Here is a 72,089-nt window from a genome sequence, read left to right as displayed (position 1 = left end):
GTGGGTACTGTGGCAGCAACTTTGGGCTGTTGGACTGGTAGACTCCCTGTTAGTTCATGCACATGGAGAATAAGGCTTCTCAACTCCAGTTACAAGATGCTTATCAAATTCAATCCCTATCTTAGGTCTCAATTTTAGGTGTAGGAATTGACTAATAGGTTTTGTCAAACCTGGGGGTTCTTGACACGCTAACAAAAAGCAATAACAGTACACCAAACCCAGTCCAAGTTTTACTTTGAGCTTTCCCTTTCTGTCCTTGTTGTTTAAGTTCTACTATGAGTGAGATCATTCCATAGTCATCCTTCTCTTTCTAGCTTGATATGATTCCTTCAAGCTCCATCCAAGATGAAGTGAAGGAGCTGACTTCATAATTTTTAACAACTAAGTAGTATACATTGTGTTCTTAGCCACAAGCAAAGGACTCTGGAGAAGGAGGGCAAGGAGGTGACTGAGAGGGTTTGGGGCCCTGGTGCATGATGGTGGAAAGGGACCTAACTTTGGGTGAGAATGTTTTGTAGACATGTTTTGAGGAATTGAGAGATTGTACCCATGTGTCACCAATTGTAATATAAAACATTCACCCCCCCCCAATAACATGATTAAGGTGGGGGAAACACCAAGAGTGATTCTAGTGTGTGCACTTAACCAGGTGTGCCATCATGTGGCCCCAACCAACAGTGATTCTAGTTGGGAACCATTTAGGACTGTGTGAAAGCAGCATGGTTCATTTCATGCCATACTTCCTAGCACTACCCCACCCCCCTTTATCCTGATACTCATAGGTGCTTTATAATTGTCACTTTCATGATTTAATTGCCTATTATGTTAATGCTGTTTAAGCAACACCATCTCAACAAATACTAGGCACCTAGAATTTGTGTCAGGGACATTGGCCTGAGCAACATCATATGATTATCTTAAGAGGAAATCTGTAAAATCCTGGTAGTTAAGGTCCAGGGAATACTGTATGGTTACTTCCACGAGGATCTGTATGGTTCTGATGGAAAAGGTCCAAGAACATCTTGCTCTGAACTTTGTGTAGGGAAATTGTGAGGATGTGGTTGATCTTAATAGGGCTTGACCTGAGGGGCACGTCCATCCTGTCAGTCTCTCTCTCTCTCTACTGAGAGGTCAAGTGAGGAGGGGCACGACCCCCCAAGATTTGCCTCGTTGTATCAGACTCCTTATCTCACAAAGCACCCTGCATTCCTGATACTATGGTCTACTCCCTTATTATCTACATAATCATTGTTTTGCCTGAAAGATAGCCCCCTTATTTCCCCACCCATTCCATTCTTTTGATTTATCTTCTTTCTACCCTCAAGACACTCCCTGCCTGCAGGGTATTATTAATCCTACCAGTTAAAACCCTCACAACAGTTGCTAAGGAAGTTCATACCTTTCCCAGCTCCTTTTGCCTTTCTCCACCCCTTTCCTAACCATGTATGGTATTGTCAAGCCATTTCCGTTTCAACTTGCCACTTCCTGGTCCAACTTTTAAAAGCCTTGTCTCTCTGATCAATAAAGAATTGAATCCCCTCACCACTACAAGCTCTGTTCCTGAGTCATGACGCTGAGTGAGTAGCATCCCAGGCTGGCTCTGGTTGTGTTCTCTCCAACCTAGAAAGTACACATCTGAGAAGAGGCACTAATTCACACGAGTTGTATAGAAATCATTGGCATATTGGCAAGGTCATTTTGACCTCAAGTGCAGGCTGCAGCTGGATGAAGGGAAAGTCAACAGAAGTTGTTATTATGTCTTCACGACTTCACTGAGTTGAACCTTGGACACTGTGCTAAAATGTTTTGCTGTCTAAGCTGAGAATTAAAATCATTGTTATTGCCTCACTATATAAGCTAAGCTCTGTGAAGAATAAAGTATCAGATGGTCAATGTGGTCCTTCTGTGCCCTGTCATTATTTTGCCCTCCTCTCAGGGACTGTTTGGCTTTGCCCAGGACTGGTCACATGTGAAGGGCACTGGAAGTTAGAACAGCCTTTGAGGATACTGTGTGGCTGTTGAAAAAGTCATGACTTGTTTTTCTGTGTCTTCTATGCAAAAATGTATCATGACTTTTCTGGCAGCCCAATATTAATACACTGTATCTGCTGAATGAGCTACTGTCCAGAGTCTCTGTCAGTACTAGAAATTTTCTGATAAATTGTGTAAGATTGCTATAAGAATGAATCTCTCCATCAGCTCCCTTTTCTGGAGAGAAATTTGGCTACTGGACAGACTGAGGATATACACCACACCCAGAACATGTTTTGCTTTCTGCTTGAAAAGGCCTTTTAGAATATGATGTATTTGAAGACATGTGAATAAAAGACCCAGAGCCTGAAACCTAAGACTCCACCTTTCGCTCTTCCTGCTCCAAGGGACATCTTGGTGGAGTCCTTTCAGACTTCTCGCAGACCATGTATGTTTGAGTACTTCCATCTTGTACTCTGAAAGGTCCTTTAAAGAATATCTTCCTCCAAAACTAACCTTATCAAAGTAAGGACTCCAAAAGCTGAATAAGGGCAAGAGACTGGAATGATTTAATGATGACTCTTTAGTCACTATCAGGCCACCCCATCAGTTGGGGCCCTAGTTGAGGAGTCCTGGGATTCCATATAAACACAATGAGTCTAGACCTCAGATAGATCCTTCTCTCCATTCACTGGTCATCGCCATCAGGAACAATATAATGGACCCCCAAAGGACCATGCCCTCAATGTGGATGAATAATGGTAGAGCATGTGCCATCCTCAGAAGGGGGGTTGGATAACATACTCTACCATTTGAAGAAGATGGGTCCTGAAATTTGTGCAGCTTGAAATGTTCTTACTCATGACCACAGAATGCAAGTTCAGACCTACAGAGATGTAGAGGTTACGTAAGTTCCTATGCTGAATATGGGCCCCAGATCAAATCGATGGGTGTTTACAGCCAACAATATTTATACACTTCCTGATATTTGGGCGCTACTCTCTTCCCTGATCCAGCTTTCTAGCCCCTTTTCCAGCCATGACATCATCTCCCCAAACAATAACTTGGTCAGGCTCAGGCAAAAATTAAGTCATGTGCCCTTTGGAATATACCTAAAATAGACCTACTGACTATTCCAAAAGTGGAGACCCCAAATATTCAACTGCAATATTCCAGGCTTTAGGTCCATGATTAAACAGCAATTTGTATGGCTTTATATGTTAACTCTTTTTCAGCCACCAGGTTCCAGATGCTAGCAGTATGCTGACCAGACTTCCCTGGATAGACAACCCCACCAATATGTCCTGGAGCTCTGCTTCCCCAGAGCCCTTCCCCAATATGGGAAGAGAAAGAGAGGCTGGGAGTATGGATCCACCTGTCAATGCACATGCTCAACGGGGAAGCAATTACAGAAGCCAAACCTTCAACTTTCTGCATCCTACAAGGACCTTGGGTCCATACTCCCAGAGAATTAAAGAAAAGGAAAGATATCAGGGGAGGGAATGGAATACAGAATTCTGGTGGTGGGAATCGTGTGAAGTTGTACCCTTTTTATCCTATCATTTATTCAATGTTTCCTTTTTATAAATAAAAAATTAATAAACAAGCTAATTAAAAATAAAGAATACCTTCCCACTTATAAACCCTACCTCTTTAACAACTTCAGGTGTGCAGGCATAGATGATGAGATTATGTGTGTTCACCCTGTCTCCTTGCTTTGCTTATTTTTTATTTTAATTTATAAAAAGGAAACAAGGACAAAACCATAGTGACTAAAGAGTCATTGTTAAAGTATGCCAGTCTCTTGCCCTTATTTAGCTTTTGGAGTCCTTGCTTTGTTAATAATGGCTTGGGAGTGAGTGAGGGAAGTATAATATGTGAGGAGGGTATCTATGTCTAAATAGACACTATTTCATTATGAACTTCATACTGACTCACTGCAGACTATTGTATACTTTTGCTTTCAGGTATATATTTTGCCCTAATTTATGGATACATGTGAACATATGCCCTATCTCATGGGACCTGGTCTATATCTAGGTTTTGGGACTTTGTTAGGACTGAACCACCTGGAATGGTATTAGAGAACCCTATGAAAGAAAAGGTCTTACCAGAGTAATGGGGCTCAAGGGTTGACATTCCATGCCTGACATCTCTGGACACAGCCTGAAGTGAAGCATACTGAGGTGGTATTCATTGCATTGATTAGGTTAGGATCAGCAGATATGATATCCTTTGATATGAATTGAGAGAAGCATGCAGGAAAGTAAGCCCCACTTTAGAGGTTCCAGGACTGGGGAAATATAGGCTCTATAGAGGAAGTGGGAGGTTCCTGCTGTCTTAGGGCTTAAGAAGACAATAGATATTCATTGCTATAATCACATTATTTGGCAATTGGACTAACTTTGAAAAATACCTTTGTTAGGATTTGTTGTATCATACACAACATCACCATAACTTATGTCCTTTAACATTATTTGTATATAGCTGTGCCACCTCTTGCTTCTGTTCTCCCTGGTCTAAGCTTCTAAGAGTCAACATTTCCAAGACTCAGCCTATGTATTAAAAAGACTCAGTCTGTGCTTTAAAAAGTTTGAGACATTCAATATTCCCCCTCTCATGTTAATTAGTGATTTATATGACTACAAATTAATAGGAGTGTACATAAACAGCATTCCTGCCACCAAAAGACTGTGTCCCATACAATATCCCCCCCCCCCCCTTGATGCTGAACAACCACCCTCATGCTCACTCCAGGGTTTCTACTTTGGTGCCCTACCCCAAATTCAGTGTAATCCTGCTTTGATTTTTCCCTTTCTGTTATTTTTACTCAACTTCTGTTTATGAGTGGGATCATCCCATACTCGCCTTTATCTATCTTAGCTCACTTAATATAATTCCTTCTACCTCCATCCAAGATGGGTCAGAGAAGGTGGGTTCATTGTTCTTAAAAACTGCATAGTATTCCATATACCACAGCTTTCTCAGCCACTCTCTGTTGCTGGACACCTGGTTTGCTTCCAGGCTTTAGCTATCATGCATTGTGCTGCTATGAACATAGGCGTACACATATCTTTTTGGTTGGGTGTTACGGAGTCCTTGGAGCATATCCCTAGGAAAGGAATTACTAGGTCATATGGAAGGTCCATGTCTAGCATTGTAAGAGTTCTCCAGACTGCTCTCCAGAGAGGCTGGACCAATTTACATTCCCACCAGCAGTGCAGAAGGGTTCCTCTGTCCCCACCAGCTCTCCAGCATTTGTTGTTGCTGTCCTTTTTGATGCATGCCATTCTCACAGGGAATCTCTGACAATCAGTGACCTGGAGCAACTTTTCATGTGTTTGTTAGCCTTTTGGATCTCTTCTGCAGTGAATGTTCTTTTCATATCCTCTGCTCATTTTTGGATGGGGTCATTTGCTTTTTTGTTGCTAAGTTTGCTGAGCTCTTAGTATATTTTGGTTATTAGTCTCTTGTTTGATGTGCAATATATGAAGATCTCCCATTTTATGAGGGGTCTCTTTGTTTGTGTGATAGTTTCTTTGGCTGTGCATAAGATCTTCAATTTGGTATAGTCCCATTGGTTTGTTTCTGCTTTATTATTCCTTGCAATTGGTTTTGTATCATCAAAAAAGTCCTTGACGTTTAGGTGGGAAAGTGACCAATGTTTTCCTCTTAAGTATTTGATAGTTTCTGGTCTAATATCCAGGTCCTTGATCCATTTAGAGTTGACTTTTGCTTCTGGTAAGATAAAGTGGTTCAGTTTAATTCTTCTGCATGTCTCAACCTAGCTTTCCCAGCACCATTTATTGAAGAGAGCCTCCTTCCTCCATTTAATACTTTAGGCCCCCTTATCAAAGACTAGATGTCCATATATGTGGGGGTTTAGTTCTGGGCTTTCAATTCTGTTCCACTGGTCTGTGTGACAATTTTTGTTCCAGTACCAGGCTGTTTTGATGATGATGGTCTTATAATATAGTTAGATATATGGGAGTGTTATTCCTTTTTTCTTCAAAATTGTTTTGGCTTTTCTAGCTGTTTTCTGGTTCTAGATAAATAATTGTAGTTTTTGTTCTATTTTTTTTTTACATTTATTTATTTTTATTCTTTTTAAATTTTATTTACTTATTTTCTCTTTTGTTTCCCTTGTTGTTTTGTTGTTGTTATTGATGTCATTGTTGGATAGTACAGAGAGAAATGGAGAGAGAAAGGGAAAACAAAGAGGGGAAGTGAAAAAGAGACACCTGCAACCTACTTCACTGCTTGTGAAGTGACTACCCTGCATTTGGGGAGCCAGGGGTTTGAATTGGGATGTTAAGCTAGTCCTTGAGCTTCAGGGCACATGCGTTTAACCTGATATGCTACTGCTCAACCCCTTGTTCTATTTTCTTATAGAAGCTTGGGGGAACTTTGATCGGTATCACATTAAATTTGTATATGGCTCTGGGGAGAATATTCATTTTGATGATATTAATTCTTCCAATCCATGAGCATCGGATGTATTTCCATTTCTTGGTGTCATTTTCTATTTACTTCAGTAGTGACTCATAGTTTTCAAAGTTTCCAATATACAAGTCTTTCAAATTTTTTAATTTATTTTTTAATTTTTATTTATTCCCTTTTGTTGCCCTTGTTGTTTTATTATTGTAGTTATTGATGTTATTGTTTTTGGATAGGACAGAGAGAAATGGAGAGAAGAGGGGAAGACAGAGAGGGGAGAGAAAGACACCTGCAGACCTGCTTCACCACCTGTGAAGCAACTCCCCTGCAGGTGGGGAGCTGGGGGCTTGAACCAGGATCCTTACGCTGGTCCTGTGCTTTACACCACGTGCGCTTAACCTGATGCACTACCACTGAATTCCCAAGTCTTTCACTTCTTTGGTCAGCTTTATTCCTAGGTATTTTATTGATTTTGCTGCAACAGTGAATGGGAGTGATTTCTGGATATCCTCTTCTTTGGATTCAGTGTTTGCATAAAGAAATGCCACTGATTTTTGTACATTGATTTTGTAGCCTGATAGGTTGATATACTGCCTAAGAACTTCCAGTAGTTTTCTGCTGGGTCTTTAGGTTTTTCTATGTATACTATCATATCATCTGCCAATAGTGAGTGATTGACTTCTTCCCTTCCACTCTGTATTCCTTTGATTTCTTTCTTTTGCCTGATTTCTATGGCAAGAGCTATCAATACTATGTTGAAGAGTAATGGTGATAATGGACAGCCCTGTCTCTTCCCTGATCTGAGGGGGAACGCTTTCAGCTTCTGTCCATTGAGTATGATGTTGGCTGTAGGTTTTTTAAATATGGATTCCACTATCTTGAAGAATTTTCCATGTATTCCCATTTTTTGTAGTGTTTTGAGTATGAATGGATGTTGGATTTTGTCAAAGGCTTTCTCTGAATCTATTGAGATAATTATGTGGTGTTTGGTTTTGATTTTATTCATGTGGTGAATGACTTTGATTGACTTAGGTATGTTGAACCAACCAGCCTTGTATTCCTGGGACAAATCCCATTTGGTCATGATGAACAAAGTTTTTGATATACTGCTATATCTGTTTGGCCAAGATTTTGTTTAATATATTGGCATCTATGTCCATCAGAGATATTGGTCTGTAGTTTTCCTTTTTTGCTGTGTCTCTATCTGCTTTTGGTATTTGGGTGATGTTGGCTTTTTAGAAGGTGGAAGGGAGTATTCCTGTTTCTTTGATCTTGTGGAAAAGCTTTAGAACTATGGGTATTAACGGTTTGCAGAAGGTTTTCTAGAATTTATTTGTGAAGCTATCTGGTCCGGGACTTTTGTTGTTGGGGAGATTATTAATAACTGTTTCTATTTCTTTGTCTGTGATTGGTGTATTTAGGTTTTGTAGTTCTTCTTGGTTCACATTTGGAAGGGTATACGTTTCTAGGAATTATTTCATTTCTTCAGATTCTCTAGCTTGGTGGCATATAGTTCTTTATAGAAGTCTCTCATGATTTTCTGGATTGCTGTGGTGTCAGCTGTGATATCTCCTCTATCATTTACATTTCTATAAATTTGAGCGTGCTTCCTTCTTTTTTTTTTTTTTTTTTTTTTTAGTCTGGTTAGGGGTTTGTCAATCTTGTTTAATTTTTCAAAGAACCAATATTTGGCTTCAGTGATCTTTTGTATGGTTCTCTTATTTTCGATGTTGTTATTTCTGCTCTAATTTTAGTGATTTCTGTCTTTTTGGTTTCTTTTGGGTCCCTTTGTTCCTCTTCCTCTAAGTCCTTAATGTGTGCAGTAAGGTAGTTTATTTGAGCCTTTTCATGTTCTTTAATATGTGATTGTATGGCCATGAGTTTCCCTCTCAAAACTGCTTTAGCTGTGTCCCAAATATTTTGATAGCTTGTGTCTTCATTGTCATTTGTTTCCAGAGACATTTGAATTTCTTGCTTGAGTGTTTCTCTGATCCAGTGGCTCTTAAACAGTGTGTTGTTTAGTTTCCAAATTCTGTAACTTTTAAAAATTTTCTGTTTGTTGTTGAATGTTAGCTTTACTCCACTGTGGTCTGATACTTAGGATGATTTCAATGCTCTTGAATTTGTTGATGTTGTTTTTGTGGCCTAACATGTGGTCTATCCTTGAGTATGTGTTATGTGGATTTGAAAAGAATGTGTATTCCAGTTTTTGGGGGGTGAAGAACTCTGAAAATGTCCAGGAGGTCTAGTCTGTCCATCTCTTCATTTAATTCTCTTGTTTATTTGTGGATTCTCTGCTTTTTTGATCTAAGTGTGAGAGTGAGGTGTTAAAGTCTCCCACTATTATTGTATTACTATTGATGTATTTTTGTTCTTTCAGTAGGTGTTTGATGTATTTAGATGGTCCCTCATTGGGTGCATAGATGGTAATAATTGTTAAGTCTTCTTGGGTGATTGATCCTCTAATCATTATGTAATGGCCTTGCCTATCTTTTATTACTTTATCTAATTTAAAGTCTATTGTGTCAGAGATGAGAATGGCTGTTCCTGACTTTTTGTGTAGTCCATTAGCCTGTATAATAGTTTTCCATCCTTTCACTTTAAGTCTGTGTTTGTATTGTTGGGTCAGATGGGATTCTTGTACACAGCATATGGTTGGGTTATGTTTTCCGATCCATCCTCCCACTCTGTGCCTTTTGATGGGTGAGTTTAAGCCATTGACTTTTATTGATATTATGGATTTAATGTATTGTAGTGCCATTATTCAATAATTTTTTATTTGCTCCGATATATTGCGGATATTATAATGATGTTTTTGTTATAAGGCTCTTTTAGAACCTCTTTCAGGTCATGCTTCATGATGGTTGCCTCCTTTAACTGTTGTCTGTCTGAGAAGGTTTTGATCTCTCCATCTAGTTTGAATGAAAGTCTAGCAATATATATTATCCTTGGTTGAAACCTTTTTTCATTCAGGGCTTGATAGATATCTTGCCATTTTCTTCTGGCTTTTAGAGTTTGAGTGGAGAAGTCTGCTGATAGTCTTATGAGTTTACCTCTGTATGTGACTTTTGGTTTTCCTCTTGTAGCCTTTAGGATCCTTTCTTTATCCTTACTTCTTTTCATTATTACTATAATGTGTCTTGGTGTCTTCAGGTCTGGGTTGATTCTGTTTTGGACTTTTTTGGCCTCTTGAATTTTAATGTCCTTTCTGTTGTTTAGGTCTGAGAAGTTTTATTATTTCCTCTAGAATGTTTACTTCCTCTTCCTCTCTTCCTCTGACAAGCCAATTATACAAATGTTACTTCTTTTGAGATCATCCCATATGTCTCTGTTGTTGTTTTCAGTGTCTCTCAATCAGTTTTTGAGTTCTTTTACCTGTTTCTCAGTTTTCTTTAGCTCATCCTTTGTCTGTCTAGTTCTGATTTCTGCTTTCCCGTCCCTCATCTTCTTTCTTAAGTTCAGCTATTTCAGCTTTCAGTTCTCTAATTACCTCGAGGTAGCTAGTATTTTCCTTGAGGGTCTCATCTGTTTTTCCCCTAGTTCTGCTGGCCCTTTCCTCCACAGTTGTCTTCATTTCTGTGATTACTAAGTTTACTATTGCTTGCATACTTTTCTTATCTATGGTTACTTCTGACTGATTTGTAGTTTCTTCGGGGCCCTTGTCTTCATTCATTGTAGTAGCACTTTTATTTGCTCTTGGTTTAACCATTTTTTTATTGACGTGTTTTTTATTTTTCTGTCCTGTTATTCTTTGTGTTGTTTTTGAGTTAAAGCCACGTGTATACTAAATACCTTTATGGCAAATGCAGTCACCAACCTTGGAAATTACAGTAGTAACTACAGCAAGGTTTGAAGCAGTTTAACCAATACCAGTTCGCCAAACAATGTCTCCAGTCCAAGAATAAATAGCAAGCAAATGCAAATGAAAAAGAAAGAGGAAAAAAGGGATATCAAGAATAGACAATTATGCAAATGTACTGTCCACTGTAAATTCTAAGGGTAGCAAGAGGAGAAAGGGAAATAGAGAAGAGACACACACAAAAAGATTCCACTCTAAGTCATATTTCTTCCCCAAAATAATTCACAAATGATTTTCAGTGAATTCAGAAAGCAGAAGAAGGAAGGAGGAAAAGAAAGCAAGAGAAAAAATAAAAGAAAAATAAGAAAAAGAAAAAAAGAGCAGTGAAAGGAAAGAGTTTTTTTTTTTTTTTTTAATTACCTAGGCGGAGGGAGAAGGGGGAGAGTGGATAGAAGAGGTAGGTAAATTCAGTCAAGTTCCTCTCAGAATGGATAGGACACCCAGTCACCTAGCAACGGAAAATACACTAACAGTTAATTTTGGTCAACCTGAAGGAGGGGTGGGGGAAGGGTCATGTCTATATATGATAGTAATAATAAAATAGAACAGAGTAAAAAACCCTAACAAGTCTGCAGTTTGGATGGCTCCTGATTGTCTCAGGCAGCCTGAGCAAAGACAGCCAATTTTTAAAACAACACCACCACCAACAACAAAACTTCCAGGTAGTCTTTCCCAGGCAGGGTGAGCAGCGGGGAGCCTGCTAGTATCACCTCTCCAACCTTCAGGGTCTGGTTATAGGGTGGGGGAGAGGGTGTGCTTCAGAAATATTAAAAAAATTTCCTTTCTTTTTTCTCTGTTTTCTAACCCAAACTGAGCTATAGTCACCTCTTTGGTGTCACACTTAGGAACCCTTATTCACCATCCTGCTGATGGCCAGGTATTCTACCCTTTCTAGCAGTTGTTGTCTGAGCTCACACCAGCAGCTGTCTCCAAGTCACCATCCTGGATCCGACCTCCTTGATGTGGTTTTTATTTTTCTGTTGTTTCATTCTTCAGTTGCTGTGTTTTGAGTACAAGCGACACTATACTAAAGCCCTTTCAGAAATGCAGTCACAAACCTCCAAAATTACAACAGTAGCATCTGAAGTAAGGATTTATGTAGTTCAACCAATACCAGTTAACCAAACAGCACCTCCAGTCCAAGAAAAAATAGCAACCAAAACCAAAAGAAAAAGAAAGAGAAAGGAAAAAAAGACAATTATGCAAATCTACTGTCCACTGTTAATTCTGGGGATAGGAAGAGGAGAAAGGGAGTAGAAAAGGGAGATATGCACACATAGAGTCCACTCTGAGTCACGTTTTTTTCCTCAAAATAATTCCCAAATGAGTATCAGTGAACTCAGAAAGCAAAAGAAGGAATAAGAAAGAAAGAAAAAAGACCAGTGAAAGGAATTTTTTTAAAAAAAATTAGCTAGGAGGAGAGAAAAAGGAAAGTGGAGGGAAGAGGGGAGAGAAACAGGTTCCTCTACAGGTTCCTTTCATTATGATTAGGATACCTAGTCACCTATCAACTGCAAAAACAATAGCAATTAATTTTGGTCAAACTGAGGAAAGAGGAGGGAATAGGGACACATGTATATAATAATAGTAATAATAATAAAATAAAATAAAGTAAAAAACCCTAATAGTCAGTGTGATGACTGCTCAGGATTGGCTGCAGATAACCTGAGCAAAGACAGCCAATTATAAGAAGTATCAAAAAAAAAAAAAACACCTCCAGGTAGACTTTCAGATAAAGCTGAGGCTCTGATTGGTCAGGTATTTTGTCACTCAAATAGAGCTCCAGGCACCTAGAAAAAAAAAAAGGAGAAGGAAAATAAAATGAAAAAGGTTTGGAATGACACCCCTGGTGAGCCAGGAATCTTGGTAAAGAAAATCACTCAGCAGGAAGCCTGCTACAAGTGGCTGCCCAGCCCCTGGGGGATGTTTCTGGGGTGGTGGTGAGGGGTGAGTTCAGAAATAATCAAGCCAGGGAGTCTGGGCTGTAGCGCAGTGGGTTAAGTGCAGTGGTGCAAAGCACAAGGACCGGCATAAGGATCCCGGTTCGAACCCCGGCTCCCCACCTTCAGGGGAGTCACTTCACAGGCAGTAAAGCAGGTCTGCAGGTGTCTATCTTTCTCTCCTCCTCTCTGTCTTCCCCTCCTCTCTCCATTTCTCTCTGTCCTATCCAACAACAACAACAATAATAACTACAACAATAAAACAACAAGGGAAACAAAAGGGAATAAATAAATAAAATAAATATTGAAAAAAAAAGAAATAATCAAGCCAAAAAGATTTTCCTTTATTCATCCTTTTGTCCTCTGTTTGCCAGCCCAAGAGTGCGTTATAGGACTCTTTTTTGGTGTCACCCTGACGACCCCTTGTTTACCCTCCTACAGACAGCCCAGTATCCTACCCTATCCAGAGAATCCCAGGTTGTAAGCTGCTCTGTTTGGAGCTCATGCCAGCTGTTGTTTCCAAGTTGCCATCTTGGCTCTGCCCCACCCTTTTGCTTTGTTTCTTAAATAAATCCCACATGTGAGTGAGATCATGCTGTATGTCTTTCTCTTTCTGACTTGTTCCACTTGGAATAATCTTGTCCATATTTGTGCCAGTTTTCCTCATTCCTTAAAGCTGAGTAGTAATTATTTCATACTGTCTACATATCAGTTTCCTAATCCACTTATCTGTCACTGAGTACTTGGATTATTTCTAGATCTTCTTTCCTTCTTTTAAATGTTAATAATTTAATATTAGACAATTTTATTGCTTTTTAAACTCACGTTATCAGGTCACATCTAAAAAATAATGCTATTACTAAGTAATGATCACCAACCAATGACTAAAGGATACCAATGAACAACAGATTCTTTTCATTGATTTAGAAGAAATCATGAATTACCAGTAATTACACATCAGATTCTCTAATGAAGTTGATAAAATGTTTCCAATTCTTGAAAAATACTAAGTAAATATACAGCTGAATTCAAATGGAATTTTGAGAGATTACTAAAATAGCAAAACAATTCAGACACATAATTTAAAAAACATAGCCATATTTTCATCTCACACCTCCCCTTTCTTTTTTAAAAAGCCAAATGCTATAGTAGCTGAGTTAACAAATTGGCTGAGTGAGATAATACAATATCTGATGAATATAAGAATAGCTAAATGACGAACAGAGTTGAGGAGTGTAAGAGAACAACTGAAGCAATAACCAGAAATAGCTAAAGATGAATTTGAAAAAACTAAAAAGAGTAGGAAAGCTAAAAAGGAGATTAAACACACTAAAAGCAAAACCAGAGATATGTGGGAGGACATCAAAGGAAGTAACATATGCATTGCTGGTCTACTAGCAGAAGAAGGAGAGAAAAGGGAAGAACACATACTGGATTAATAGCAGAAAAGTCCCCCAAATTAAACAACAGGCAGAACATAATGATTCAAAAATCATGGAAAGTCCCAAGCAGATCTGAAGAGCTTCTGCACACCAAAAGGAAGCACTGATAAAACAGAGAAACTTCCTATGGAATGGGAGAAGATCCTTACATGCCATACATCAAAGGGGAAATAACTAAACTATATAAAGAACTCAGTAACAATAACAACAACAAATAGCCCCATTAAAACATGGGTAGAGGATATAGACAGAATTTTCACCAAGAAAGAGATCCAAAGGGCCATATGAAAAAATGTTCAAAGCCACTGATTATCAAATTAAATCAACAATAAGATACCACTTTATACCTATGAGAATGTCATACATTAGAAAGGAAAGCAACATAGCAAGGATGTGAGATAAATGAACACTTTTGCACTACTGGTGGGAATACAAATTAGTCCAACCTCCATGGAAAACAGTCTGAAGACTTCTCAGAACTCTAGAAGGGGATCTCTCTATGACCCAGCAATACTTCTCGTGGGGATATAATCAAAGGAAGCAAATACATCCATTCAGAGAGATCTATATACACCTATGTTTATAAAGGTACAGTTTGTAATAACCTAACTTGGAAGCAGCCCAGATGCTCAATAACAGATGAACGGTTAAAAAAGTTGTGGTGTATTTTCATAAAGGACTACACTCAGCTGATGAAGTCATCTTCTTCACTTCATCTTGGATGGGTCCTGAAGGAATTACGTTAAGTGACATATGCCAAAAAGATAAGAATAAATATTGGATAATCTCACTCATGGGCACAATGTAAGAAACAACAGAAAGGGAAAAAACAAAGTAAAGCATGGACTATATTTGGTGTATTATATCAAAGCAAGGAATTCTGGGAAAGGAAGAGAAGGCCAGGGTCCTGATGCATAGTGGTGGGAAGGGACCTAAGCTAGGGTGAGAGTATTTTGAAGACATCTATCACAGGGAGATGAAAAATATTATACCTTTGTGTCAGCACTAACTGTACTAGAACCCCAACCAATAAAGTAAAAAAAAAAGTCACAAAGTCAACAACAGATTGTTGAAAACTCTATTTATTTTTATTTAATCCCCTTGAAACTCTTATATGCTACTTTTAGTAGTTACATTAACCATTTTAATTTTTGTTGTATGCTTTACATTGGGTAGTTCTCCCCCGCCAAGAGAATTGGATCAGTCCAGTTAGTTTCACGGGCCGCTTGGCCCTGCCCCTAGGAACCCCGCCTGAGTTAGAGAGTTCCACAGTTGGAGAGTTGAAGGGTTCCAGAGTTCGAGAGTTCTGGGAGTTGGAGAGTTCCGGAGTTGGAGAGAGTGCTTGCGCCGCCGCAAAGAGACAGCAGAGTTCTGTTTGGTGATTAGTTTGGTTTAGTTTATGAATCGTTGTTCCTGAATAAAGAAATACAGCTTCCCTGCCCAGCCGTTGTCTCCGCGTCTCTGTTACCCGCCCGTGAAGCTAGCCCGCCCAGCTAGAGCCGCCGAATTTTAACAACAAATTTTTTATAAATTTAGCAGTGGTTTTTGGGTACTAGGAGACAAAGGTCTGTAATCTTCAGGGGGTGAGAGGGATTCTTGTTCTATTTAATGGTCCAGGTCTTCATCAAGGTATCTCCAAGGCTGAAATCAGGATGTAAATATAGGGAAAATGTTATTTTCAATTCTACTTACACATTTAGAGAATTACATTATAGTGTAATTATATTATAATTTATTATTACACAAGAGTGGTTATATAATATATACTGCATATTGATACATAATTATATTTAATAACTATAGTATAACACATTATACTGCATATTACTTTATGACATGCACTCACAGCACTAAAAAGAATGTAGTTTTACTGAACAGAAAGATTCAGTGCAATGAGTTTTCAACTTCCAGGGGCACAAGAATGCTTTTTATCTCATAAAACTCTAGTGCTGCCCTAAAATGACAAATTTAAAAGGCATCCCCATGTGATGCTGAAGTGCTAATTATTACTCTCAAAGAGTAAAATTGTTCAATAGCTTTAAAAAAATTTTTTATTATATTTATTTATTTATTTGATAGGGACAGCCAGAAATTGAGAGGGAATGATGGGATAGAGAGAATAAGAGACAGAGAGACACCTGCAGCACTGCTTCACCACTTGTGAAGCTTTATCCTTGCAGGTGGGTCTGGGGACTTGAACCTGGGTCCTTGCTCATTGTAACATGTGTGCTCAACCAGGTGAGCCACCTCCTGGCCCCTATTCAATAGCTTTTTGTTACAAATATTCATATATTTGAAATAATAAACCAAATCACTCATAGTCTTTCTCAGTTTACAGTGGTGCTAGCTTTTTTAAAATGGAGAAGAAGAGCTGGAAAGAGAGAGATAAAGAAAGATACCACAGCACCAAAGCTTCCTTCATTGAGGTGGTGATGGTGGGGTTAGACTTGAATTTGGGTTTCACATATGGCAAAGCAGTGCACTATCCAAGTGAGCTGTTTAGCTAGTCCAGTGCTAGAATCTGAACACTGTTCATATATATATATATCTACATTTATAATTTAAAGGAGCTATACTATTGACTTTTGGGGGTAATATTTCCTTTTATAATTGGCTCTACCATAAAGTATTTCAGAGATTCACTTTATTTCCAGCTCTTTGCCTCTACTAAAAATGATGTAAAGTGAATGCTTAGCTTGTCCTTGTCTTAGCAGTTGGTTATATGTAGACATATGTATAATTTGTATAAATAATAATTTTCATGCTACATATAGATTATATGAGCATCATGTATATGGATATATAATAATAATACTTTTAAGATTTCAATTATTTTTCTTTGCCACCAGTTATTGCTGGGGCTCTGTGTCTACATGGCAATTCCACTACTCCTAATGGCCATTTTTTGGTTTATTATTCTTTTCTTGTATGATAGAGATAAAGAGAAATAGAGAGTGGGAGAAGCAGGAAAAGAGATACCTGAAGCACTGCTTCACCACTAGTGAAGCTTCATTCTTGCAGATGGAAACTGGGGATTGAACTTGGGTCCACATTCATGGTAACAGGAGTGCCTTACTAGGTGAATCACCACCTGGCCCTAAGCATTCCGATTTTACATTTTGCTCACAATATATTTCTAATGTCACATCTAAATACTAGATATTTCTACAAAACTATATATATATATATATATATATATATATATATATACACACACACACACACACACATATATATAATTTCTAAGTTTACAGTCCTCTCAAATTTTTTAAATCGAAAATGTATCAAGTATGTAGCTCATATCACGTATTTTTACCTTTTTTTCTTTAAAAGATATATTTTTAAATATTTTATTTATTTTATTTTAGTGATTGAGAGAAATACAGAAAAGAAGATGCAAAGAGAAATACCAGAATACTGCTCAGCTCTGGCTTATGTTTGGTGCTGGGGACTGAACCTGAGACCTCAGAGCTTCAGGCATTAAAGGTTTTTTGTTAGTTAGTTAGTTTGTTTGTTTGTTTGCATAACCATTATGCTATCTCTTCAGCACCTTTCTTTTCTTGTCTAATATTTAATTTTTCTTTTATTTTTGCAGCCAGTGTCTTCTACATGCATGCTTTTATTACTCAGGCCACTATTTCATTCATTTATTCAGATAGATGATAGATGATGATAGATAGATAGACAGATAGATAGATGATATAGACAGAGACAGAGACTGATAAAGAGAGATATCACAGTATAGAAGTTTCCTTCCCTGCCATGGTACCTTCTATGTGGTGAAAGGGCATGAACCTGGGTTGCAAGCACGACAAAGCAGACACCATACCTCATGAGCCAACTCTCTGTCTCCTCCATCTTTTTTTCCCAGTTATTTTCATTCCATATTTTTAAATGCTTTATTTTTTAATGAAAGAGAGGTACAGAAAGAAAGACATAAAAAGAGAGAGTTCTGTTCAATTCTGACTGATGGTGGTATTGGGGATTGAACATGGAACCATGGAGCCTCAGGTATGAAAGTCTTTTGCATAATCATCATGCTATCTCCTCAGCCCACCATCTTTTCTTTAAATGTATGACAACAAATGTCTTGCCTTGTTATTTTTTTCTCAAACTTTCCTCATAAAGTCAAAATATGAACTATAAGTCCAATCAGACCTTCTCCCAGCTTAATCTTTCAAAACCCTCCACCTTCCCAATTGTTAAAATAAAATGTGAGCATGAAATTCAGCAGATAAAACCATTCATTAAGGGAGTCAGGCTGTAGCGCAGTGGGTTAAGCGCAGGTGGCGCAAAGCACAAGGACCGGCCTAAGGATCCCGGTTCGAACCCCGGTTCCCCACCTGCAGGGGAGTCGCTCCACAGGCGGTGAAGCAGGTCTGCAGGTGTCTATCTTTCTCTCCTCCTCCCTGTCTTCCCCTCCTCTCTCCATTTCTCTCTGTCCTATCCAACAACGACAACAACAATAATAACTACAACAATAAAAACAACAAGGGCAACAAAAGGGAATAAATAAAATAAAATAAATATTAAAAAAAAAAACCATTCATTAAAATGGACAACCTTAGCCTTTTCAGGTAAGATTCTCCTCTCTTTCCCTCTCTCCACATAACCTTTCTGTAGTCCCAAATCTAGATTAACAGATCATTCATGAAACATTCACATCTTTGCTAGCAATAACTTTTGTTTCTATATCTCAGAGCTCAAGATACTTCCTATCATCACAAATAGCTTTCTGAATGAAAATGTTCTGGAGTTGGCATATTGCACCAAAGTAAGGGACTCTGAGGTGGGGGTGGGGTATTCAGGTCCTGGAGCATGATGGCAGAGGAGGACCTGGGCTGGGTAGACTGTTATGTGGAAAACTGAGAAATGTTACACATGTATACACTACTGTATTTTACTGTCAACTGTAAACCATTAATCCCCACCAATAAAGAAAAATTGGAAAAAGGGAAAATGTTTTTACTGTTACCCAAGTGTGTTACACTTCTACTTATTTTATTTATTTATTTTTAAAATATTATGTATATATTATTGGATAGAGAAATTGAGAGGGGCAAGGGAGTTAGAAAGGGAGAGAGACAGAGAGACACAGCTTTGTTAGTGAATACATATGTATGTCCATATTTAAAGCAAACAACTATTTTTCATAAATACACTCTTATCCAACTCTTAGTTAAATACACACCATAAATAAACATATACAAGCATATATGGTGATCTATGTATATATGGGCTCTTTCTTTTTAACATTAGGGGAATTTTAATGTTTCAAATGAGTGTACCAATTTTGTACAATAATGAATTCACTCACCTCACTGGAGTCTATGTTTCCATTTTTGTTTTCAGTGTGTTTCAGAACAGCCACCTTTTGCATTCAAAAATAAAAAGACATTAAGATACAAGAATTAGTCTGGCAGCTTAAAAACCATCTGACTCATTGCAGTTCACTGAAAGGAGTATGGCAAGCCTTCATCACCACATACTGCAGAAACTCTCTGAACATTTCAGAGCATTCCATAATTAGGATAACTAGCAGAAGAGAGACAAGAGGTACCAGGAGTTTCCTTTATATATATATATATATGTATTAAACTTCTTTTATGTTTGTCTAAATTTTAGATGACCACAGCAAATGCAAAATCTCTTGAATTTAACCAGTGAGACTGGACCTTCTCAAAACATGAGGACTGTTAAAAAGGTATGCAACCTTCATGAAATAAATGAGCTTTGAAATAGTCCTTAAAGTACCCAGAAGCAGAATTTGTGCAATGGTGCTAAACAGAAGTCAGAGAACAAAGAGAGAAAAGGGCAAGTTCTGTCAGGATAATGAAAGTTTAAAATTTCAGGCTTTTTATAAAAATATCATAAATGTCAAGTTAGAAAAAGGGAAATATGGGAGCAGGAATGGAATATAAGAGCATGTGATAGATTAAATTAATATACATTTTAGGAAATTAATTTCTACTTTAATGAAAGTGAGGCAAACTTATTCTGCTACTGAGTTCTTTGTACCTCTGTCAGAAATAGCTCTCTCTCTCTAAAAATAGTTTATTTTATTTTAATGAGAGAAATACAGAGAGGAAGACATACACACAGAGAGAAAACACAGAATATTACTCAGCTTTGGTTTATGGTGGTGTTGGGGATCAAACCTGGGACCTTGGAGTCTCAGGCATGATTGTCTTTTGTGGAACTATTAATGCTGCCTCCCCAGCCCCAGAAACAGCTCTCCTAACCAGAGATATTCCTGCTGTTGCAGTTATTATGTTCTCTCTCTTTCTCCCCCCGCCCCCCCCGCACCCGGGAGAAGTTGAGAGGGGAGGAGGAGATAGGGAAAGAGAAAAATAGACACCTGCAGACTTGCTTCACCTCTTGCAAAGCGTAAACAGGTAGGGGGAGCAGGGGCTCAAACCTGAGTCCTTGTGCATGGAATTGTGTACACTAAACTGGATGCACTACCAACCAGCCCAGTCCCTATGCTCTCTATGGGTAATTTTCGGCTCAATTTCTCCCTAACATCATGCATCAAAGGCATCCTGTCAGATTTTTCATTTCACAGCTCTGCAGACTAAACTGTGTGTTAGTCTGAACCCCATGGTTGAGCACCCTCAGATCCCCACAGACCTGAGGGGCTCAGCGGATCCAGATCATCAGCCATCAGAGTAGAATTCATTTCCCGATATTGAATAGAGTTCTTTCCTCCTGTGAAAACTGGCAACAGAGGCTTCAGGTTAGCAAGTAGCAGCAGGACATAGTGCTTCACCCCTGCCCCTCTTATGTATCTGTTTCCATTCTATTTCTTCAGTAAGCTTCTCCCTGACAGTGTCCCACACATAAACACAGGATGAGACTAAACTCCTATATAGTCATTACACAATAAACCAGTTTCTTCTCCCCAAGACAATTGACAAGCTTCTCTAATTCACTAATGTTTAAAAGAGAGCTCTAATAAACAAATTATCAGCCAAAAATGTCTTTAAAAATATATCCTTTCCCCCTTAATTTATATTTTAAAAGCTGTTTACCTCAACTATTTCTAAAAGATATCCTTGTCAACAGTGTGGTCTCTGGGCAACTTGCCACATAAGGATTGTTACCAAACAGGACTTTGTTTTGTTTTATAAATTCTATCTTATAAAATTCATCAGTTTTGTTAAAAATTCAGAGTAAATAAAACCTTTGTAAATATTAAATAGGCTAGTAAGAATTAACTTTCTAAGTTATTTAAGCCTTGTGGATAGCTATTCTTAATGCTTTTTTTCCCTTGACCTAATTTGAAAAATATTTATATAGTGTTAATAGAACAATGGGTACAGTTGCAAGAATTAAAATTTTCATTATCTTTATTTTTATTTATTTGACAGAGACAGCCAGTAATGGAGAAGGAAGTGGATAATAGAGAGGGAGAGAGAGACAGAGACACCTGCAGCCCTGCTTCACTGCTTATGATGCTTTCCCCCTGCAGGTGGGGACCGGGGGCTTGAACCTGGGTCCTTGTGCTTTGTAACATGTGTGCTCAACCAGGTACACCACCAACCAGTCCACAAGAAATTTGTTATGTTTGTGCTATAGGTCTAGAATTCTGATATTAAAAAATACTAGTTATTAGTATTAACTGAATTTATATGAAAGTAAATTACCATTTTATTCTAAAGGACACTCTAGTGTTAGAAATTAATCAGTCCTTTGGTGTACTGCACCAGAGTAAAGGACTCTGGGGTGGGGGTGGGGTGGGGTGTTCAGGTCCTAGAACACAACAGCAGAGGAGGACCTAGTGGGGGCTAGAGTGTCATGCAGAAAACGGAAATGTCACACATGGACTAACTACTGTCAACTATAAGCCACTAATCCCCCCAATCAAGGAAAAATAAATATAAAAAAAGAAATGAATCAGTCCTGCTTATACTGCATAATACTTATTTTTCCCCCAACAGGGTATTGCTGGGATTTAGTACTTACATGACAAATCTACTACATCTGGTGGCTATTTTTTCCCTTCTCCTTTTCCTTTTTTATTATTTGATGTAGTAGAGAGACACTGAGGGAGTGGGGGAGTTAGGGAGAGAGAAAGCAGCATTTAGAAAGTTTTAACCTCTTGTATGATGGTGGAGTGTGTGAGAGTGAATGCTTTGTGGCTCCCCAGATTCTAGTTGTGGAGCTTGGGTGGGCCTTCACCTGCGGTTCCGTGGGATAGCTATATGGCATAATGGAGATTCAGCCCTTCAGGGGCGATTGAGCCTGGGGTTTATACAGGTACTCCTTCACCAAGACACCCCTTAACATCCTCTTGAGAGGTGTGGTCAGGCTGGCGTCTGATTGTACTTGGTTCTGACCAAGTCCCATTACAGGGAGGGATACACAGGAAAGGATAATGTGGGTTCCTCAGAACCAAAGCCTACAGCTCTTAATTGGATGATCAGGTATTTCAAAAGGGTTTATTATAACAATTAGCTACATGCTTGTATGTTTGTTTTGTTTAATCCTTTAAGACTGGCTTGATTTTCTAAAAGTGTATTTTTAAGACTTGAAGCCATCTGCCTTGCAACAGCTGGAAGGGTTAACTTTGAAGCTGTATTCTTAGCATGCAATGCTGAACAGAGGAAAGAAGTAGTGTGGTCAGAACATTTTAAGCTGGTGGCAGCTGAGCTGAAGGCCAAGCAGGCCAGAGTGCAGTTTGTTAGTTTTTGAGTGATTGTCCCTCCTCTGACATGGAGGGCCACATGAGGGGCACTCCAGATCTGTTTTTGGTCCCTCGAATATATGATATAGTGAAAAAGCTCAGTTTCCCTGCAGATTCATGGTTAGTATTTGCCAGGAGTCCTACGCCCTAGATTCAGTTTTGCCAGAGTAAGAAGAGACAGAATAGGGTCTTGGTGGCCTGTTCTTTATCAATCCATGACAAAAGCGAGAAACAAGAACAAGGAGCTGCTGTCCCTGTTAATATAGGCTGGCACCAGGTATCCTAGGAGAAGCCCAAAATGCATCAACCAGAAGTAAAGTATTCAGATTTTGTGACTGTAAGAAGGCACCGAGCCTTGGGAACGGAGAAGAAGTGAGAGAGGAGAGAGTTTCTAAGTGCTGCCAGGTTCTGCCAAATATAGATTCCAGGGTTCTCCATGATTGTCAGATCTCTATATGAGGAAGCAGCTGACTCAGGAACAGGCCCTGTCAGATGGGGAATGCCTGAAGAAGAAGTCTTTCAGGAGATAAAGAGGTTGCTGGTTAGTGTCCCAACCCTAAGACTCCCAGACATTACCTGAGCGACTTCCACTTATTCACCCACGAGAAAGGACACACTGCCCTGAGAGTGCTGACCCAAACCATTGGTCCATGACAGGGTCCTATACTTTACTTGCCCAGGTGCTTAGACCTGGTTATGTCTGGATGGCCCCTTGCCTATGGGCCTCAGCTGCCACTGCACTTTTGGTTAAAGAAGAAGATGAGCTCAACCTTGGACAGAATCTCAGAGTCAAAGTGCTATACCAGGTGATGGCATTATTCAGGGAAAATTGAACATGCAAATAGGACCCTTAAAGCTACTTTAGCCAAACACTACAGTAGACTAACATGCTGTGAGTAGGTTTATTACCCCCAGCCCTACTCTGAGTTTAATGTGCCCTCAAAGTCTTATGTCATTGACCACTTGAGGTCCCATATAGCAGCCCCTCCAACCATTAAAAACCAAAGAGTGACCCCCACCAGATAAGTGAAATAAGGATGACCAAAAGCCTAGTAAAATTAAAGAAAACTTTGAGATAAATCAATTTGGAAGTTTTAGAAACATTCTAAAGTGAAATAGTTCTTAGTAGATATCATTAGGATATGAAAAAAGGGGAATGAAGTGGAAAAGAAAAAGAGGGAATGCAAAGGCAAAGAAAGAGTTAACTAGCCAAACTGTAGGAAGGAGAGAAGCCCCCAGATAACAGGAGGCCTTGAGGAAGGTCCACCCCACCCCCACCACCTCCCTAACCCTGCCTCCCTCCTGCCCTGAGTGGCACATTCTGTCCTGATAGGTTATAAAACTTTTAAGTCCTGAGGCTAACCTTTCCCCAGACATAGCTATGCAGGAAAAGATAGCAGTAACTAAGGCGATTAATCAGATGCTGAGCAATGGGTATAAGCCCCACCTTCTTTGACCTTGCAGCCTCTGCTTCTGTGAGAATACTTTCTGCTCTCAGCCCTGCAGCCCCCTATAGAAATTGTACCTTCCCTTGGTTCATGGCCCAGAATTCTTTAAGAAAGAGAATTCTTTCTTGTTGACTTCATCACCTGGCTCTGATTCTTGAACCTGCTGCAGCAAGACTATAATTTGACTCAGACCTGTAAGACGCTGTCTCTGTCTTCGTTTCAGAGTCCATAGGAGGAGTGTGTTGAGACAGGCTAGCAGAATGATGCCAAAGACCCCCAGTCCGATAGCGGTTGAGTGACCTAAGCACAAGCAGATATCACAGATGATGATGTCTTAGCTCAATGGCCCAGCCACCTACTCTTTACATCAGAGACAAGATTATTGATGTAAATTCCAGATTGTTAGAACTTCTGACCCATATCTCTGTACAAAAAGGATCTGAAGCAGTGCAGACAATTGGTCACAAACTCAGTGGGGATACCTGTGGAACTTGATGATTCCAAGGTCCTTGAAACTTCTGTAGGAAGAAAAAGAAAGAGACTCAATTTTGAGTGTGATATGTTAAGAATAAACATGTTTAGTTCCTACCAGAGTCTTTAATATCTTTCAGTTGTGGAACTATTCCTTCTCACCAATTCCTTTTCTTTCTTTATAGTTTTTTTTCCCCCCTCTGATAGAGACATAAGTTATGTCCTTTCCTTGAAGAAAGTCAGTATATAACAAAAATGTTGCCATCATTTTGTTTAAGTTTTCTAGCTCCAGATTTCTTGATATTTGCTGTTAGTAGAAATCCTATTGATTTTACCTAAAACCTCCATGTTTACAAAACATGTCTGGTAGATTGTTAATAGGTGCTCAGCAAGTAAGACTGCAGGCACTCCTTTGTGTCACAACTCGCTCCCCCTAAGGCAGAAGTATGAAGAGTGTCAGAGAGTTAGAATAGCTGCTCCAGGCCTTGAGATCATGCATATCTATAACTCTGACCTCTGGTTCCTTTCCTGAAGGGTTTGAGGTTTATGTACAATAGAGTGTCCTGAGAGGCATCAGAGAATAGCACCTCATTAATGACATTCAAACAAAGACTATTGTAATCAAGGTTTATTACATTCTTGATGCTTCCCACAACTTGAAAGTAATTTGTGCTTTGACAATTGCTCTTAGATTATTTTACTTACAAGCATCTTTGATCTTCCTATGATTTTATGAATAAATACTGCTCTAGATTTCTGATATGGGCACATGCACACACCTGACATTCTCACATCTCGAGGTATCTAGGTGTCGTACTTCCGGACTCTTGAGATAAACTATGAAGGTGGTCCAGGAGGTGGCACAGTGGATAAGGCACTGGACTCTCAAGCATGAGGTCTGAGTTTAGTCCCAAGCAGCATATGTGCCAGAGTGATGTCTGGTTCTTTCTCTCTCTCTTCCTATCTTTCTCATTAATAAATAAAATTTTTTAAAAAAGAGAGAGAAACTATGAAATGACTAAAGATATTTTCTCTTAACCCTGAGAAACATTGGATCTCAGGGTCCTGGTGTTGAGGGAGAAAAGGCACCATCCAGAAATGGAAGTGGTTGCAGGTGTAGGTGGGACTTTTGGCTTTAAAAAGACTTGCCCTGGGGAGTCGGGTGGTAGCACAGTGGGTTAAGCACACATGGCGCGAAGCACAAGGAAGGGCAAGTCTTTTTTTTTTATTATTCAATGACAGCAACAATAATAGCTACAACAGCAATGAAAAACAACAAGGGTGACAAAAGGGAAAATAGGTAAATAAAAATAAATAAATAAATGAAAAAAAAAAGACTTTCCCTTTGGGAGCACACTCTCCCGGGCCCACCACGTGAGCTATGTAAGTCAGTTTTCAGTCCCCTTTCTTTCTCCTTTTATCTCTCTTTCCTAACATGTTTTTGTGTCCAATAAAGTTTAATTTACCTGAATAATCATGCTTTCTTATCAATTCTTTGCTGGGAAAAGGCATGGTGAACTCTCAGAATGGGGGACAGATGCTGCCCCCTCCCCATTCCTTTAACATTGGTTTCTGGCTAAGGTTCTTCTATCCTCATATAAGCCACAATCAGTCCTTCAAACTGGAACAGCCTTGCAGGTCCCTGTGTGATTCATCCAGTCTCTATTCAGAGCACTCCATGCTCCATCCCCTCTTCACTACCAGAATTTCAAGCATAATCCAGGGTCCTGGCACTTACCTAAGCACCTCACAGCAGCATCTTCCTTGTGCCCACAGTCACTGTGCCCCCAGGTTTCAGGAGGACAATCCCACAGGGAAGATTCATTCCCTTGGCACTTCACACCACTGCGCCATATGGGTCCTGTTCCCTGACCAAACGCTGCCTCCTTGAGTGCTTCCACTGCTGGACCACAGCCCAGCTGTCGACACACCACCTGTGCATCATCAAGGTCCCAGGAGTCATCACACACTGTCCCCCAGGAGCCCTTATGCCAGACTTCCACTCGTCCAGAGCAATTAGACTTTCCTTCTTGAAGTCTTATCTTGCCTGGAAAAAAAAAAAAGGCACGTAGGTTATTTCCAAAGAGATGAAAATGTCTAAAATGTCATGGACTGGAGAGAGATTAGAAACTTTTTTTAAAATAGGTTTTTTAAATTAATTTTATTTATTCCCTTTTTTTGCCCTTATTGTTTTATTGTTGTAGTTATTATTGTTGTTTTTATTGGTGTCGTCGACGTTGGATAGGTCAGAGAGAAATGGAGAGAGGAGGGGAAGACAGAGAGGGGGAGAGAAACACAGACACCTGCAGACCTGCTTCACAGCCTGTGAAGAGACTCCCCCTGCCGGAGGGGAGCCGGGGGCTCAAACTGGTATCTTTACGGCGGTCCTTGCGCTTTGTGCCATGGGAGTTTAACCTGCTGCACTACTGCTCAAATCCCAAGAGATTACAAACTCTTTAAAAAATATTCACTAAAAAAAAATTCATGCTTGTTAGTGTTTATTTAATATATAGTAGTTAATAGGAGGGATGGGGAAGAGGGATTAAAAAAAAAGGTAAAGGGGCCAGGGTAGTGGTGAGCCTGGTTGAGTGTACACATTATAGTGCATAAGGATCTGGGTTCAAGTCCCTGGCCCCCATGTGTGGAAAGGTTCAAGTGGTGAAGCAGTATTGCAGGTCTCTCTCTCTTTTCCTGTCCCTCCTCCTCCCCAACCCTTCCCTCCCCTTGCCTTTCTCTTCTCCAACCCCAGCTTCCCTCTCAACTTCTCTCTGTCTCTACCCAAAATAAATAAAATATATATTTTAAACCAGGTAAAGGAGGACAGTTATAATGTGGAGGTTAGAACGGAACTTTTAGGGTGGGTAGTAGCATAGTAGTTCTGTAAAGTCTCATGACTAAGACTACAAAGTCCCAGGTTTGGTCCCCCACACTATCACAGACCAGAGCCAAGCAGAGCTCTGGTCTCTCTCTATCTATAACTCTCTCATTTAAATAAAGCAAACAAGATATACATTTATTAAAGAATTGAACTTTTTCTGTAGAGCTCAGTGTAGTCTATACACTTAAAATTTGTATAACGCTGCAATGCAAGTTACATCAGTAGAAGTTAAGTTTTGTTGGGACACAAGTGAAAAAGTTGTCCATATTTTAACACAACTCTCATATTTTACAAAACCATGTCCCTTTAGCAAAATGGGTATATTTTATCCCAAATACAGAAACATAAATGCGACTCATGAAGGCATGATTTTATCCAAGTGAATAAACTTAACATTGTGTAATGTAACTTTCATTCAAACAGAAAAGACTTGGCAGACTTCCAAGCAGATAAATCTTTCCTAGAATAAAGATATGTAGAATAGGAAGAACCTTGAGTATCAGTATTTCTGACTGCTTCTCTTTCTAGATAAAGATAGCAAGGTAATGTTTAAAAGAAAAACAGAAATAGCTAAGTAGACCTTCAGTATCAAATCCCATTGTCTCTGCTCTTTATTATTTCAAAGATAAACAATTGAGCAGAACTCTCAAGAAGAGCGTGGCTTATATAACATTCTTTGAAAAATCAATCACTGATCCTGAATACCAACAGACCAAATTCATTAAAATCAGTTACACCATCAAGGTGTGATAGGCATTAGCCAGAGGTCATTGAATACTACTTAACTAGGTCAGGAGATGACAAAACTGTTGTATAGATCCGTGGATACTCACTGCCACATGTGATCCAGGCCTCTTCTGAAGGACTGGCTGGTCTCTGTTTCCATGGAGATGATAGGCATTGCCATAATGTATCAGGTCCTGATGGACACTGGACATTGTCCACCCACATCTGCCTGGGCATCATCTTGTATAGAGGCACAGGGCTGACAGTTCCTTGGTCCCCACAGCCCAGCTGCCTGCACACCACCCCTACTGTGGTTGGTGACATGCTGCTCTTGCCAATGCTGCCCCAAGCTCCATTGTAGAAAACTTCCAGACGTCCTGCACAAGTCTTTCTGCTGGTCTCACTGGCCAATCTCAGAGACATGAACTCTGGAATAAAATACAGTCAGTAGCTTCATACCTTCTCTGAAGATTCAGTCCCTCTATTCCCGTTCTCTGATGTGAGACTGATTCATAGTAGGTACAACATTTCAGTACTGGTGATACTTTTAGCAATTTCTGCGTGACTGAGTACATTTTAGTGTTTGTTCTATAAATACCTGATAGTTTCTTGGTCCTGAGTTGTGTACTCAGGGCCTTTTAAAAATGACACCAAATGATTCTGAGTTCATTTCTAGATCTCAGCTAAATGCTCAGAACCTATTATCATGTATATAGGTTAAGATTTTCCTCCCCATGTTACTGGAATTTTGACCTTAAGAGTCTTATTCACGTTTTTTTTTCTTTATTTCAAGATGTCTTTGATAGTTAATTTTTTTTGGTGAAATGCTCAGATACTGAAACCAAAGTTTTGTGTAGCACATCATAAAACACTACGCTTTCAACGACTAAGCAGTTTTGCTGTTCATATCCTCAACCAAATTTATACCATTATATGCAATGTCAGTGATATCAAAATTATATCTGGTGTGCATAATTTTTCTCTCTTCAGACTTGATTTGAGTGTAGTTTACTACTTCAGAATAGCTTCTAAAGCTTTATCTATTTTTTTAAAAAAATACTACTAGGACAGAGTAAATTTTTTTTCTGGAAAAATGCTGAATTATCTCTCCTGGCTAGGAAGATAATACATTGGTGTCTGCAACAAAATTTCAAGCCTGTGACTCTTGAGGTCCCAGGTTCAATATCCAGCACCTTTATAAGACAGAGCAGAACAGTACTCTGTTTAAAAAAAAAAAAAGGATTATCTTTTCTCACTGAATATAAATTTTCTCATTCTAATTAACTTTCCTTTTATTGATGCAGGCATTATCAAGCAGTACTTTAACTCCCTACACTATTTCTACTCTATGTATTTTATTTATTTTATTTATTTTAATATGACTATATATTTTTTAATTTATTTTATTACTGGGTTTGGTGCCAGCACTACAAAACCACTGTTCCCAGCAGTCATTTCTCCTTTTTTTTAAAATTTAATTTTACAAGTAGAAATTGTAAGAGGAGCGGGAGGGAGGGAGGGAGAGACAAAGAGAGACGCTTGAAGAGCTGCTTCACTGCTTGTGAAGCTTTCCCCCTGAAGGTGGGGAGCAGGGCTCAAACCTAGTAATGTGTGCACTAGACCAGGTGTGCTACTGCCCACTCCACCACCTACTCCATAGATATATAATTTATATATATATATATATATATATATATATATATATATATATAATTTCATTTTATCTATTTTACAAAAGAGAAGGAGTGATCTACCTTAAAACCTCTTACTTGAGAATCCTGAGTGTTAACAGCTGGGTAGTTTCTAGGTTACAGCTCCATATGTTTTGTAAAAGAACTTTCCCTTGTCAGTTTTGCTGTTGTTTTCATGCTGTTCAAGCTCACTTTTGAAATGTTCTGTCTCTGATGTGATACTCACACAAGAATTTGCATTCATTCACTGAATCTAGACTTGTAGAGTCCTGACTCACACAACAGTTTCCTCTCATCCTTGCCTTTCATGGAATCTCTCTTAGCGTGCCTCCATTCTCCCTTGGACAGTTGCCACCAGGGGTTAGTTACATGCAAGACACACCTGAGCAAATGACACCTGCATCCTCCTTATGCCTGCAGTTGTGCCGGCCCCAACCGTGAGAGCGGCACTGCCAGATGTGGGATTCCTTTCCACTGCAGTCTATCTCGTCCAGCCAGATGGGCCCCGTCCCTTCCCCATAGTAAGCAGAGATAGTGGCATTGATGGCCACTCCACAGCCCAGCTGTCTGCACACCACATGGGCATCAGTCAGGTCCCAGCTGTCATCACAGATGGTGCCCCAGGATCCCTCGTGGTAGGCCTCTACCCGCCCTGCACAGCGACTGCTTCCATTCACCAGGCGGAGCTGACCATTCCCTGCAGAAAGAAAAGAGGGTCAGGCAGTAGCAGCAGGTTAAGTTCACGTGGCGTGAAGTGCAAGGACCAGCATAAGGGTCCCAGTTTGAGCCCCAGCTCCCCAGCTGCACGGGAGTCGCTTCACAAGTGGTGAAGCAGGTCTGCAGGTGTCTGTCTTTCTCTCCCCCTCTCTGTCTTCCCCTCCTCTCTCCATTTCACCCGGTCCTATCCAACAACAATGACATCATCAGCAACAACAATAATAACTACAACAACAATAAAAAACAAGGGCAACAAAAGGGAAAATAAATAATAAAAAAATAATAAAGATTTTAAAAAAGAAAAGAGGAACCACAAGTCTCTCCAAGGGTTGGTATCCTTCTCCCAGACAAGCATCTGCTTCTCACCTATGCAGTCACCTCCTTCTGCTCCAGGAGAACTTGTTGGGCTTGAAGAGGTTGTATTGCATGGGTTGAAGGTCTGACTCTGATTGCCTGCAAACAACAGAGTTCACACAAGATACAATCAGGAAGAGAGGTGAGATAGAGAGTTTAATAGCTGTAGATAAGTGTAGCTTTGTAGAGAGAGGATGGTGTCTGGATCAGCCCATTTGGTAACAAATCAGTTATCATGAGAATGGTTAGAACATGACAAATGGTGAATACCTGTCAGATCTGTGAAAATCAAGCTTACAGATCCCTCTAAAGAGATAAATGAGGGAATTAGGGATAGAACATAATGGTGATGCCAAAGACTTTCATGTCTCAAGCTCCAAAGTTTCAGGTTCAATTCCTGAGCACTCATAGGTACTTAGAAACTTAAGAAACATGGACAGAAAGGAAAACACAAAGTAAAACTTGAATTGTCTTTGGTGTATTGCACCAAAGCAAAGGACTCTGGGGAGGGAAATGGGGAAAGGGGGTGTTGAAGGGGGAGTTTGGAGCCCTGATGCATGATGGTGGAAAAGGGCCCAAGTTGGGGTAAGAGTTTCGCAGACACCTATCATGGGGGGATGGGAAATTGTACCCAACTGCTGTGTCAGCAATGTATTATAATTATCAATTACTCAATAAGATGATATATATATATATATATATATATATATATATATATATATATATATATATATAGAGAGAGAGAGAGAGAGAGAGAAGATTATAGTCTATAACAGCACATTTGGGTTCTCAGAAGAGGAAGGAAGGGAGGAGCACTAAGGCGAGACTGGGGACCTAAGTCTTCCTGATGGAATAAGGGAATGGTTTAGTGTAGGGTGAAATGGATTGACACCTGTCTGGGGGAAATACAGATATGTACCCTTGACATAATAAAAAAATCCTGTAATTTTCCTTAATAAAGTGTTACAGGAATTGAAGAGAAAGAATAAGGTTAGCATTCTGCTACCTCAGCTCCCGACACACACACACACACACACACACACACACACACACACACACACACACACCTTTGCATTTGTTATCCAGTCAGCAGGAAGCCTGCCCACCAGTTGGCCTTTGCCTCCTTACTCTCTTACCTGAACAGATGACAGAGGCCACGTGCTTGGTGGCACACAGTGGGGCTCCCAGGGCAATGAGAGGGCAATCTCCTATGTGCTTCTCAATCCCAGTGCAGTGAAACATGTGCCTCCAGACCTGACTGCCCCCTCTGCCAAAATGGGACCCGCCAGGGGTAGAGAGGGCGGTGCCACACTGGAGCTGCTGGCAGAGCACGTGGGCGTCCTCCATGTCCCAGTGGGAGCTGCAGAGGGACCCCCAGGATCCCAGAACTTTGAGCTCCACTCTCCCCTCACAGCGGGTCTTGCCATTCACCAGATGGATTTCTGGGTGTCCTGGAAAGAGATAGGGCTTCATAAAGGGTGCTTGAGGGTCCTCACCCTCTTCCCCTAGTCACAGCAGGTGCACTCAGGGAGCACACCGTCAGAGCCTCACTGGAGCAGACGACTCCCACGTCCTTGCTGTGGCTACATGTTCCATCAGGACGAGGCGCCACCCGGCAGACGGCCAGATGGGACTCTTCACCCTCACACTGGAACTCCTCAGCCCAGATCTGCCCCTGTCCTTCTCCGAAGTGAGCTCCGCCCAGAATAGAGGTGACCGTGCCACACTGCAGTTCCCTGCACACCACATCCGCGGCTTCCAGAGAGAAGTCAGAGTCACAGACGGAGCCCCAAGTATCCCCATGTTTCACCTCCACTCGGCCAGAGCAGGGGATGTCACCTCCAACCAACCTGGGCTCCCTGTGGGCTGAAAGACAACATTGATTTGATTTTTTAAATTGGGGGGATCAGTGGTGTATAGTCAACAATAAATACAGTTGTTGGTACATGTACAAAATTTCTCAGTCTTCTGCAAAACACTCTAACCCCCTCACCTAGGTCCTCCTCCACTGTTGTGTACCTAAACCTGAAAGTAGCCCTCTCGCTCACCCCTTACCCTCAGTCCTTTACTCTGGTGCAATACACCAAACCCAGTCCAAGTTCTGCTTTGTGTTTTTCCTTCTGTTCTCGTTTCTCAGCTTCTGTTTCTGAATGAGATCTTCCCCTATTCATCATTTTACTTTATTTTATTTATTTTATTTTTTTATATTTATTTATTTTACCTTTTTGTTGCCCTTGTTGTTTTTCATTGTGGTTGTAGTTGCTAATGTCGTCGTTATTAGATAGGACAGAGAGAAATGGAGAAAGGAGGGGAAGACAGAGAGTGGGAGAGAAAGATAGACACCTGCAGACCCGATTTACCACTTGTGAAGCGACTCCCCTGCAGGCAGGGAACTGAAGGCTTGAACCAGGATCCTTACGCTGGTCATTGCACTTTGCACCAAGTGCACTTAACCCGCTGTGCTACTGCCTGACTCACCCATTTTACTTTATTTTATAGGGCAGAAAGAAAGTAAGAAGGAAGGGAGAGATAGAAAGGGAGAGAGAGATAACTGTAGCATTATTCGCTGCCCCTGAAGCTTCCCTGCCATAGATAGGGACTGGGGCTTTGAACCCTGGTCCTATGCATTGTAATGTGTGTGTTCAACCAACTATGCCACCACTTGGCTCCAGGACAACATTTCAGTGAGAGGGAACACATTTCCCACATTTTCACTTGTGATGGGGGTGAAAGGATGAAATATGAGCTATATAGGCCAAGCTGTTAATGATTTACTCAGCAGTCTTCTTGGATTTTGTTGGTTTCAGAGTCAGGAAGAGCAAATTCTAGTCCACCTGATTCCTCAGTGGACTAATTCTTCAGAGAGAATTCTTAGAGTGCCTGGTGGGACCATCCGTCCCTGCAGAAGTGATGATTCCTTAAGGTATTTTTCTTATATTATTCATGACATTATAGAGCACTGGGAATGTGAGTTCACTCTCTCAGGTCAGTACTCATTCCTCATCCACTGAAACCTAGGGTCTATTCCAATCATTTTAATGTTCTTTTTACATTACCTCCTGCTTTAAAAATAAACCCCAGATAAGTTAAGTAGCTTTCTTATATTAATGTGCAGTGACAAGCAAAATTTTTGCTCTCCAGTTTCTGAAAGTTATACAAAGTTTAAAACCCGGGGGAAAAAAAGCATGGTGTGAGTCCTCTAAGGGTTTTTGTTCTAGAGCAAAAACCATTAAAGCTACTTCTATGGGAAATCATTTTACACAGATATTGTATGTGTAACTACTCACCCCTTACACGTTTTTTTTTTCTTTCTCCTTTCTGTTTCTTTTTTTTTTTCTCCAGCTTTTCTCATTTCCTGTTGTTATTCTTTTTTTTTTTTAAGATATCACATATGAACTGGGGAACTTTAGCACCAAAATATGTATTGCCAAACTATGCTTTTTTTGTTAATTTTGTTCATATTTATTGGGATGACAAATCCATGAAATATATTATGTTAAATTATGATCTTCATATTAATTTTAAAATTTTGTGATGTGTCTTTTCCTTTTTTCCCACAGTTTTAATGTATTATTCTTCAACAACATTTTTTGTAACTTTATACTTTTTTGGTTATTTTATTTAAAAAATTAAAAATTAATTAAAAAATGCAAAAAACTGTTGGATTATTTATTTATTTTAGAAATCTCTCCCCTTTTGTGTTGGTCTGAAAATTGAATTTCTTTCTATTTAGGCCTTTTCATAACCAAGACTGAGAATGTATATAAAAGTTCTGTGAGTAAGAAGGAAAACAACTCTTGATGTATAGCTTCTAAAAGGGGGGGGAATAGTAAAAAGAAAGGCCCTTTTGACTTCCACGTGCCCATCTCAAGACATTCTGATTGCAGATCTGAGGTTCTGGATTTCAAGTGTGGAGTTTTCCAGTGTTAAACGCCAACAGAACTAGCACACACACTTAAAGATGAATGCAATTATTTCTTCCTCTTGCTGGTCATTACAGTCGCTTTCTATCTTTATGTGTGAATTATTTAAAAAGAAAACATTTTGTAACACCTATTTGCAATTTAAAAAAGTAAATATAAAAAAATTCAATAAACCCCGTTTTTCTTTTCTTTTCTTTTTCAAAAATAAATGACAGAGCTCTTCCTCCATTTAACATGTCACATTTGCTATATGAAACACTCCTTGATCCTAGTTTCACCTCCTTCCTGCATGATAGTGCTTTTTGAAAAGGTAAGGCTGAATTTAACCTAATTTTACTATGACACACACAAAGAGAGAAAGAGAGAAAGGGAGAGAGAGAGAGAGATATGAATACTGCTGCATTATATGTGGTACTGAGGATCAAACCTGGAGCCTCATACAGGCAAGGCATTTGCTATACTGCCAAGCTTCTTCCTGGGCACCTGACCTGAGGTTTTGTATTTAAACACTTGATTACAGTTCTTACCTGGTGTTGGGCAGTTATGCATTCAATTGAGCACATTGATTACTCTGTGCAAGAACTAGGGTTTAAGCCCCAGTCTCCACTTGCAGAGGGGAGCAGGTCTACAGATGTCTTTCTTTCCTCTCCCTGCCCCTCTTACCTGAGCAGGTAACTTTGGCTGCTCCACTGTATTCACAGGTAAGTCCACCCCATTGCCAATTCTTGCACTCCCAAAGAGAAGTTTCATTTCCCTCACAGCGGCCTAAAAACATCCACATGTTTGTTGCCTGAATTTTGGAGTAAGCTTGGTATGAGGTTTTGAGCGCAGACCCACATCCCAGCTGCCTGCAGAGAATATCCGCTTCTTTCAAATCCCAGTTTCTGTCACACAGTTTCCCAGTCAGCTTCTGGATTTCCACCTCCACTGTCCCAGCACAGTGGCTGCCTCCACCTACAAGTCTCAATTTTAGGTTGGATCCATCTGCAAAATAAACATAAGCTTAGGTCATAGATGCATGCAGATATTATTTTCCAAAGAGCATTCTATATCTTGTTGCTTCCTAGAAATCCAGACCTTGGGAATTATGGCTTACCCATCTTTAGGTGTTTTAAATAGTACAGATCACAACTTTGATTCAAAGTAGGATTATAGTTTGTTTCAAGGTCGAATGAATAAAAACTGTCAGTGTCAGAAAAATACAAGCAAGCCAGTATCTTAAAAAGACTTAAGAAATAGTTTTTCTCCATGAAATTCCAGATAGATATGTGATTTGAGAGTGAACTGTAGTGGGGAGCCAGATGCTGGAACCAGGATCCTTATGCGGGTCCTTGTGCTTCTGCCATGTGCACTTAACCCGCTGCTCTACCATCTGACCCCCTTTTCTCTCCCTTTCTATCTCTCCCTTCCCTCTCAATTTTTCTTTTTCCTATCAGAGAAAATAAATGGGAATTTAAAAAATTAAAAAATGGCTGGTGGAAGTGGTAGACTTGTTATACAGGTATTGAGCTCCAGTGATAATCCTGGTTGAGAAAATAAACAAATAAATAAATAAATAAACAAAACTAGGAAAGCCTACAAACTAGTCAAATAAAGAATTTGTTCAGGGGGCTGGGCGGTAGTGCAGCGGGTTAAGCGCCCATGGCGCAAAAAACAAGGGCCGGCATAAGAATCCCTGTTAGAGCCTCCTGCTCCCCACCTGCAGGGGAATTGCAAGCAGTGAAGCAGGTCTACAGGTGTCTTCCCCCCTTCCCCTCCTCTCTCGATTTCTCTCTGTCCTATCAACAACAACAGCAGTTATGAGAACAATAACAACTACAACAAGGGCAACAAAATGGGAAAAAATGCCTCCAGGAACAGTGAATTCCTAGTGCAGGCATCGAGCTCCAGTGATAACCCTAGAGGAAAAAAAAAAAAAAAAGCATTTGTTCAAAATCAGATACAACTGTAAATTAATTCCAAACAAAGGAATTACTGGATATTTTTTATTTCTTACACCTCACAAATATCCTTACTCCTACAGAATTTTGAAGTTGGTGGAGAGGCTAGTGTACTGACATCTATTAGAGAGAAGGAAAATTTATACCTGTAATAATAATCTTGTCAATCAGTACATTCCCAAGACAGTGATCAGTCTTTTAAAAAAAATACAGTTCCTCCCTTGTCTGTTTTCCTTTCTGCATGCAAGGCAGATGCCCTACCACTGAGCTAACTGCCTGAGCACCCTATTTTCCTTTTTGTTGACTTACCTGAACAAATCACACCAGCATCTTCAGCGTGGTTGCAGTAATGCTTCCCCCAGTCACTGTGTTTGCACTGCCAGAGGTCAGACTCATCTCCTCGGCAGGAAACACCATCAAGCCAGATGGGTCCAGTTCCCTCAGTGGCATTAACACGACCAATGGCTGTGAAGGTGGTTGGACATCTCAGTTGTTTACATGTCACAGCAGCATCATCACTGTCCCAGTTATCATCACACACAGTCCCCCATTCTCCTTGGAATTTGACCTCTAATCTTCCTGAACATTCATCAGTTCCATCTGCCAGTCTCAGGCTTATGTCTGCACCATCTGTGAGAGGGTCACAAAACAAAGCTGTGACAAAGAAATGACTTGAATAAGGTAACTCTAAAGTGTCGTGCCTGTGGAAATTATGAAAATTGGGGATGATAAACAGAAACAGAGAAAACAATGACAGGGCAATCTTGAAAGTCATTAAACATGGAAAGAGTATGAATGAGCCAAAGAAACAAGACTTATCAGTGTGTACAATGGTGGAAAAGGACTGAAATTGGCCATAAGAGTTTTATGCAGACACCTATCACAGGGAGATGAGAAATTTACCCATTTTTCCAACAACTATACAGTAAACCATTTTTCCACCCAATAAAATGACTTGTGTGTGGGGAAGAGGGGACTCAAACACTAAAGGAAGAAATCCTCACTGGAAATTCAGAGATGAATTCTATCTAGGACTTCACTTATTTGAGCACTAAAAATGTTGTAGGTATTATTTTTCCTTTCTAGTATATATTCACATTTTTATACATGGTAACTTCCTACCCCAGTTTCCCTCAATACTCAACATTCACTTTTGCCTCTGGATACATTATTATCTGATATGTCTTGCCTTACTGTTACTTCTTCCTTAGTTTAAAGGCAAGAGGAAAGAGAGCCTAACATTACTTCTTTTAATTTCTTTTTTTTATTTATTTAAGAAAGGATAAATTAACAAAACCATAGGGTAGGAGGGGTACAACTCCACACAATTCCCACCACCCAATCTCCATATCCCACCCCCTCCCCTGATAGCTTTCCCACTCTCTATCCCTCTGGGAGCATGGACCCAAGGTCATTGTGGGTTGTAGAAGGTGGAAGGTCTGGCTTCTGTAACTGCTTCCCCGCTGAACATGGGCGTTGACTGGTCGGTCCATACTCCCAGTCTGCCTCTCTCTTTCCCTAGTAGGGTGGGTCTCTGGGGAAGCGGAGCTCCAGGCCACATTGGTGGGGTCTTCAGTCCAGGGAAGCCTGGCCGGCATCCTGATGACATCTGGAACCTTTCTTTTAATTTCTATCACCAATATTCCTCAAAGAGGAGACCTGGAATCTATGAAACAGCCTGTGGTAAACTGCATTTTCCCCTCAGTCTGGATAAGACCTATTTAGAAGAAATGTTCTGCATGGACACCCAGAAAGATTTCAATGGGTAAAGGGAATATGGAGGGTACATAGTCTTCTATCCATAATTTTCTCCAGCTATTAAATCTATTTTTTCCTGTAGAAATTTCATTCTTTGTGGTCTAGACCATAAAGATTACATTTCCCAATATGAAAAAAAAATTAACTCAAAACAGAAAAAAAAAAAGTCAGAACTCTGGTTACACGAAGTTCTTGAATTTGACATGCATAAAGCTGGAACTAACTGGAACCTTGTGGACTTCCCAATTTTTAGAGTATGTATTTTCTTACTTTAATGGTTTCACTCATATGTAGAATATAGATAGCTAAAACAAATGAACTTGCAAAGAAGAAGAAGGCTTTTTTTCCCCCCATACTGTCTTTTGGAATTTGTGTGAACTCTGTGGCTATGGAAAGACAGGGCAGAGAACTTTGATGGAGGTCTGGTGAATTAAATTTAACATGGATAGATGTGAAAACCCTGTATTCTTCTAATTGTGTGAAAACTTGTCATATCAGTACTACAGAGTAAAAAAGACTTTAAAATTATAATACAGTCATTATAATTGTGTTTTCTTTGTTTGCCTAAACAAAGAAACAGATACCACAATACCTGGGAAATAGACATTTTTACTCAAATCCTGTTTTCGTACATGTTCCCTGAAACTGCAGACCTACTAAGAACAAGTGAAAGAAGAGGGGAATGGATTCTCAGCACATTCTGCCACTGTCCTGTGTCCTGAATGAAGCAGAAGACAGAATAATCGTAGCATCCTATCATTTGTGCACATGAACTTTCATAGGAAACCAAAATGTTCCACATCACTGACTAGTGGATTTGCACTAAGAGTGTGTTTATGCCATCCTGAGAGCAAATTGTGGTACCTGAGCCTTTCCTTTCCTCTTTTCCTTCTGGTGGGTATAGGTGACTGAACTGTTAACTAACCTGCTCATTTTATTCTAGTGACTTAGATCTCAATTTCACTGTGCACCCTTTCTTCCTAACCTACTTAACCCAATTCTAATTAAGGTGAAAACTTCACAGGTGTCAGTACTAGAACCTGCAATTATAGGGTGACAAGGGAAACTCCTTTCTTTCTTTTATTTTTTGGGGAGTTCACCTTTTATTCATAAGGAAAGAGAAGCAGAGACAGAGACAGAGAGAAAGAGATCACAGTAGCAAAGGCTCCCTGGGTACTACAGAACCTTCCATATGGTATATCCTGGGTTTTTGAGCGTGGGAAAGCAGGTGCTCTCCCAGGTAAGCCATATTGCTAGAATTTTCTTATGTTTAAAAGAGTGTTCCTAGTAGCACAATTTGCAATAGCCCAAATTTGGAAGTAATCTAGGTTTCCAATGACAAACAAATGGCTAAAAAGTTATAATATATACACAATGGAATACTACTCAGCTATTAAGAATGATGAAGTCATCTCTTTTACCTCATCTTGGATGGAGCCTGAGGAATCATGTTAAGTGAAAAGCCAGACAGAGAAGGATGCATATAGGATGATGTCATGCAGGTAAATTTTAAGCAACAAGAACATGAAGGGAAAACACAGAGTAACACTTGGACTGGGTTTGGTGTATTGCACTGAAGCAAAAGACTGGAGAACGAAGGCAAGGAGAGGGATTGGGAAGGAGGATTTTGGGTCCTGATGCATGATGGTGGAAAGGGACCTAAGTTGGGGGGAGAGAATGTTTTGCAGATACTTTTCATGGGGTGATGAGAGGTTGTACCTGTGCCAACAACTATACTGTAAACCATTTACCCTTCAATAAAATGATATAAAAATAAATACAATAAAGAGTTCAAGCTTTTAGACCTTTAACTCTTCCTCTTCTTACGGAGAACAAAGTCAACCCAGGTTCATCCTTACCTAAACAAATAACTCCTGCATCCTCAGAATGATGGCAATTATGCTTTCCCCAGCCTTGGTGTTTGCAGTTCCAGAGAGCTGACTCATTACCAGTACATGCAACATCATCAAACCAGATCGGTCCAGAACCTTCTCCAAAAGCTGCTGAACCTGAGTGACTGACAGCACTTCCACATTCAAGCTGTTTACAAACCACAGAAGCCTGATCTTTCTGGAAGCTGTCATCACACACTGTTCCCCACTGTCCTTGGAACTTGACCTCTACTCTTCCTGCACAGCGGTTTCCTCCATTCACCAGTCTCAACTCCAGACTGGATCCATCTAGAGCAAACAGAACACCAGAGTTGGAAAGTGATAGTCATTCAGAGATAATGATAGAAAATAAGATTCCTCTTGACTCTTGCAATTTGCTTCTGTCCTTAAGATGGTGACTTACTTTAAATCCTGCCCACTTTTATACATATTGGAGAATTTCAATCTTTATAAACAAAGTAGTAATTAAGATCTTTATCTAGATATACTGTACAAGGACAGCATTTTACAGATATAAAGCATACTTTGGGATGGAGGAAGCACTCTTATATAGAAATTGATACATTTGACTCAAAATATGTACTCAAAATAGAGACAAATGATGTATAATAGATTAGTGAAAATGACAAGCTGGTCATCTGTTGAATATTTAAAATCTATCTTAATCTTTATTACAAATAGTTCAAAGCATGCTTAATTGTCTGGATTTGGATTAGAAAGCAGAAAAAGGCAAAAGCAAAGCAGATATCCTAGTTTATCAAAGCACCCAGTGATACTCAAAATTATGAAAAATTGATGGAAAAAAAACAGTCAGAAATCTATTTCTTACCAATTTCCATATTGAACAAAGTTACTTTCTTTTGGTTGAGGAGATAGCACAATGGTTATGCAAATAACTTTGGTGCCTGAGGCTCCAAGGTCCCAGGTTCAACCCCCGGCACCACCATTAGACAGAGCTGAGTAGTGCTCTGCTCTCTCTCTCTCTCTCTCTGTCTCTGAATCTCTCTCATTAAAATAAAATATTTTTGAAAACTTCTTTTCCTCCCACAAAACATCTGGCTCTACTTGACCAAAGAACAGCATTTCACAAAAATAACTTTCTCTATGTACAATTCTTTAGATTTTTCTATGAGAACTAAATACTCAGGGAAAGGAGATTTCAGATGATATTTTGGGGGAAATGATGTTTGGAAAATAAATAGAATCATTTTTAAAAAGTAATTCAGTTTTCAAAGCTCTTATACAGGCAAAGACATCTCTTTAGTACGATTTTTTATTATAAAATAATAATAAACATAATGACAACTGATTCCTTTCTTTCACTATATCAGTGCAATGTTTTGTGCATAAATTTTAAAAAGCAGGTTCTATTGACTCAATTTTTACACTTACAAAGCAGTATATAAGACCCAAGAGCATCACAGGGAGGCCTTAATTTCAACAGTCAACACTACCAAAGAGAGAGAGCTAGAAGAGATGGGGTAAGAGGTCCACTGCCCTGTGATGAGAGAGACTGGCACCTTAGTGGTAGATGAGGTATGTTAACACATATTTTGGGGTGTGTGATTATACTCCTAGGGCAACTTTAGCCTTTAGTTTACAAACAAACTTCTCGATAAAGATAAATAAATGCAAATAAATAAATAGAATAAGTAACTCTATAGACAGCAATAATTATAGTAAAAGCCTAATATCATTATAGTTTTTTAATTTTCTGTAGAGGTTTGCCAAAGATGTATGTTACTATTGTTATTCACTCCCTTCTCATAATGATTAATAGTAAAAGACAAGAAGGAGAAGGGGAGGAAGAGGAGTTAGAGGGGAGAAGCAGAAGAAAGGAAGACAAGGCAGAAGAAAGAGAAAGGAAATGTCAAGGTAATGTGAATCAGTAAGCCCAAGGAAAACCATGTTTTTAAACACCTAACACAGACCAGTGTGCCAGTAGCTTTACATGTATTAGATCAGCGTGTTCTCAAAAACTGAGAGTGATGAGGAACTTTTCAGATAAAGTTTTCAGTTAAAATAATTCATCACTAGTAGACTTTCCTTTCAGGAAAAGCTGTAGGCATTTATATCAAGTGAAAATACTGAAGTGTATCACTCATATAGGGTAAATGAAGAAAGCAAAGCAAACAACAATGAAAACAAACCTTTGGACTCAGGCTATAGAAAGCTACAGAACTGGAGAGGGGCGTGGTTTGTTAACATGTTGAAGATGGGTAAAATTGTATTTCTAAATGTTTTAACAATTAGATCAGAATAATAGACAATTGTAGCACAGCATTTTTCTAGATAAGATCTTGTTTTGTTGCAATTACACTGCAATGCCTAGGTAAAGATTAGCCCATTCTGAAGTCAGTTCTATAGAGAGATGCATTCTAAGCATCATACTGGAGGTGAAAGTGTTGCATTAGGTCAGTGTCTTGAGAAAAGAATAGGAAGCACAGAATCTGAATCTGAAATAAATCTTGTGAAATATTTTAGAAATCAACATTTTCTTGCCAACTAAATAAATAGCAATGGACATTGGAAAGGAATTATTTTTTTTTGAAACATCCTTCCTACATTAGAAGGACGTATCAATACTACAAATATCAGTTTTTTCATTCAGTTACTAGTTAAGGGATTATCAGGTCATGTGTAATGATTTATCAGTCAACACATGGAAACAACATGTTGCAGGGAAAAGGGACAAGAAGCTATTTTAGATATTGTGATATTTGCATGTAAGAGTAAGTTATAGTAGGATTACTGAAAAATTAAGCTGAAGTAAATTACTTCCACATTAACTGTAGTTTCAGAACATCTTTGACTCTGAAATATTTATGTATCTATGCTTAGCCATGCATTTTCTGCTTTTTCAGCAATGTTGGCTCCTTCTCATTCTTTCAAAGCTATCTACATATTTTTCCCACATATTGTCTCATATCAAGACTGACTCATGTTAGCTTTACCTGAACAAGTTACACCTGTGTCCTGCTCGTGAGTGCAGTTGTGCTTTCCCCAACCATCATGCTTGCAGTCCCAGATAGCTGATTCATTCCCTTTACATGATACATGATCCATCCAAATGTGTCCAGAGCCTGCACTAGCATTAGTCCATCCTGTGGCTTGGATAACTGTTGGACATCCTAGCTGCCTACAAATCACAGAGACCTCTTCCTTGTCCCAGTCATTTTTACACACGGTTCCCCACTCCTCCTGGAATTTCACTTCCACTCTGCCAGAACACCTGTCTTCACCATCCACTAGTCTCAGCTCCTTGTCTGTTACTCCTGCAACAATGGGTAAAGACAGCAATCTGTTAAAATTCAAAGAGCAAATAGAGACTCATTCAGAAGATTACTTAGTTATCTTTCAAAGCAAGCCCTGAGAAATATTCCTGGCTTAATTATAATAGGATAGAATACTGTCTCATAGGAATTCAAATGCAAATATCAGCACTGCAGGCTTCAAAGTTTAAGCAATGATACATGACCCACAGAGCTACATAACACAAATAAAATATATTTATCTTATGTTTTTGAAATTTCAAATTTCATTCATAAGATGCTAGAAAATGTCTTAAGTATGAGGCACATATGTTTCTCCAGAATCCTAATGTCAATGCAACAATGGTGGTAAGAATGATATGACCAGTAATATGGCATTAATATCCATTCCTCAAATATGTGTAAAATATTGTGAATTTAAAAAGTACTAGTGGAAATATGACTAAAATTTATCTATCCAAACAGAAATTTGGATATTTTTTCAGTTTTCTTCTATCATAAAATAATCTGTCATCTGCCCCCAAATCTACATTGCCAACTCATTACTTTTATTAATGTAGAAATTTGTCATAAATGTATATGTGTCCTCATTTAATATTTTTGTATATTTTTCTGCTTGAATATACTGCTCTTCTAAAATTTCCCTTTCATCTTAATAAGTCTGAGGTTTCTCTTCTGTACTATTCCCTATTACTTATCTAGAGAATATTTCCTACCTTTAATATAAGGTGTGTTTTTCCTATGAAAATTTAACTTTTGGGAAAACTGTGCTAATATTCTGTTAATTTTTTTCATTTCCCAAGGCTAGGCTTATATTGTGTACTCTAATGTCTAACTTTTTCAATTCATGGAGAATACCTGTATATCCCAGAGGAGAATTATTTGCCTTAAATAGGTCTTATGTAAGTGGAATGTGCTTGCAAATCAGTTTGACCAAGTACTCACCAACAGAACTTGTGATGAAGCAGGCACTGAGAGCTGAGACCAAAGCCATAGTGAAAGGACTCAAGTGGACAAGATAGCTCCTCAAATCTGTGAAAAGAACAAAGAGGCTGAAAATGTGGTCTTCCCAAAGAGACTCTGAAGAAGAAAGATGTTTTCAGAAGTTTGTAAATAACAAAGATCAAACAAAGACTGGCAACTCTTTTCTAAAGGCAGACACTTCTAAAGGGTCCTATAGTCTCAGTAAGATAGCTGTGAAAATGGTCATGTTTTGCAGGCAACCCGAGAATGAGGAATTAGAAATTGAGGGTGGAAAAAAGAATTGCAAGAGCAGACCTTAAAATGTGCACAGCTAAAAGCTGGCAACTCTGCATGCAGACATGGAGCACTGTTTAAACCACTGGTGTTCTGATCTCCAGACCCACCTGATCCACCTGGTTAGATGTTAAATTATTCACCAAAATTTCACCAAGACTAAATAGTAACTGAGCACTACATTGATGAGATCAAGTGACAGGTTTATATTCAGAAAACTCAAGCATTGAATCTTATGTCCAGATACTATATAAAAGATTTCTTAAAGCTGTCATCAGGCCCATTTTCCTTTGTACTATAATCTAACACAAACATGAACATCAGAATGAGTTTATAATGCCTATATAAATAATGAAACCGATTTAATCTCACAGGGGTATTGCTATCTCTTCTAAATGTCCTCTAGGTAAATGACTTTCAATCAAACATTTTCTCAACATGCTCTACTTTATTTTTTAGCAACTATTCTTTTCACACCCAATACAGTTGAGATAATTTGAGTTCTTAGCTTCACCTTATCAATTATTACAAAATCAGTGCTAGATCTCATCGTTATCTCACATCTTCTGTTTTGAATCTATGATAAATGAAGAGGGGCTGCTCTGCTTACTTAATTCTCCTTTCTTTTTCCCTGACACCTGTCATTTTATTGGGGCTTTGTGCTGGTGCACTTCCATCACTCTTGATGAGTTCATTTTCCTAGGTAGAAAATGAAAGGCAGAGAGGGACAGAAAAAGGGAGAAAGAAAAACAGACAGAAAAAAGAAGCACTATCGTACTGCTTCACCATTGGTGAAGCTCCCCCTTTGTATTGTGCTCCTATGTGGTAGCCAGGGATTCAAAACAAGATCTTCACACATGATACACAATATGCTCTATCAGGTATGTCTCACAAATGCTCACTTTCATGATCCTCAGACTCATTAAATTAGAAAAATACCTCCTCCAGAGAATGTAAATGCAGAACAAGTGAGGAGTCTTACCGGCAACTCTGAAGTTTTCATGTAGCCCCATTCTGAGGCTGTCCACTCCAAGGCTTCAGGACTTCTGATTCCTCTCCTGTTATTCCCTAGAAATGCTCTCCTTGGAGGGGCCACTAAAAATTCTGAAAAATCATCTCATTTCCACACACACACAAAAAAAAGGAAGGCCATTTAGGGGAGGTGGGGTCATGCAAAACTGGGAAGACATTGATTCCCTTTCCGGTACACTTTTTTTTTTTTTTTTTTTGGAATATGGGACATGAAGCACACACAAAAAAACTGAGAGCTAGTTACTAAAGTTTGACATAAACTGAGGGAGAATATTATATACTGTTGTTGAATAAAATGTTTTAATTACTATACTGTGTTTTGGACTAATACACCAGAAACAAAAATAGCAATGGCTATATAGTCAAAAGCTAAAGCAACAATGACACTGTAAACCATTAACACCTCAATAACATTATTTTTTGAAGTTTAAAATATTCTGGGGTAAAGAAAGATTTGGAATTCCTTTAAAAATCTTTATTAAGGTGCTGCTACCTGAGGGCTTCAACTCCTTATTTTTTGCCTTGACAAGTAATTTTAATTGGATGTCATTTACAACAATTTGGGGGCTCATCCAGGATGACCTTGAGGTCAGGAATGAGTTGAGTAAGTCCTGGCTGCAGGAGGTGTGCCTTGCCTCAGTTTAAGGTGACCTGGAGCAGGACAGACCCTTCCTCCCTGGCTCCTTCAAGGGACCCAAGACAGAGGAGTTGGTCAGCAATGCAAGGAGGGAAAAGACCTGTTGAACTGGAACAAAAGATACTACAGAAACCAGGTGACTGTGCACAGATCAAGGAAAGGGGTTACTAGCCCAGCTATCTCCACTAGAACTCACAGTCTATCCATTTGGCCCTGAAAGCTACATGCTGAAAAAAGATTACAAGCTACAAGCTGCAGCATAGTTGGGATGGACACTTTCTGGTACTACTGACCAAAGAAAATACAGCTGAAATGACAAAAAAGAGATGGACCTATTACACTGGAGGGAAGGGGCCAGTGGACCCAAGAGACTACAACATCTCAGCTAAGAACAATGCTCCAAGATGAGAGATTTCGGTAACACTTCAACCCCCACTAAAAGTGACATTCAAGAAATCATGAACTTTTTGTTCCTTTTGTTTTCCCAACCTACTATTATTTGCTGAGATAAGTGAGAGGGGTAAGATTAGAAGTATTATGACCTAGTAGGGCACCAAAATAAAAACCCTGGGGTGAGGGTGAGGGTGGATGTTTGGCTTCATGGGGGGGGGGGAAATGGAGGGGATGGGACATAGTCTTTTGGAGATGGGAATGGTGTTTATGTATACTCCTATTAATTTGTAGTAATATAAATCACCATTTAATTAATAAGAGGGGGGAAAATTGATTGAATGTCTCAAACTTTTTAAAGCACAGACTAAGTCTTTTTAATACATAGACTGAGTCTTTGATATGTTGACTGTCTGAAAAGCTTAGACCAGGGAGAACAGAAGCAACAGGTAGCACAGCTATATACAAATAATGTCAAAGGACATAAATTATGGTGATGTTGTGTATGATAAAACAAATCTTAACAGGGATATTTCAAAGTTAATGCAATTGCCAAATAATGTGATTATAGCAATGAATATCTATTGTCTTCTTAAGCCCTAAGACAGCAGGAACCTCCCACTTCCTCTATAGAGCCTATATTTCCCCAGACCTAGAACCTCTAGAGTGGGGCTCACTTTCCTGCATTATTCTCTCAATTCATATCAAAGGATATCACATCTGCTGATCCTAACCTAATCAATGCAATGAATACCACCTTGGTATGCTTCACTTCAGACTGTGTCTAGAGATGTCAGGCATGGAATGTCAACCCTTCAGCCTCATTACTCAGGTGAGAACTTTCCTTTCATTACCATGAAAAGGAAATTCCATCCCAGGTGGTTCACTTCCTAACAAAGTCCCAAAACCTAGTTATAGACCAGGTCCAATGAGATAGGGCATATGTTCACATGTATCCATAAACTAGGGCAAAATATATACCTGAAAGCAAAAGTACACAATAGTCTGCAGTGAGTCAGTATCAAGTTCATAATGAAATAGTGTCTACTTAGACTTAGATACCCTCCTTACCTATTTTTTATTGTACTTCCCTCCCTTACTCTGAAGCTATCCTTATCAAAGCAAGGTCTGCAAAAGCTAAATAAGGTCAAAAGACTGGCATACTTTAACGATGACTCTTTAGTCAGTATCAGGCCACCCCATCAGCTGGGACCCTATTCAGGGAGTCCTGAGCTTCCCAAACAGACTTGATGGGCCTAGACCTCAAACAAATCCCTCTCTCCATTGTTACTGGTCATTTCTGTCAGGAACAACACAATAGACCCCTTTGTGGGCCCCCATAGGACCTTGCCCTCAACTTGGATCAATAATGGTAGAGAATGTTCCGTCCTCCAAAGGGAGGATGGACAACATACTGTATGCTACACCTGAGGAAGATGGGTTGATATTTGGGCACCTTGGAATGTTCTTATTGATGACCACAGAATGTGAGCTTAGATCTAGAGATGCAGAGGTCACATAGGCTCCTAAGCTGAATATGGGCTCCAGATCAGATCACATCAGATTGATGGGGTTTACAGTCAATGCTATTTATACCCCTTTCCCATATTTGGGAGCTACTCTCTTTCCTGATCCAGCTTTCTGGTCCTTTTCCCAGCCATGACATCGTCTCCCCAGAGAATAACTTAGATCCACCTGCATATCAGATTTCAGGCTCAGGGGAAAAAAGAAAAAGAAAGAAAGAAAAAAAGCTAGTATAGCCATAGGCACTTTGGAATATAAATAAAATATGCCTACTAGCTATCTACAAAATGGAGACCCCCCCCAACTCTTCATCTGCATTATTCCAGCATTTAGGTCCATGATTGTTCAACAATTTGCTTGGCTTTGTATGTTAACTCTCTTTTCAGCTACCAGGTCCCAGATGATGCTGACCAGACTTCCCTGGACAGACAACCCCACCAATGTGACCTGGAGTTCCAATTCCCCAGAGCCCTTACCAAATAGGGAAAGAGAGAGACAGGCTGGGAGTATGGATTGACCTGTCAATGCCCATGTTCAGCAGGGAAGCAATTACAGAAGCCAGACCTTCAACCTTCTGCATCCCACAAGGACCTTGGGTCCATACTCCCAGAGGGTTAAAGAAAAGGAAAGCTATCAGGGGAGGAGATGGGATACAGAGTTCTGGTGGTGGGAATTGTGTGAAGTTGTACCCCTCTTATCCTATTGTTTATTCCATGTTTCCTTTTTAGAAATAAAAAAAATTTTTTTAAATGTATTATGACCTGTCAAGCTAAGATCTACCACAGAGTGGGGGAGCCCTTTATTACAATATTGTGTTACCTAGCAAATGAGGTCTGGGCTTTTCTGTGCATTTGGCCTTCCTACAAGAGTTTGGTTAATTAATTCTTTCCTTGCCTTAACAATTCTATCAGAGTTACAGTCCCCTGTTTATTGTGAGCTTTTTCAGTGTAGCCCTTTTCAAGTAATTATACAAAAGTCTTCTAGTTTAGATACTAAGCCCAGTATCATGTCTGGGCTGTATGGCTTTAAAACAGATATTCATAATATAAATACTTTAAGAAAACTAATTATTAGATCTGTAGTCAGCTATACATGTTGCTGACTCACCAGAGACCATTAAAACTACCCCTTATTTTGTTCTTCTTTCTCTGCCAATATTAGTAATATAGTTAATGATATAAAAAGAAACAAAGTAGTAGTGTTAAAAGTATTCAAACAGATTTTAAAATTAAAAACTAAATACAGGGACACAAATGCCTGGGTCCAATGGATCAAATTTTCAATACAAGACATATATATGATTGTTAGGTTTGTGCTACTGTAAGGCACCAAGATCAGAGAGTTCTGTTCCATGTTAAGTAACTATTCCTATCAGACTACACTGCATGATGGCACTATTCCAGGACTGGGATGCATGGAGAGACACAACCTGCAATACGTTGTCACTGATTTTCCTGGCGATGCATAGGTTTGGAGCCTTCTTTCATCATGGGGACTGTTAACCACTCCTGCCTCTATAGGTAAGGTGATGAGTTTACTGAACCAGTTGGAGAACATCTTTGATATTACAAGCAGCATCACTAACTTCCATGTGCCTCGAACTGATGTCTGATGTTATTACAGAGAGAGGAATTTCCTGGTACTATTGCCTCCAAAATAGACAGGTAGCTGTGCTTTGGTCCAAGTTGCCACACCATTTACCCTAGCATTTCAGTCGCTATCACAGATAGTCATAGCCATCAGGAAAGAGAAAACACTCCACATGATTCCCTTGACCTGTATATCTACCCTGACAGTGTAAAACACTGAGTTTAAGGGCAAAAATCAGATACTTGATGGATATATAGAGTTCTTGTTATTCTAGTGGTCAACAAAAGAGAAAATATAGATAAAATAAATTACATTTATTATAATAAAATTATAAATTATACTGGAGATAATGACAAAAGTGTCAAATCAAACACTACTGGCTACATGACATAGAAAAACAAGGTGATATTTAAAGAAAAAAGTGGTGTTATGTTTAAAAGACAGGGCTGTACTTTTATTCATAACAATACCACATCTAGTGACACTATTTGTTGTTTTCAACGGGTTATGTTGTTTTCGCCGGGCTGGCTTCACGGGCGGGTAACAGATGACCAGGGACTCATGGTTGAGCTGTAGGCAGTATCTCTTTATTCATGTAGGACACAGCACAATCTCAGCTGAGCTAAGATAAACTAAAGTACCCTAAAACTCACAATGCTCTCTTTATATATACTTGCCAAGTAGGGTGGAAACAGGATGTGACATAGAGAGGGTGGAGAGAAAAGTGACTGGTGAAAATCAGAGTGTGACAAGGAGGGGGCAGAGCAGGTGAGAATCCTATCACTGAACCACCAATGCCCTGGAGGGAGGGTGGTTCTTGTTAACAGTGGTTATGTAAATAGAATGCAGTGGTTATGTAAATAGAATAGTGTTAAGCAGGGGGGATTTAAACCAAATGAAACAGAAGGGGTCTCATGCATACCAACAATTCCCCCTTTCTTTTTAACTAATGGCCATAGTTTCAGGAGTGTGGGGTGAACAGAAACGTATATCGTACAGGCGTTTTCAAAAGAACTGGCATAAGACATGGAAAACAAAATAGGCGAACAGCAATAACCAGTGTGATGCCAAGGGGAACGTTTCTTGCCTCAAAGGGCAAGGCCTAGCAGGCGAAAGGGCATTTCTTGTCTCTGGGAGCGCTTCATGCCTCTGAGGGCATCTCTTGCCTCAAAGGGCGTTTCATGCCTCTGTGGGCATCTCTTGCCTCTTGGGGCGCTTCATGCCTCTGTGGGCATAACCTAATAAGGAGAGGGAGTTTTCTGTCTCTGGGGACAGAGCCTGCAGGCGAGGGAACATGGTCTATAAAGTCTCAAGGCAATTGGCTGAAGTTAGTCTTTGAGAAACACAGCAGCGTGTACCAGTAAGTCCGATGGAGGTGTCAGTCCAAAGTAGCTGACCACAGAAGTAAATGCCAAGGGATGAAACGCTGCATGTCTGTCTCGATGGGGAATGTCGGCCACCAGAATTCTGCTTTTCTGTAGAGAGTGATCTTTGGAGTCTGTGAATCTATTTCTTCAGGTCGTGCCAGGTCACATCATTGGTTTCCGGGGGTGATGTCAGAGAACAGGGGTCCAAATGGATTTCCGGGAATTCCATTTGAGTAGATGCTTTTTCATGTGAAGACTTGACAGCTGAAATTCACTTACTTGTCAAACAAAACTTGTAGCAGATTAAAAGTTTACTATAATTGATAACTCCATTATAATTTGAAGTCCTTTCTAGTATTATTTTAAGGTTTGTTTAAACAGTTTAAACTCAATAAAATGTGGAAAGGTAAACAGAAGAACCACGGTAGAAGCCTCAGGCAAGAGAATAATTAACATAATCATTGCACTATCTGCCCCACCCATAACTCATACCGTTTTCAGCATTAAACGTTTCAGATTTATGCCAAGACGTAAAAAAGAAATCAAAGGAGGAAAAAACAATTTTTTGGATTATTTCTGGATGTCTCTAGAAATCATGGCTGCGTCTAGAATTTTTTTTTAAGTCAATGTCAAGCAAAAATTCAGTCATTCAAATCACTCTCTTACGAAACGCAACTTGAACCAGATTATCCAGACCTCACCATGTAGTATTAAGAGTCCCCGGAAGGCGTCCTAGTCCAAAAAGCTCCTCGAAATTCCATTTAGGGTGCTTCTGACTGTTCCTGCTGGATTGCTTCAGGCATCTACTTTTAAAAGCGTCTTCCCATCAAAGAAAGAATCCAATCAGGAGAGTAGAACTATCCACGTGTCTCCATTCTTGGGGACTGCCAGGGTACTGGAGAACACTCCTCAAATTAGAGTAGTCCTTCTCCATGGGAAACATGTGAGAAGAAGTCCAGAAAGTCCCAGTGGAAATCCCCATGCATGTCCCAAGGTACAATCACGGTCATAAAGAACCAAATTGTGGCCTGGAGCAAAATGTAGTCCTTTTCCTCAGGAAACATTGGAGAAGGAATCCAGAAAGTCCAAGGAGAAATCTCCATGCATCTCCCAAGCTCTATGATCCTGGTCATAAGAAACCGAAGTTCCCGGTCAGGGAAACAAAGTGTGGCCCAGAGCAAAATGTTCCAGAGACAGAGTAACTGTCTCATGATGAAACAGTAGAGGCTTTGTCAAACCTTTTCATAAGTAGAAGAGAAGACCACAGTGCATAGGTAGGCAAAGTCTTCACTTATCTGGGAGTTGCGCAGGTCCGGTCCCACATTGTAGCGCCATATGTTGTTTTCAATGGGTTATGTTGTTTTCGCCGGGCTGGCTTCACGGGCAGGTAACAGATGACCAGGGACTCATGGTTGAGCTGTAGGCAGTATCTCTTTATTCATGTAGGACACAGCACAATCTCAGCTGAGCTAAGATAAACTAAAGTACCCTAAAACTCACAATGCTGTCTTTATATATACTTGCCAAGTAGGGTGGAAACAGGATGTGACATAGAGAGGGTGGAGAGAAAAGTGACTGGTGAAAATCAGAGTGTGACAAGGAAGGGGCGGAGCAGGCGAGAATCCTATCACTGAACCACCAATGCCCTGGAGGGAGGGTGGTGCTTGTTAACAGTGGTTATGTAAATAGAATAGTGTTAAGCAGGGGGGATTTAAACCAAATGAAACAGAAGGGGTCTCATGCATACCAAAAACTATTACCAAGGCCCTTCAAAGACTAATGTTCTTAGATAACAAATGCTAATTTAGTTTGAAGAGAAGAGTAAATTACAAAAAAAGGAAGGATTATGAGAGATGGTTAGATCTTCTCTTCAAAAGAACATAAATAGGACAACTGTAGTACAAAAATTCTTTTTTATAAATTGTTATCTATGACCACCTGTGGCCAGTAGTTTTGCATTCTTTATGTCAGCTCCTTGCAGTGCTTGCTAATCCTCCAGCAGAGACCCTCAGATTCTCTTCCTCCTTTCTTTATTTAGTAAATAGGGAGATTGTGAGCTCTGAAGCCCAGCCCAGGGGTAGAGGAGATGGGAATGGGAGTTGGGCAGTAGCTCAGTGGGTTAAGCACAGGAGTGTAAGGATTCCAGTTCAAGCCACTGGCTTTCCTCCTGCAGTGGAGTCACTTCACAAATGGTGAAGAAGGTCTGCAGGTGTCTGTCCTTCTTTCCCCCTCTCTGTCTTCCACTCCTCTCTCCATTTCTTTCTGTCCTATCCAACAACAACAACATCAATAACAACAATAGTAAATACAACAATAAAACAACAAGGGCAACAAAAGGGAATAAATAAATAAGCATTTTCAAAAATGGGAAAAGACTGAGAGGGGTGCGCTGCTGCCTGATGTCCAATGTTGGCAGCATACCCTTTTGCAAATAAATGCCTTGTTTCAACTCCTTAAAAAAATTCTTTATTAAAAACTTTATTTGCTAATGTGCATTTAATATAAAGTAGTTAACAGGACAGATGGGGAAGAGGGATGGAAAAATCAAGGAAAAGGCAATGTATAAAAACAGACTATTATGATGTGATGGATAGAATTGCATTTTTATTATTATTGATTTTTAAATTTTTTTATTATCTTTATTTATTGAATAGAGACAGCCAGAAATCTGGAGGGTGATAGAGAGGGAGAGAGACAGAGAGATACCTGCAGCACTACTTCACCACTCGTAAAGCTTTCCTCCTGCAGTTGGGGACTGGGGGCTTGAACCTGGATCCTTGCACATTGTAATACATGTGCTCGACCAGGTGCACCACCACCGGGCCCCTTATTATTATTGATTTAATGATGATAGACAAGACCAAAAGATAAGAGGGGTACAATTTCACACAATTCCTACCACCAGAGCTCCGTATCCCATCCCCTCCATTGAAAACTTTTCTATTTTTTATCTGGGAGTATGGACCCAGGATCATTATGGGGGAGAAGGTGGAAGGTCTGGCTTCTTTAATTGCTCCTCCACTGGACATGGGCATTGACAGGTTGATCCATTCTCACAGCCTATCTCTATCTTTCTCTAATAGGGCTCTGGGGAGTAGGGATCCAGGACACAGTGGTGAGGTCACCTATCCAGAGTAGGGAGGTTGACATCATAGTAACATCTGCAACACAGTGGCTGAAAAAAACATTAAGATATGTTCCCGGGTCAACTAGGAATACCAGAGGAGATCATCTGGCACCACAACAACACAGGACTAGAACAACTTCAGGAACCCACCAAATCACTGATGAGTGCAAATACATGTGGCTCATGGACAGAGAGGAGCCTAGGGAGAGATTAAGTGGCTGGTAACAATCAAGCAGTTTACCAACTGAGACACCACCTCCGGTCTGTTTCACCAACAAAAAGATGGCTGAAGGGAGAAGAGGATTCCCCTAAGACTCACCAAATGCAACTGTGAGTCTCCATTGCTACTGCGCTCAGAAGCTGGAGCAGCAGGTGGGAGGCCCTATGCTGACACCAGGGGACAGAGAACTAACCAGGAAACTCAGGAGAAGATCTATACCTTGGTGGCCTAGTGGTGGGGCTGTGAGAGTCTCTTTGCATAACCACTGGATTATCTCTGTCCCACCCTGCTTTATCTCTTGGTCAGAGTCAGTAATTAAGCTAAGAAGACTACTTATAGTATAAAAGCCCTCAGGATGCCACAACCTACAGGGAAGGAAAATAACAAAAGAGGCTTTTAAGCCACTGTGCTCCAACTCAGGTACTAAAATAATATTGAAACAACTTTTATCTTCTACAACTGTGAACAGCTTAATTACCTTACCTAGACACAAGTCAATCCAGGCAAAAGTGATCAGTAATTTGAAAAGTACTGAGAGGGGGACCTCATAACATACTATATAAAATGGTTAAACCAAGAAGAAAAATTACTGGAGAAATGAACCAGGACAAGAGTTCAGCTAAAAGCCCCCAACAGGGTGAAGCACAAAATAATGAGGTCAACATCCAAACACTAGTTAAGGAAATAATCACAGGAGTGAGTAAAGAGTTTGAAAGAATTGTCATCAGAAATGCAGACCCAAAAAATGAGGCCCTGGAAGAAAACACTAATTATCTCAAGGTTATTATAGAGCTGAAAGATGAAATAGATGAGCTAAGAACACAACTAGCTGGACAAGCTAAAACAATATCAGAAGAGTATAACCAAATAGATGAACTCCAGAAAACAGAAGAGAAGAGAGAGAATAGAATAAATGAGGCTGAAGACAGAATTAGCAAGATCGAGGATGAATTAGAGACAACTAAAAAAGAAGTAAGAGATCTCAAAAAGAGGTTAAGAGATACTGAAAACAACAACAGAGACCTATGTGATGACTTTGAAGGAAATAATATACGCATTATTGGCTTACCAGAGGAAGAAAGAGAGGGAGGGGAAGAAAGCATTCTTCAGGACATAATAGCTGAGAACTTCTCTAGAAAACATAAAAGACATAAAGGTTCAAGAAGCCAAGAGGGTCCTAAACAGAATTAACTCAGACTTAAAGACACCAAGACACATATTTAGAATGGAAAGGAATAAGGATAAAGAAAGCATACTGAAGGCTGCAAGAGAAAAACGAAGAGTCACCTATAAAGGAAGACATAATTCATCACAGAAACACTATAGGCCAGAAGAGAATGGCAAGATATCTATCGAATGCTCAATGAGAAAGGCTTTCAACCAACACTACTGTATCCTGCTAGACTGTCATTCAGACTAGATGGAGGCATAAAAACCTTCTCAGACAAGCAACAGTTGAAGGAATCAACTATCACCAAGTGCCGGGCTACCTTCGTGGGCTGAAGACAGACGACCAGGGACTCATGGCCGAGCTGGGAAACAGTATGTCTTTATTCATGTGGAACGCAGCACAATCTAAGCTATCTGTAATCACAATCCTGTCCTTATATGTACTCGCCATGTAGGGTGGAAACAGGATGTGATGTAGAGAGGGTGGAGCGAAAAAAGACTGGTGGAAATCAGGGTGTACTAGGAGAGGGGGCAGAGCAAAAAGACATTGTGAACCAGTGGGGATTAAACCAATGCACTGCAAGCAGGACGGTGCTTAGTTAACACTGGTTATGTAGATAGAATACAGTGTTAAGCAGGGGGGATTAAACCAATGAAACAGAAGGGGTTTTAGAAGCATACCAACAACCAAACCTTCTCTGAAAGAAGTTCTGAAAGGTCTCCTGTAAACAGACCACTATAAGTATGCTCTATATGAGAACACCAAAAACTCTACAAGAATGCCATGAAAATATCTTCACTTTATGAAATCAATAAATGTCAGTGGCCCAAATTCACCTATTAAAAGGCACAGAGTGGGAGGATGGATCAGAAAACACAACCCAAAAATATGCTGTCTACAGGAAACCCACCTAACTCAACAAGACAAACACAGACTCAAAGTGAAAGGATGGAAAATTATCATAAAAGCCAATGACCCACAAAAAAGGGCAGGAACAAGCTATTCTCATATCTGACATAATAGACTTTAAAATAAATAAAATTTAAAAAGATAGGGATGGACATTACTTAATGCTCAGTGGATTGGTCAATCAAGAGGACTTAACAATTATTAACATCTATGCACCCAATGAGAAACCATCTAAAGTCATCAAACATCTACTGAAAGAGGTACAGCCATATATTAACAGCAACACAGTCATCGTAGGGGACCTCAACACCCAAGTATCTCAACTTGACAGATCATACAGGCAGAAAAATCAATAAAGACATGAGGGAGCTAAATGAGGAGATAGATAAACTAGAACTACTAGACAATTTCAGAGTCATTCACCCCAAGAATCTGTAATACACATTCTATTCAAGTCCTCAAGGGTCATTCTCAAGGACAGACCATATGTTATGTCAGCAAATTCAAGAGCATTGAAATCATCCCAAGCATCTTCTCAGACCACAGTGGAATTAAACTAACACTTAACAATCAACAAGAGATTAGTAATAGTCCCAAAATATGGAAGCTCAACAGTACACTACTTAACAACTATTGGGTCAAAGAGGAAATAAAGGAAGAAATCAAAATGTTTTGAAATGTTGTCTTAGAGTTTAAGAAGACAATAGATAGTTATTGCAATAATCACATTGTTTGGGAATTGGGTTAACTTTGAAAAATCCCTTTGTTAGGATTTGCTGTATCATACATACCATCACCATATTTTATGTCCTTTGATATTATTTGTATATAGCTATGCCACCAGTTGCTTTTGTTCTCTCTGTACTAAGCTTTTAAGAGAGTCAACATATCAAAGACTCACCCTATGTATTTAAAAGATTCAGTCTGTGCTTAAAAAAGTTTGATATATTCAATCAACTTTCCCATCATATTAATTAAATAGTGATTAATATGACTACAAATTGATAGGAGTGTACGTAAACACCATTCCCACCACCAAAATACTGTGTCCCATCACCCACCAACCCTAGGCCCCATGAAACTGAACACCCACCCTCACCCTCAGAACAGAGTTTTTACTTTACTGCCCTACTACAAATTTAGTCAGATCCTGCTTTGAGTTTCCCTTTCTGTTATTCGTTCTCAACTTCTGTTTCTGAGTGGGATCTTCCCGTACTCATTTTGATCTTTCTGACTTAGCTCACTTAGCATAATTTCTTCTAGCTTTATCCAAGATGGGTCAGAGAAAGTGGGTTCATTTTCTTAATAGCTGTGTAGTATTCCATTGTGTATATATACCACAGCTTTCTCAGCCACTCATCTGATTTTGGCCACCAGGGTTGCTTCCAGGTTTTAGCTATTATGTATTGTGCTGTTATGAACATAGGTGTATACATATGTTTTTGGTTGGGTGTTATGGAGTCCTTGGGTTATATCCCCAGGAGAGGAGTTATGGGGTCATATGGAAGGTCCATTTCTAGCCTTGTGAGAGCTATACAGACTGCTCTCCAGAGAGGCTGGACCACTTTACATTCCCACCAGCAGTGCAGAAGGGTTCCTCTGTCCCCACAGGCTCTCCAGCATTTGTTGCTGCTGTCATTTTTGATTTATGCCATTCTCACAGCAGTGAGGTGGTATCTCAATGTTGTCTTTATTTGCATTTTTCTGACAATCAGTGACCTGGAGCAACTTTTCATGTTTGTTAGCCTTTTGTATCTCCTCTGTAGTGAATGTTTTGTTCATATCCTCTGCCCATTTTTGAATGAGGTAATTTGCTTTTTTGTTGCGAAGTTTGCTGAATTCTTTGTATATTTTGGTGATTAATCTCTTGTCTGATGTATGGCATGTGAAGATCTCCCATTCTGTGAAGGGTCTCTTTGTTTGTGTGATAGTTTCTTTGGCTGTGCAAAAGCTCTTCAATTTGATGTAGTCCCACTGGATTGTTTCTCCTTTAGTCTTCCTTGCAGTTTGGTTTGTTTCATCAAGGATGTCCTTGAGGTTTAGGTGGGAAAGAGTTCCACCAATGTTTTCCTCTAAGTATTTGATAGTTTCCTGTTTAAAATCCAGGTCCTTGATCCACTTGGAGTTGATTTTTGTTTATGGTGAGATAAGGTGATTCAGTTTCATTCTTCTACATGTTTTAACCCAGTTTTCCCAGCACCATTTATTGAAGAGAGTCTCATTCTTCCATTTAATACTTTGGGCCCCCTTATCAAAGATTAGATGTCCATAGGTGTGGGGGTTTAGATCTGGGCTTTCAATTCTCTTCCAGTGGCCTGTGTGCCTATTATTGTTCCAGTACTAGGCTGTTTTGATGATGATGATGATGGCCTTATAATATAGTTTGAGATCTGGGAGAGTGATGCCTCCATTTCTGTTTCTTTTCCTCAAGATGGTTTTGGCAATTCCAGGTGTTTTCTGGTTCCCAATAGATGACTGTAGAGTTTTGTTCTATTCCCTTAAAGAAGCTTGGTGGAACTTTGATGGGTATTGTGTTAAATTTTTATATGGCTCTGGGGAGAATATTCATTTTGATGATATTTATTCTTCCAATCCTTGAGCATGGGATGTCTTTCCATTCTTGGTATCAGTTTCTATTTCTTGAATAGTGAGTGACTCATAGTTTTCAGTATATAGTTCTTTCACTTCTTTGGTCAGCTTTATTCCTATGTATTTGATTGATTTTGCTGCAACAGTGAATGGGAGTGATTTCTGGATGTCTTCTTCAGATTTAGTGTTTGCATAAAGAAATGCCACTGATTTTTGTACATTGATTTTGTAGCCTGACACCTTGCTATATTGCCTAATAACTTCCAGTAGTTTTCTACTGGATTCTTTAGGTTTTTCTATGTATACTATCCTATCATCTGCAAATAGTGAGAACTTGACTTCTAATTTTCCAATCTGTATTCCTTTGATTTCTTTCTCTTGCCTTATTGCTATGGCAAGAACTTCCAATACTATGTTGAAGAGTAATGGTGATAGTGGACAGCCCTGTCTAGTCCCCTATCTGAGGGGGAATGCTTTCAGCTTCTTTCCATTGAGTATCATGTTGGCTGTAGGTTTGCTATATGTGGATTCCACTATCTTGAGGAATTTACATCTATTCCAATTTTTTATAGTGTTTTGAGCATGAATGGGTGTTTGGATTTTGTCAAAGGTTTTATCTGTATCTATTGAGATAATCATGTGGTTTATGGTTTTGCTTTTATTGATGTGGTGAATGATATTGACTGACTTAGGTATGTTGAACCAGCCTTGCATTCCTGAGATAAATCGCACTTGGTCATGAAGAACAATTTTTTTTGACATGTTGCTGTATCCAATTGGCCAAGATCTTGTTTAATATTTTGGCATCTATGTTCATCAGTGTTGTTTTTGCCGGCCTGGCTTCACGGGAGGGTAACAAATGACCAGGGACTCATGGTTGAGCTGTATGCAGTATCTCTTTATTCATGTAGGATGCAGCACAATCTCAGCTGAGCTAAGCTAAACTAAAAACTACAAAAAATCTTGTCCTTATAAATATACTAGCCCAGTAGGGTGGGAACAGGATGTGACGCAGAGAGGGTGGAGAGAAAAGTGACTGGTGAAAATCAGGGTATGACAAGGAGAGGGGGCGGAGCAGGTGAGAATTCTACCACTAAACCACCAATGCCCTGGAGGGAAGGTGGTGCTTGTTAACAGAGGTTATGTAAATAGAATGAAGTGGTTATGTAAATAGAATAGTGTTAAGCAGGGGGGATTAAACTAATGAAACAGAAGGGGTTTTTAGAAGCATACCAACACATCAGAGATATTGGTCTGTAGTTTTCTTTTTTTGTTGTGTCTCTATCTGCTTTTGGTATCAGGGTGATGTTGGCTTCAAAGAAAATGGAAGGGAGTGATCCTGTTTCTTTGATCTTGTGGAAGAGCTTTATAAGTATAGGTATTAACTGTTTCCTGAAGGTTTTGTAGAATTTGTTTATGAAACCATCTGGTCCAGGACTTTTGTTGTTGGGGAGATTCTTAATAACTGTTTCAATTTCTTTGTCTGTGATTGGTGAATTTAGGTTTTGTAGCTCTTGGTTCAGATTTGGAAAGGCGTATGTTTCTAGGAATTCTTCCATTTCTTCCAGATTCTCTAGCTTGGTGGCATATAGTTCTTATTTAAGTTTCGCATGATTTTCTGGATTTCTGTGGGGTCAGTTGTCATATCTCCTCTATCATTTACAATTTTATTAATTGGAGTCTTCTTCACCCCCCTTTTTTATGAGTCTGAATAGGAGTTTGTCAATCTCGTTTAATTTTTCAAAGAACCAATGTTTGGCTTCATTGATCTTTTGTATGGTTCTCTTATTTTCGATGTTGTTTATTTCTGCTCTAATTTTAGTGATTTCTGTCTTTTTGGTTTCTTTTGGGTCCCTTTGTTCCTCTTCCTCTAAGTCCTTAAGGTGTGCAGTAAGATCGTTTATTTGAGCCTTTTCATGTTCTTTGATATGTAACTCTATGGCTATGTGTTTCCCTCTCAATACTGCTTTAGCTGTGTCCCAAATATTTTGATAGCTTGTGATTTCATTTTCATGATTCTGATAACATTTGAATTTCTTGGTTGAGTGTCTCCTTGACCCAGTGGCTCTTAAACAGTATGCTGTTTAGTTTCCAAATTCTGTGTCTCTTAGTAATTTTCTGTTTGTTTTAAATGTTAGCTTTACTCCACTGTGGTCTGAGAAGATAGTTGGGATGATTTCAATCCTCTTGAATTTTTTTATACTATCTTTATGGCCTAGCAGGTGGTCTATTCTTGAGTATGTGTTGTGTGGTTTTGAAAAGAATGTGTATTCCAGTTTTGGGGGGTGAAGAACTCTGAAAATGTTCAGGATGTCTATTCTGTCCATCTCTTCATTTAATTCTCTTATTTATTTGTGGATTCTCTGCTTTGTTCATCTGTCTAAGTGTGTGAGTGGGGTGTTAAAGTCTCCCACTATTATTGCATTACTACTGATGTATTTTTGTAGTTCTTTCAGTAGGTGTTTGGTGTATTTAGATGGTCTCTCATTCGGTGCATAGGTGTTAATAACTGTTAAATCTACTTGGTTGATTGATCCTCTAATCATTATGTAATGTCCTTGCCTATCTTTTATTACTTTATTTAATTTAAAGTCTATTATGCCAGAGATGAGAATGGCTATTCCTGCCTTTTTGTGTGGTCCATTAGCGTGTATGATAGTTTTCCATCCTTTCACTTTAAGTCTGTTTGTCTTGTTGGGTCAGATGGGATTCTTGCACACAGCATATGGTTGGGTTATGCTTTCTGATCCATCCTCTCACTCTGTGCCTTTTGATGGGTGAGTTTAAGTCATTGGCAATTATTGATATTATGTACTTAATGTTGTAGTGCCTTTATTCAGCAACTTTTTTATTTGCTCTGATATATGGCAAGTATAATGGTGTTGTTCTTGTTAATAAGAGGTCTTTTAGAACTTCTTTTAGGGCAGGTCTGGTGATGGTTGCCTTCTTAACTGTTGTTTGTCTGAGAAGGGTTTCATGCCTCAATCTAGTTTGAACTACAGTCTAGCAGGATACATTATCTTTGGTTGAAACGCTTTTTCATTCAGGGCTTGATAGCTATCTTGCCATTCTCTTCTGGCTTTTACAGTTTGAATGGAGAAGTCTGCTGATAGTCTTATTGGTTTTCCCCTGTATGTGACTTTCTGTTATTCTCTTGCAGCCTTTAGGATCCTTTCTTTATCCTTACTTCTTTTCATTGTAACTATGATGTGTCTTGGTGTCTTCAGGTCTGGGTTGATTCTGTTTGGGGCTCTCTGGGCCTCTTGAATCTTAATGTCATTTCTGTTGTTCATGTCTGGGAAGATTTTTTTCTATAATTCCCTCTAGAATGTTTCCTTCCCCTTCCTTTCTTCCTCTGGCAGGCCAATTATATAAATGTTACTTCTTTTGAGATCATCCCATATGTCCCTGTTGTTGTTTTCATTGTCTCTATACCTCTTTTGGAACTCTTTTACCTCTTTCTCTGTTTTTTCTAGCTCATCCTCTAGCTGGCTAATTCTGTTTTCTGCTTCTGTTAATCTGATTTCCCTTCCATCAGCTTCTTTCTTCAGTTCAGTTATAGTATTAGCTTGTCTGCTAATTGGCCTTTTAGTTCAGCTATTTCAGCTTTAAGTTCTCTAACTGCCTCAAGGTAGCTAGTATTTTCCTTGAGGGTCTCATCTGTTGTTTCCCTAATTCTGCTAGCCCTTTCCTCCATAATTGTTTTTATTTTTGTTATTATTATGTTAACTATTGTTTGCATACTTTTTTTATCTAAGGTTATTTCTGACTGATTCTGAGTTTCTTCTGGGATCCTGTTTTGATTCATTGTGTTTGTAATTTTATTTGCTCTTGATTTAACCATTTTTAAATTGATGTGTTTTTATTTTTCTGGCTGTTCTAATCTTTTAAGAGAGTCAACATATCAAAGACTCTGCCTATGGTCTGTGCATTAAAAAGTTTGAGACATTCAATGACTTTTTCCCCTCTCATATTAATTAAATAGTGATTTATGTGACTATAAATTAATAAGAGTGCACATAAACCCCATTCCCACCACCAAAAGACTGTCTCCCATCCCACACCCCATTCTCTCCCATGAAACTTAAAATCAATCTTAACCCAGGGTTTTTACTTTGGTGCCCTACTCCAATTTCAGTCAAATCTTGCTTTGAGTTTCCCTCTCTGTTCTTCTTTCTCAACTTCTGTTTATGAGTAGGGTTATTCCATACTAGTCTTTATCTTTATGACTTAGCTCACTTAATATAATTCCTTCTAGTTCCATCCAAGATGGGTCAGAGAAAGTGGGTTCTTTGTTATTAATAGGTGCATAGTATTCCATTGTGTATATATACTACAGCTTTCTCATCCACTCATCTGTTGTTGGGCACCTGGTTTGTTTCCAGGTTTTACCTATTTGTTGATCTTTGTTATGGTTCTCTTATTTTTGATGTTATCCATTTCCACTCTAATTTTAGTGATATCAGTCCTTCTGGTTGCTTTAGATTTCCTTTGTTTCTTTCCTTCTAAGTCTTTAAGGTGTGCAGTGAGGTTGTTTACTTGAGTTTTTTCTTGTTCCCTAATATATAATTGTATGGCTATGAGTTTTCCTCTAAGTATTGCTTTAACAGTGTCCCAAGTATTTTAATAGCCCATGTCTTCCTTTTCATTTGTTTCTAAAAATATATGTATTTCTTTCTTGAGTTCCTCTATGACCTTGCAGTTATTAAGCAGTATGTTATTAAGTTTCCAAATTCTGTGACTTTTAGTAATTTACTGTTTGTTGTTAAGAGTTAGATTTACTCCACTGTATTCTGAGAAGATGCTTGGGATGATTTCAATGCTCTTGAATTTGTTGATACTGTCTTTTTAGCCAAACATATGGTCTATCTCTGATGATGTTCCTTGTAGATTTGAAGAGTCTGTATTCCAATTTCTTGGTGTGAAGAGCTCTGAATATGTCTGGGAGGTCTAGTATATCCATTTTTTCAATTAATTCTCTGATTTATTTGTTGATTCTCCACTGTGATGATCTATTCTAGTGTGATATTGAGTTGTTCAAGTCCTATTACTGTGTTACTATTAATTTATTTTTGTAGCTCTTTCAGTAAGTGTTTGATGTATATTTATGGGCCCTCATTGGGTGCTAAGATGTTGAACTGTTGAATCTTCTTAGCTAATTGATCCTCTGATCACTCTGTAATAACCTTGCCTATCTTTTATTACTTTACTTACTTTAAAGTCTATTGTGTCAGAGATATAAATAACTGTTTCTCCCTATTTTGTGGTCCATTAGCTTGTAGGATAGTTTTACATCCATTCATTTTGAGTCTGTGTTTTTCTGGTTGAGTCAGATGTAATTCCTGCACACAGCATATAGTTGGACTGTATTTTCTGATCCATCCTCCCACTCTGTGCCTTTTTATGTGTGAGTTTAAGCCATTGACATTTACTGATATTATGGATTTAATGTATTGCAGTGCCATCATTCAACAATTTTTTGTTTGTTCTGTTATATGGCGAGTTTTTGGTGATATTGTTCATGTTTATCGAAGGTCTTTTATAACTTCTTTCAGGGAAAACTTGGTGATAGTTGTCTCCTTTAACTGTTGCTTTTCTGAGATGGTTTTTAGTTAGGTTTTATCTGAGTAACGGTATAACAGGATATATTATCCTTGGTTGAAACCCTTTTTCATTGAGGGCTCAATAGATATCTTGCCATTCTCTTCTGGATTTTAGTGTTTGTGTGGAGAAGTCTGCTGATAATTTTATAGGTTTTCCCCTGTATGTGACTGTAGGTGACTTTTATTGTTGGGCTAGCGATGCAAGAGAGAGAGAGAGAGAGAGAGAGAGCCCTCAACCCAGACCGGAAGACACCAAGACATATCATAGTTACAATGAAAAGAAGTAAGGATAAAGAAAGGATCTTAAAGGCTGCAAAAAATGTAGGGAAATTGTGAGGAAGTTGTAGAGCCTGGCAGGGCTTTACCTGGGGGTTGTGTCTATCCTGCTCCACCCTGCATTTTTTGATACTATGGCCCATCATTTTATTAAGTCCATCTACTTTCCTTCTTTGTATATTTTCTAGCAGCAGAGAGAGAGAGAGATGACCCAGAAACCAAGCTTGTGGAGGCAAGGCAATTCAAATCTTTATTCATCTGAGCTCCCCAGAGTCGAGTGGTAGCACACTTGGTTAAGCCACATGGCACAAACCGCAATGGTCAGCATCCACCCCCCAGTTGGCACACACATCCTCCTCCAGCTCGGAACACAGAAGAGAGAGATCCAAAACAGAAGTGGCTTGACAACACCATACATGGTTAGGAAAGGGGCGGATAAAGGTGAAAATGGGCTGGGAATGGTATGGACCTTCTTTAGCTGTTTGTATGCTTCTAATTCTGCTTCTAAGACCTTCTGTTTTGATCATCACATTAGGTTTGCTTGCATTGCTTAACATTATGGTCTATTTACATAATCACTGATTTACCTGAGACCTGCCCTGCCTACAGGGCATTGGTTTAATCCCCACTGGTTAAATAGAAGCTTGATACTTCTGCACACACATGCTTTTTCCTTCTCCCCACCCCCTATCCTACGTACTTCCTCTTCTGACCTGATACTTCCACCTCAGGAGACATAAAGGACAGGATTTCTAATGAACAGAGATTAGATTGATTGCACTGCATTCCCGCTCATCAATAAAGATTGAATTGTGTTCCCAGCTCAGCCATGAGTCCTTGGTCATCTGTCTCCCACCCGCGAAACTAGCCTGGCATATTGGTACCTGAACAGGGACTGGAACTTAGCAACTGTTGCTAGGGGTTTGACTGGTAGGATCAATAATACCCTGTGGGGAATTAGGAAGGAAACCTCTAGTCACTTTAAGACAAAGCAGAAGATTGATAGTTAGATAATAAAAGGATGGGCCATAGTATAAAAAAATGCAGGGTGGAGCAGGCTTAATGTTTTAAGGAATTCTGGGCTCCTGGAGGCAGAAAAATGCATGATGTTTTGTGAGATAGGGAGTCTGATATGACAGGCAACCTTTTGAGGTTCTTGTGTCCCCCTTGCTCAGCTTCTTGGCAGAGAGAGAGGATAACAGGATAGACACAACCCCCAGGTAGAGCCCTGCCAGGATCTACCACTTCCTCACAATTTCCCTACATTTCTTTTTTTGCAGCCTTTAAGATTCTTTCTTTATCCTTACTTCTTTTTATTGTAACTATGATATGTCTTGGTGTCTTCAGGTCTGGGTTGATTCTGTTTGGGACTCTCTAGGCCTCGTGAATCTTAATGTTCTTTCTGTTGCTTAGGGTGGGGAAGGTTTCTTCTCTCATTTCCTCTAGTATGCTCTCTTCCCCTTCCTCTCTTTCCTCTTCTTGTAGGCCAATTATGTGAATGTTACTTCTTTTGAGATCATTCCATATGTCTCTCATGTAGTTTTCAGTGTCTGTCAATCTCTCTTTTAACTCTTTTACCTTCTTAGTTTTTTCTAGCTCACTTTCTGTCTGCTAATTCTGTTTTCTGCTTCTGTTACTCTGTTTTTCCTTCCTTCAGCTTCCTTATTCAGTTCAGCTATATATTTTTTTTACCTTGCTCAGTTACAGTACTAGCTTATTATGCTATCTGGCTTCTTAGTTCAGCTATTTCAGCTTTCATTTCTCTAATTATTTCAAGGTAGCTATTATTTTCTTTGAGGGCCTCACCTATTATTTCCTTATTTCTGATAGCCTTTCCATTAAAGGTTTATTCATGCCTGTGATTAATATATCAATTACTGTTTGGATACTTCTTCATTTTTAGTTGCTTCTGACTTATTTGGAGTTTCTTCTGGGCTCCTGTCTTGATTCATTGTGGTAGCTGTTTTATTTGCTCTTGGATTTAACCATGTATTTTATTGATGTGGTTTGTATTTTTCTGTATCTTTTAGTTGTGGTGTTGTGTGAGTACTAGACACTAAACTAGAGTCTTTTCACAAATGAAGTAACAAACCTTAGAAAGTACAGTAATAGCAACTGAAGCAAAGCTTAATACAGTTCAACCAAAACCAGTTAGCCAAGCAACACCTCCATTCCAAAAACAAATGAAATAAAAATAAAAAGACAAAGCAAGAATAGACAATTACATAAATCAACTGTCAACTATAAATTCTAGAGATAGTGGGAAGAGAAAGGAAAGTAGAAAAGAGAGAGACACAGAGAAAGTGAAATAGAGAGAAAGAGTCCACTCCAACTCAGACTTCCAAAAGATAATTCACAAATGAGTGCCAGTGAATACAGAAAGAAAAAGGGAAAAAAATCAGTGAAAGGAGAGATTTTTTCAGATCAGCTAGGATTTATGAAAAAGAAAAGTGGAGAAAAGAGAGAGAAAAGAGCAAGTTCCTCCCTCAATGGGTGGTACGATCAATCAACTATCAATGGAAAAAGCAACAACAGCTAATGTTGGTCAACCTGGAAAGGAGGGAAAACAGAAAAGTGCAAATAATAAAATAAAATAAAGTAAAATAAAATAAAATAAAGAGCCCTAACAGTCCATCTGCAGATTAAGTCACTCCAGATTGGCTGCACACAGCCTTGTCTTCTTCCTAAACCAAGCAAAAACAAAGTTATAAGAAGCAACTATAAAATAAACTCAAGAGGTAGATGAAGAAAAACAAGTAACCTAATGCAGGCAAGACTGAGGTCCTAATTGGTCAGGTGTTCTGTCACTTAGATAGAACTCCAGCCCCTTCAAAAAAAAATAAAAGCTTTTGATTGGGGAAATATTCCCCCCTCCTTTGGATGGCTCTCCTACTGAACCTGAAATCTTGATAAAGAAATTAACTTCACAGGAAGCCTAACAAAAGCAGTTGGTATGGGGGTTGGTCTTAGAGCAGGGAGAGTGCAGAGTTTAAATAGAAAAACCAAAACCCCCTGTCTGAATCCCTGTTTCCTTTGTCCTTTTTTGCCTTCATTTGCCAGCCCAAGGGTGAATTTTAGGGATCTTCCTTGGTTCCACCCAGATCTCCCCCACCACTGGCCCAGAAATCCTACCCTCACCTGAAATTCCCAAGTTTAAAGCAGCCTCCTTGCAGAATTCATGCCAGGTGTTGTCTCCAAGCTGCTATCTTCATAAATCCTGGTTTTACTCATTCAGTTCTAAGGTAATTATTCATTGTGTTTCTTAATTTTTTCTTTTTTAAAAAATTTAAAAAATATATTTATTTTCCCTTTTGTTGTCCTTGTTGTAGTTATTATTGTTGTTGTTACTGATATCATCATTGTTAGGACAGAGAGAAATGGAGAGAGGAGGGGAAGACAGAGGGGGAGAGAAAGATAGACACCTGCAGACCTGCTTCACCGCTTTTGAAGCGACTCCCCTGCAGGTGGGGAGCTGGGGACTCGAACCGGAATCCTTATGCCGATCCTTGCACTTCGTGCCATGTGCACTTAACCCACTGCGCTAACACCCAACTCCCTGTGTTTCTTATCAGGAGAACAGTGTGAAAAAGCTCCCACTATAGCCACAACTCCAGAACACTAGGAGTGTAGACTTTCTCCTGAGTCACTTGGCCAGTTCTCTGCCTAGATGACAGTATAGGATTTTCCTCCTGCTGTTCCAGCCTCTGAGGGGCAATAGCAGTGGAGACTCACAGTTGTAAATTGGTGAATTCTAGGTGATTTTCTCCTCCTTTCAGCAGTTATTTTTGTTGATAAAACAGACTGGAGATGGTACATTGGCTGGAAAACTGATGGACTGGCACCAGCCATTCCTGAGTATGGATTTTAAGCCCCTGTCTGTCCATGAGTCACACGTTTGCACTCACCCATGGTTTGGTGGGTTCCTGGAGTGATCCTAGTCTTGTTGCAGTCTCAGGTGATCACACATCCTCTTAGCTATTTCTAGCTGATAAGAGAAAGCAAAGTGGACCTATTGCTTCTCCATAGGTTTGCCCCTAGAAGTCTCCAGTTTCATCCATTTTGATCCAAAGGACACGATATCATCTTTTTTGATTGCAAAGTAGTATGCTATGAAGTACATATCCAACAATTTCTTTATCAAGTCAGATGAGCATTTAAGCTGCTTCATTCTAGTTGTGAAAAATACAGCTATGAACATAGTTATCTCCTGATGGAAGTGGTATGCTAATACCCTGTACTTTTATTGTTTTGCTGTCAATGTCTCCCTTGAGGTCAGTTAGTACTTGTATCATATATTTGGGTGCAACTGTATTGAGAGCATATTACTGATGATGGTTATGTCTTCTTGATGAACTGATCCCTCTGATCAATATATAATGTCCAATATGTAATACCATCTTTATCTGAAAACATATTTTATTTGATAGAATAACTGTTCCTGCCATTTTCTCCTCATTTGAGCCTTTGGAAATCTTGTTCTATTCTGTCACTTTGAGTTTTCTGTTTGTTTTCTCTTGGATGTGTGTTTCCTAAAGACTTAGAATAGATGGATCTTGTCTTTTAATTTTATCTTAATAATTTTATTTGTTTTTGTTTTTATTTTTTTATTAGTGATTTAATAATGATAGGAAAGACTATGGGATGTAAGGGGTACAGTTCCCACCGCTAAAGTTTCACATCCCATCCCCTCTATTGGAAGGTTCCCTATTATTTATTCCTCTGGGAGCATGAACCAAAGACCTTTAGGGGTGCAGAAGGTGGGCAGTCTGGCTTCTGTAATTGCTTCTCCACTGGATATGAGCATTGACAAGTTGATCTGTACCCTCAGCCTGTTCTATATTTCCATAGTGAGGTAGATTCAAAGGAGGTCTCGAAATTTTACATCAGTCTCAACCTGACGCTGTTGACGGAAGAAGGGCAAACGCTAGAAGAAGAAGAAGAAGAAGAAGAAGAAGAAGAAGAAGAAGAAGAAGAAGAAGAAGAAGAAGAAGAAGAAGAAGAAGAAGAAGAAGGAGAAGAAGAAGGAGAAGGAGAAGGAGAAGGAGAAGGAGAAGGAGAAGGAGAAGGAGAAGGAGAAGGAGAAGGAGAAGGAGAAGGAGAAGGAGAAGGAGAAGGAGAAGGAGAAGGAGAAGGAGAAGGAGAAGGAGAAGAAGTGAGGTAGGACTCTGGTAAGGTGAGGTTCTAGGACACATTGGTAAGGTTGTCTTCCCAGGGAAGTTAGGTTGGCATGATGGTAGCATCTGCAACTTGGTGACTGAAAAGCATTAAGATATAAAGCAGAAAAATTATTTAGTAATAAGAAACCAAAAGGTAAGAATATAAGAGATGAGATTTAGGCTCTTCATGTGGGAAGAAGCTGCATGTCTATTTTAGGGATATTCCAAGGGGCTCATGACTTTTAGCAATTTTTTTTGCTTGAGCCTGATAGTGTTATATGTTAGAAACCCTAATAGGGCTATATGTCAGAAACAATAGCAACAACACTGTGGGGACAAAGGAACCCTCCTGCACTGCTGTTGGGAATGTTAATCAGTTCAACCCCTTTGGAGAGCAGTCTAGAGAACCTTCAAAAGGCTAGAAATGGACCTTCATTATGACCCAGTAATTCATCTCCTAAGGACATATCCTAGAGAATCAAAAACACTTATGTTCATAGCAGCACAATTCATAATAGCCAAAGCCTGGAAACAACCCAGGTGCACAACAATACATGAGTGGCTGAGAAAATTGTGGTATATATACCCAATGAAATACTGCTCGGCTATTAAGAATAATGAATTCATCTTCTTTGACCCGTCTTGGGTGGAGCTAGAAGGATCTTGTTTTTTAACCCATTCAGTCACTGTAAGTCTTTTAATTGTGAATTTAAGGCACTAATACCTAGGGTAAACATATGTGTGTGTGTGTGTGTGTGTGTGAGTGTGTGTGTGTGTGTGTGTGTGTGTGTGTGTATGTTTTGAGCCTGTTTTATGTTCTGATTGATTCTTTTTCTATTTGTTTTCTATATGTTACTTTGTGTGGATGGTTCTACTATTTTGTGGTTACTATGACTGTTGTGTTTAACTTACAATATCTACAATAGTCTTTTGTAAGTTGGTATTTATTCATCAAAACTTGCTTGTACCACTATGTACATGTTGTCCTCCCTTTTCCTCTTCATTTATTCTTTTCTGTTATTGTTTTTGTTCCTCATTCTGGACGTCTATGTTTTGAATGTTGCCCAGGTGTAGAGAATTTTCAGCTACGATTTCTTTAAATATGGGCCCTACTCTTCTCTCCCTCTCTTCTTTCTCAGAGATCCCAGTAACTTTCCCACTAGCCTTTCTGATGGAGTCTGTTATTTCATGGATAACCACTTCATGGTTCATAAACTTTTCCTCTTCAGCATCTTTGCAGGACTTGTTTGTTGTACCTTTCCCCCTGATATTCTTACCTCTACATTATTGAGTGTACTTCCTAGACCTGCCATGTGAACCTGAACTGCATTCAAATTGTCTTTCACACCTTGTAACTCATCTTGGTGCTTTTACGCATTTTATTTTAATTTTTTACTATTTATTTATTATTAGATAGAGACAGAGAAATTGAGAGGGGTGGGGGAGATAGAGGAAGACAGAGAGACACCTGCAGCTCTAATTCACCACTTGTGAAGCTTTACCCCTGCAGGTGGGGTCAAAGAGCTTGAACCATGGTCCTTGCACACTGTAACATGTGCCCTTAACCAGGTGTACTACCACATAGCCCCCTTTTATGCATAATAGTTACTTGATGAACTCTGTTTGACATTGTTATTTCACAATTTCCAATATTTTAGCAAATTTTGTTTGGGATTTTGTGTTTTGTACTCCTTGATAGAATGATCATTTAGCACTTGAATATATTTCTTCATGTTTGGTTTAGATTCTTGAATTGCTCTTATAGTGAATTTTCTAAGTTCTTTCTCTGATATGTCCTCTACATGACTGTAGCTTGGTTATATTTCTGCTTGAACA

The 72,089-nt window shown here is 39.3% G+C and overlaps 1 protein-coding gene across 1 annotated transcript; it reads right to left on the bottom strand.

The window, feature by feature from the left end:
* Positions 1-15,207: 15,207 nt before the first annotated feature.
* On the bottom strand, positions 15,208-45,755 carry CD163 (CD163 molecule). Its single transcript, XM_060190121.1, has 17 exons — positions 45,645-45,755; positions 44,351-44,437; positions 43,088-43,408; positions 40,101-40,421; positions 36,793-37,113; positions 35,207-35,527; positions 32,172-32,486; positions 31,757-32,071; positions 30,633-30,719; positions 29,932-30,246; positions 27,966-28,286; positions 25,993-26,301; positions 24,266-24,301; positions 23,976-24,083; positions 20,280-20,366; positions 18,967-19,020; positions 15,208-15,290 (listed from the first exon to the last, which is right to left on the bottom strand). The coding sequence occupies exons 1-16, from the start codon at positions 45,673-45,675 to the stop codon at positions 18,998-19,000; spliced, it is 3,318 nt and encodes a 1,105-aa protein (XP_060046104.1). The 5' UTR covers positions 45,676-45,755; the 3' UTR covers positions 15,208-15,290; positions 18,967-18,997.
* Between the last annotated feature and the right edge of the window lie 26,334 nt (positions 45,756-72,089).

The sequence above is a fragment of the Erinaceus europaeus genome, chromosome 4 (assembly GCF_950295315.1).
Source record: "Erinaceus europaeus chromosome 4, mEriEur2.1, whole genome shotgun sequence".
Taxonomy (NCBI): domain Eukaryota; kingdom Metazoa; phylum Chordata; class Mammalia; order Eulipotyphla; family Erinaceidae; genus Erinaceus; species Erinaceus europaeus.
This window is presented reverse-complemented; position numbering and strand designations above follow the sequence as displayed.

What these genes read in the sequence shown, in the direction of transcription:
- CD163 (XM_060190121.1), bottom strand. Translation starts at nt 45,675, where the DNA reads ATGGGGCTACATGAAAACTTCAGAGTTGCCG. An exon ending in TGCAGGAGTTATTTGTTTAG is followed by an intron (nt 37,114 to 40,100) that starts GTAAGGATGAAC and finishes ACCCTCTCACAG; the next exon opens with ATGGTGCAGACATAAGCCTG. An exon ending in AGCCAAAGTTACCTGCTCAG is followed by an intron (nt 32,487 to 35,206) that starts GTAAGAGGGGCA and finishes GTTGTCTTTCAG; the next exon opens with CCCACAGGGAGCCCAGGTTG.